Raw genomic sequence first — 72,089 nt, 5'->3', positions numbered from 1 at the left:
GTTGGGAATTATTTCCTATTTTATGATTGAGGTGCTAGTCCGTTTAAAGCAAGGGTGTGCTGGACGTAGTTCAAGGGGCTCATAGGGGTTCCTTTTAAAATTTAGCTGAGTTACCATTTCCCCTTTAAAAAATTAGTTTGATAAAATGAAGGGTTGTGAGACAATGTGGAGAGGACTGCTGGGGAAGGCCCAGTAATGGTGGCCTTGTCACATCTGCAGGGGTGAAGGAACTAAGGCAGGTGCTACAGGGTCTCCGTCAAAATCCCCCACAAGGGATCCCGGGAGGGAGAATGTTTGAGGAAGACCCAAGAGAAGACAGGATGGTAACACTAATCACCCTTGGTTGGTTCTAGTAAAAGGTAAGTGTCAGAAAGAGGATGTCTTTGTTCTTCCAGGCAGGGACCAGTGAGAAGGGAACAGTCCCTAAAAAGCAAAGGCAGGCGCTGGTAGGTAGGGCTGTCCTGTAAAGCCTCTCCATATCATCAGATACTGATGGGGAAAGAATCCTTTTCCACCTCACTTCTCTTGCTGTCCTCGTTGACCACTCCCCCCCCCCCTCAAGTACTGGCAGTGTGTGGCTAGAAGAGCGGGACAAGTGGAAAGAGGATGATTTAGCTCTGATCACCTTGGAGGAACGCTGTTATCAGAGATCTGGTGGGTGCAGCAGGACAGCCCGGTTGGAAAGCTGACCAGATTCTCCCACTGCCCAAACCAGAACGGCCCTGGAAAAGGTCGCCTAGGGACTGAGCAGAAGAGTCTGTTTCCTAAAATGGCCAATGGGAAGGAAGGAATCCAAGCTGTCTCTGCCATGGGCTGGGCATGATCAAAAACATTAGGAGGTATGTCCTTCTAAATCTTTCAATGGCACGTTGCCAGGATGCGAGAATGAGCCCGCAGTCTGTTTTAACGCGACTCGGCCGTCCGTGAGGCAATACAAAACTCTTTTCGGTACTGTTAAATCCCACAACGAGGCTGTCAGGCAGCGCTTGCTTCCCTCCGCCTGCCTTTGTCTCTTCACTATGGTCAAGAACTCGCAGACCATCACCGCTCCCCCCCGCGCGGTCCTAATTCAGCTTGACTTCCCAGCGCAATAAGGTGGCACTAGGTTGAGGTCTACCAGAGCTCAGAGCCCCGTCCCAGATACAATGGGAGACTCAGCCCCTTGCCAGTATACATGACTTGGGCTACTGGGGAGATCCTTGGCAGTAGTTTGCAGCCTACAATTACCGCAAAAGGTTGAAACGCCTTGCCCCGCAGCGCTTTGCCCCGAGACCTTCTCGCTTCCTTGAAGGCAGTGGAATTATCGGAAAGAGGGCAGCAGAGAGCGGGTTCCTTTCAGGTCCCGATCCTGGGCGCGCCTGAGTTTGTTGGGACTTATTTTCCTAGGGGAAAAAAATGCGTTCTGGGGCTGAAGCCTGCTCGGGGCAGCTTTGCTTCTCGGGTCCTGCTCATCCGGGAGAAACGGGGAGTGGGAAAAAGGCCCGGACTTTTGTTGGCGGTTCGCGGGCAGGCGCTCGGCTCTCCGCAGTGTCAGCGCAGCCTCTGTCCCGCTTCCCCGGGGCGGCTCCTCCTTCCTAGCCCGTGGACTGTCCAATAGCGTTGCTCTGATTGCCGGACAGGAGGGAAGAGGCGCAGCAGCCCCGGCCCACAATTAAGGCAAGTATGGATGCGGACATGAGCCCAAGGAAGTATAGGAAAGTTCCCCACACACTCTTAAAACCACGGTGGACCTCTGACCGTGCTTTACTAAACTAATCCAATTTTCTGGGAGCCCTCAGAGCAGTAAACTATAAACCAACCAAACAGATTGAGTTCGGGCAGCAGACTGGGCTAAAATGTGATTCGCTGGTTTGTGCTGTGCCAACGCAAATGCAAAGCGAGCGAGATCAGAAGTTAGAGCGCTCTGCGGAAAGGAGGTCCCGGAGACTGAACCAAACTTAGCTGGCCACCTGGGGAGCGATAGTTCAGTCTGGCTGGTCCTCCAGGCACTTAAACATGGAAATCAGCTGAACCGAAGTCTGGAAGGAAGAGGGCGGCTTCCTCGCCTCCAGCAACGACCGCGGGTGCAGCAGCGAAGAGCTTCTGGAAAGTTAAGCATTTGTCACAGTGCCATTGAAACGGATCGGAATGAACCGCTACTAAGAAAAGTAAGCTCTCCTGAGTATTTCACGGTAAGATACCTTCTCCAGTTCAGTCTTGAGTCACACCCCGGATTCACACATTGCACTTAGTCTTGGTTTATTCTGGCCAAGGTTTGCTAAATAAATCAGTTGGGTTCATTCACACTATAGGGCAAAACCAAGCTAATAATGTTCTGTCCGTGTCAAATCAGCCATCCTGAATTTTCTGACCCAGAAGGCTAAGCCATACACCCTTGTTGGCAAACCAGAATGGTTGGATTCACGTGTTACTTTAAGCCACACACAAACTGTGTTACCTATTAGTACAAGGAGTGAACCTAGCCACTAATGAGTAACTCTGCTAAACTTAGGAGCCCTTCCCTCTGAAAAGGCTTGGAGGTCAATGTGCTCCCCATCGGGTGACTCACGCTAAAGCTCCTGTCATCACTGTGGTAGAGGATTGTAGTATGGGTTGAATTCATACAACATATTAAGTCAAGATGTAGTATGTTGCGTGGATCTAGACATAAACTAACAACTTCATGTGTTGTGTGAATCCTGCCACTTGGGGTTTGCTCTTTAAAGCATGGTTAAGCACATCAAGGCTTGTTGGATCAGGAGAACATAACCTTACCGTACCAACAAACTTTGTATGCTGCCTTTTCACTAAGGAGTTGTGCTCCAGATGGCTTTCAATAAGAAGGGTACATTTTAAAAAGCCAGTGGAAAACATCATGAAATCAACCTGCAAACATCTGCCAAATTAGTTTCTCTTCTAAAAGCTTGCCTGTGCCCTGATCAATCAATTTCAACCCCGAAAGACCTCCCAGCCTTGCTTTTAGTAGGGGAGGATCACCCACGTGAGCCCTATAGGTATTACTCCTCTGTAGGTGTTACTCCGCAGATTCTGCAGTCACACATCGAACCTGCAGTTAAGCTTCTGAGACAGAAAATGGGGATCGATTCCTTCCTCCCCCCCCCACCCCCCACCCCCCACCCCACCCCACCCCACCCCACCCACTTCACCAGGGCTGTTTTGGAGACCTGAAGGCAGAGCTGAATAGGGGACAGGATGCTGGAGACTGACCCCAGTATTAGTTCAAGCCCCACTGTGACCAGTGTTAAGTACTGTTACAAAGCCAGTCTCTGTCTCTACAATTCCATCCCATTGACTTACTGCCAGTGGGATTTACTGACAGGTTAATGCGTAAAGGATCGCAGCCCTCCGTTTCCTTGCCTTTGTAGTTTCGCCTTTGTCTTTTACAGCAAAATCAATAAAGGGTCTTGCGCACAGTTAAGGGTCCACTAAATTGTGCACTAAATGCATTGGGCTTTACAGAGCTATCAAAGCCTTTGTGCATGTAATTACTCTTTTAATAGGGACTATGCTCCAGTGTGTGCTGAACTCTAAGGGCATAGAGCAATCCACTTCCTCTGGATCAGACTCTCATTTCTTGCATTGTTTTCCATTCATAATTGTAGATCTGTCTTGCTCATCCTCTCCACATCTGCAAGGCACTGCTATGTTAATTTTATCATTCAGTAAGTGTGGTTGAGAACCAGCTGATTGTCCAGGACAGCCACTACAAGCTTTGACAAAAGAAATGATGCAGAGATGGGAATTCTAGCACCACTTTCTACTCAAGCAAGAACAGATTTGGATTAAGGCAATTCCCAAGTTTTAAAATGGTCTGGCTTCTCATACACATCATTAGGAAAAAGAAAATGCCCGCTGAATTACTGTGGTCTCAGCATATAGTAGCATGTGTCACCAGCAGCAACTCTGATGAGCAAAATTTTTCCTGTTGCATAGCCAGAATTTAAATATATTCCATGTATTGATAATATTCCTGGAATGCCTTTCTGAAAACTACCACAAATAATTCAAAAATGGCAACAACACCAGTGAAAAATTAAAGTAACTTTGAAGAACAACAAAAAGTTTAAAAAGTTAAATTGAAAAGGTTTGTCTGCTCACCATTTCTAAAAAACCAAATGGAGCTGGGACCAACGGTGGCTCCAAAGGTAGTATGTTTCTCATGAGAGCAGGCTGACCCACACAAATCCTATGCTTTGGCGACTGTCAGTTCATCAAACATGTGGCTTGTCGCTACAGGAAAAGACCATGTTTTATGGGTTGAAGTAATGGAGAAGTTCTCTGGGATGGAGTTTTGGCTGGTACAGCTCTTGCAAGATATGACTGGATAATGAAAGCAGCAAAAACCTGGCCAGCTGGCACTCATAACTAGATTCTGAAGTACAGGAGTTAACAAGTTACAAAGAAAGGTGTCTGTATGGGGAGGGAATGTGTCAGGCAGATAGGCTTGCAATGCCTGCTATCCTTTGGAAAAGATGACCAAAATTCCTCATAGAGAACATGGTCCAGTCTTTGATCTCAATGCACACAGCACACTGAACGACAGACTAGCCAACCAGATTTAAGGCTTTCCCTTAGGGTTCGGCAATTTGTTCAAGCCCAAAAGAGTGGGTTACTTCAGTAAACCATGGGTGTGTTAGTGATGAGTAAGCATGCCATGCAAACAGACCATGGCTTAACCCTCCCTTTGGACTGCATTCCTGTCAGTCCTTAAATGAAGTGTTATTTCCTTGAGGGTATCTTGCTGCTGTTAAAAAGTCCTTCACTTTGGATCTGCTGGGGGTTTATTGTGTCTGTTCTGTGCAGCCCCATCCTGTTAGAGACAATAGAACTGTATGTAGCATAGCATGTATTCCATTGCTAGGAATGGGTGTGGAGAAGTAAATTCCCCTTGGCACTCAGTGAGTGTGCTTCCCATTGGTGAATGCAGCACATTACTTACTTCATCCCAATTAAGCATGCAAATTGTCCAGCCTATGAGCCCAGTCCTTGGCATACTTGCAAACCAAGCCCAGAAGGTCCAGGTCCTAGCAGACTGTGTACATTTCTCAAAGGAGCAATCTCATAGGTCTGTTGGAACAAAGGAATATATGACATGTTGAGGTCTGACACATGAACTGTGGCACAAGCTACCTAGAATTGCAGTTTGTGCTACCAGCGGCACTTGGCTCCAGACAGGATCAATTGCATCTTCCTAACCGTTGTCTCTTCATTCTTCACTCTAATCTGAGAATAAGATAAAGCCTGTCTTCCTAATCTGATGCTTCACAGCAACAGCTGGATAGCCCTAAAAAGCCTTAGCAAGTGGAAATACTGTTGTGGTGATTGCTTGAACCGACTGCCTTCTACCCAAAGCTGCCAAGGAGTCACACTGATTGCTCTTAAAGTGCCACCAGCACTCATGGGTTCTCTGCTTGCTTTGGCCTGGGCTGGCACCTGCAGTGAATGAGACCTCAGAAGGGGAGCAAACATGCACAAAAGTCTTTGTTGGAGAACTCCAGAAAGACACTTCTTTTATGGAAGCCTCTTCTTGGAACCCTAAAAAACCCAAATGCCCTCCTGACAGAATCCTCAAGAGTTTTTTTAGCACATTTGGAAGACCCAAGAGGCACACATCACTTAACATTCTACGGCTTTCAGCAACTCCTCTACTTTTATCTGATAAAAGACATCTACTTCCATTGTTCCCTTTTCAACGATTGCCCTGTTGTTTTATCCAACTCTCCATCTATTCAGGCTGAGGAAAAATAAAATCTTGCATGAAATCTGTAGCCCCACTCCTTCACTGTCCCAGGCTGGAATCCAACCCCTCTTCATTAATAAGACCTATCAGAAGAAACAAGAAGGAATATATCTCTGCTGCCTCTCTAATCCAGCTTGACCTTGGACATTGATGTCAAACTAGTATCTTGTTAAATGTAAGCTGGGATGGATGTTTATTAACAAGAAGGTGTATTATTATTATTATTATTATAATATTATTATTATTATTATTATTATTATTATTATTATTATTATTATTTCTGTTTCGTGTGTGAGTGCATGCGTTTGTCAGATGAAACATCCTCCCCAAAAGGTTTTTAATCTATTAATAAAGCAATGCAAATGTGGGCATAGCATCATTATATACGCCTTCTTCTTCCTCTTGTTTTAAAAGCGTTATGGAACACCGGAGGGGGATGGGGATCTGGTTCCCCACAAAGAAGCGGGAGAGAGGGAAAGAGAACATAATCGAGGCGTAACCTCCCGCGGGACTGCTCGGGGCTCCGCCAGGAGTCTGAGGACACAATGTGACGAAGCAGCCGAACGAGCAGTGGCAGGAAGCGCTAGGTTTGAGGTGGTACAATCTGGGATCGTACCACTTCAGACTGCAGGTGAGGGGCCGCGTTTGAGAATATCCTCCTCTCCCCGACACCCCTCTCTTCTATTGGCCCCTCTCTTATCTAAAGCACAGATCTGTGAATAGCAAAGTAATGCACCCTGGAAAGGGGATGATGTTGGGCGGGGCTGTTCGTTCTGTTTTGCGTATTTTAAATATTGGGAACTATTTAAGAGATGGCATTCCCTCCCCCACCTGGGAACTGATTGTAGTAGTACGGCCCGCAATTCGACCACCTCACTCTGGCTAGTGGGTCAAATTCATCAGGCGTGAAGCGATGGGTGCGCTGAGGGGAGGGGGAGAAAGAATCTAATCTTATTCTTTAGATATTCTGACTAAGGAGAAGAGCAACAAGCTCGAAATGCTTAAGGCGAGCTTATTTTCGCTCAGTCTCTGGTGCGCGCGCATTTCTCTTTCGAGCACAAATGACCGGCATTTGGGGATGATAACAGCTTTTGCTCTGTCTTCTCGGCCTGTATGGATTTGCTGTCAGTGACCAAGAGTGGAAACAACTTGGATTGGGGGCTGGTGGGGAGAAGATAAAAGAGACTTTGGCGGAATGGGGGGTGGGGGGGCTATGATCTTTTCTTGTTTTATTGGTACACACCATATCCTTACCAAAATAATCAAACAAATACATTTCAGCATTTCTTTACGTTGAGGAAGGGAGCTATTTAGAATGACTGACCCCATCCCTTCCATTTTTAATATTGCCCCTTGAAGTTCTACGTGACACCAGATCCATAAATGCAGGCAGGATCCAGGCAAAGTTAAAATCTCAGTCCTGCCTCCTTTAGGATTTAATGAGACACCACAGCGCTGGGTCATGGCTATACCTTGCCCTTTGTTTTTGACAGTGATAAAGTATGGTAACTGCAAACAGCAGGAATGTCTAAAATATAGATTTAGGGAAGTGGAAAATAAACAGGTCACTTTTTTTATTGAGAAGTTTCTCAAGAAATATGCTTCATCTTTTCTTCTCCAACAAAACCTTCTACAGCCCTCTCCCCAACCCCCATGAATACATTCTCTACTTTTTAACTTTTTCTTCCCAAATCTGAACAGCTCCTAGAGGAAAAGCAAGATATAAATGGATTTTTTAAAAGCCAATAATGAAGCTGCAAACATAGAACTCTTTTGAGTGAAGTGTCTCTCATATTCACTTGGGAGTTATCTCCCCTCAATATTAATCATTTATTATCCACCCCCCTCCTCCAATCATGTTCTAGCAGAAAGCCCGTATTTTTCAAACCAATCCCTAATGGGAAACATGTTACTTCGAAATTTGTATTTATTTCAAGGTCAGTCCTGTGCACCTGTGTAGGATCGAGTTTCAAATTAGCAGCCATGCAGCGCAATCTTTTGCACGGCCTACTCAGAAGGAAGTCATTTGGACTGACTCCTAGGTAAATATCTAGGATGGTTGCCTTGAAATTAGGATACACCCACTGCGAGATTGATAAGGAAGAATCGACTGGGGATGTCACAAACTAATCGTCTGTCACCGGGGTTTTGTGCAGTAGATCTCCAATGCTGGACAGAAAGCCTTGGATTTCCACCTGTGTGATTTAATGCTGGGTAAGTCCGTCGCGTTTTACGGTCCTCTGCCAGGAGGAAAAGCTCAGCGCTTTTTGACAGCATTTTCTAATGCCTGCATTTCTTCCCTATTGTTTTGCCACAATGGATCGTGTCTGTCGCCCTAAAGAAAGAGCCATCACCCGGAACTCGCTCCACGGATCTCGGGTGGGACTCTCTGTAATCGGGAAGCATTGCAGGTCTGCGTGTGTTAGGCGAACGATCCCATAAATAAGTTGCGCTTTAGTTGGCGGGCGAGGTCTCCTCGACGCGTCTGTGGATCAGCTCGGATTAAACTGACGGCAGTGAGCGAGAGGTGTGGTTCGCTTTAAAGCGAGAGCTTTTGACATCCCGTACTGTATTGCTTTCCCCTACTTTTCTTGTAACGCATACACACTTTCCATCCAAAAAGGCAACAGCCAGAAATCGGAGCCGAGATACTTCCGCCAAGAAGCTCATTCAGATCTCAGTGCTGGCAAACTGAGGGATAGACCCCCAAGGAATCCCTCGATCCCTCCCCTAGATCCCTCCATTGGAGGAGAAAGCGGAGCGGGGAGGGGAGACAGAGAGAGAAAGAGATTTGTCACTTTCATTCATCCGTAGATTCCAATCATGGTCGTGGCTCTACTGTTTCCCTTTATCGGCAGGGCTTTCTTAATACCAGATCGCTGACCGCGGACTAACACTTGCAGGTAGGACGCCACCTTCTATTGTTGGTTTTATTTTGTTTCTGATGGCTTGGGATATGATATGATAAGATAATGATATAAACAAGAAAGAAAGAAACTTGACAGAAATTAGAAACTATCAGTTTTATGTGGAAATGTAGTAATGATGGGGAGGAGGGGAAGAAAGGGGAGGAAGGTTCTCTCCCGGTTGCTCCTGCCCCTGTTTTGTACAGCCCTCACCTTGTTTATTTTAATTAACACAGGAATTCTTTGCTAGGAACAAGGGCCAACCACCTCCATCGCCCGGTTACATCACTGCTTCCTGCCCTCCCTTCCCCTCCACACCATCCCAAACCCATCCCTTTTATTCCTCGTTAAGAAAGAACCGGCTTCTTTTGGCGGAGGGGGGGGGGTGTGGAGAGTTGGTAAAATCAACACCCCTCTAATGGCTTCAAGTAAGGCGCTGCCGGAGTCTTTGCTACCGTTCTTTAAAACTAGAAGGAAATCGTGGTGAACACAATACAATACAGTAACCCAGGCAGATATCTGCCCCAGGCTTAAACGTGTAGATAATGAAGCTGGGGTTCATCTGATCCTCCTCTATGTGAATCCGACCGCGGAACCTCAAAAGGTTAGGATTAGGCGCCGTCTGCTCTCCTCAGGATTTGAAACGGGCGAGGTGGGCTTCTGCTGCTGGGTTCGAGGATTTTGTTCTCCCCCTTCACCTTCCCAAACCCGGCCTCGACCTCCTCGTCGGACTTGCGCCCCGGCAGCCAAGAGAGGGACAGATTGTCTTCGCTTATTAGCCCGGCTGATTCAGCTGATCCGTTGCTCCTCTTGAAGACTCCCTTGAGAGCGCTGCTCACGGTTTCCCGCTCATTCCTTCCCCACCTTTCTTTTCAACTCTTTTCTCTTGGCGAGCGGTGCGCTAGAGACGCGCTCTGGGGGCTGCGCGCTCGGGCTGCAGGCTTTTGCCAGTGGTTGGCAACAGGCACTCCTCAGCTCCGGCGCATCCCTGCTGCCAAGCGACAGGGAGCGGGAAAGAAAGGGCTGGGGGCGGGGAGACACAGATCCAGACTTGGACGGAGATCGCCTTCCTTCCCCTTCTCGCGCTTCTGAAGTTGGCAAGAATGGTTGGATGGTTCCCTTTTGGCTGCTTGTTGTTAGCGCTCCCGAGCGACATGCTCTACCCTGGGCAGGCTCGCCTCCGCCAAAACGGCGGGTTTTCGTCAAAGCCGCTGAGGGAAAGCAAGCGAAAGGGTGGGGGGTGGGGGTGGGGGAGGGCGGGAGATGGCCGGCTGAATCCCCCAGGATCCCCTTCTCAAGATTTTCTCAGATGCGGATGGCCCCGTGAGAGGGAGGCTTGGTCCGAATCTTGTCCCGCGTGTAAAGTGCATGAGTATGAAAGGAAGCGTGTGAGGTAAAAAAAATATTCTCAAACCAACTCCCTTTCGGCACTTCTGGAGCAGAGGGGTTTAAACTAAGAGCATGGACGGGTCGCTTAAACTAGGTTTTGGGTCAGCCAGACTGGGCCCGTTGGGGAGAAATGGGAAAGGGGCTGAGACGTTCAAAGAGGGCCGTCCCATTCTGGAGAGGAAAGCCCCGGGCTCGGAATCGCTTCTTCTCATCAGCGAGGCCTGGGCTGGGTTGCCCGGTCGGCCAACTTTGGAGCCCAGCTGGGCGGATGCCAGTGGCAAGAAAAAAGCGGGGACTCTTCAGGGCCAATTCTCGAGGCCTTAAAGCGGGTTCTCTCGAGCGGATGGGAAAATCGGGAAGCTGGTATATTTTGAAGAATAGAGCAGGGGACAAAGAAAGGTTGTATCTGATCCTGCAAGAACAACTCGGAAAGAACCGCCCTGTTCCCGCTGAGGTCGCTGCGCACCATTCGTCTGCCCGGCTGGGGCTCGCGCTCCCGATTTTCACCGTCGCCACTTGGGCCCCTTCCGATACAGAGAGGAGGGCCGAAGCCAACTGATTCGCTTTCCGATGGCCTCTCTTTCTCTGCCCTCGTTTTTCCTCTAATTCTAATTGTAAATTTTTGGCGGCTCTTAATCCGCACGTGGATTTTTTTTTCCTAAGGCCAAAATCAAGCTGCTCGACCCGCCTGTGGCTCAGCCTTTTCCTGACAATCTTCCGGATATGTGTGTGCGCGTGTGTATCTAACTGTCCACTCGGAGCAAGTTTCTTGCTTCTGCCAACGCGCGACTCCTTTCCGGGCTCGCCGCCAAGTATTTTGTTCCAAGGCTCGCTGTGAGGCTCACCGTCCAGTGCCCCCGAGCTGTTATCCGTCTTGGGATTTGCCCCTTGGCAAGCTGTCCTGACCTCCTCCTCCTGTCTGGAAACTCATCATCTGAACCTCGAGCCTAGTTTTCCTTCTCCCACAACCTTTTCCTTTCCTTCTCCCCCATCCCCGCCTCTTTCCTGTCGAGCTCAACTCTAGCGATGTCTCAGAGACCTCCGTGCCTTGTTCTTGGCAAGGCCTTTCTTTCAAGCTGTTTTCCAACTTACCGACCCCTCCTACAACTCTGAGATTTCGGGGTGGTCTCCGATCCAAGTACTGACCAGGCCCAGTCTGCTAGCTTTTGAGCCCACAGAGGACCAGCCAGGTGCTGCCACCTGCTGAGATCCCTGCTGTGCTACAGCCGCCTAACTGGGATGTTTGAAAGCTCCTTGATCGCCCTCTGCTAGCCTTCACGATTTAATCTAGCTTCTTTGGAGAGCCCTTCATCTGGACCTTCTAACACTGTCCAAAGAAAAGTCTTGATTCCCCCCCCCTCCTAGAATAATTGCAACATCAGCCCCCTGTGTGTATGAAGACCAGGAGAGCGGAGTTTCCTGTAAAGGGGTCAGTCCTTTTCTGCATCCACCTGCCTTTTGTATCTTCTGCCACCCACAGTGGGGAGAGAGGGCTTTGTCATCGGAAGCCCTATCTTTGGCCTCCCTTTCCAGCAAACCATTCCCGTTTCTTGCCTTCACCCACCAGCCCCGAGGCTATTTGGGCCATTTTTCTCCTTTGCCTCGCTCTTCCCCTCCATTCCAAGGAGAAAGAAAGAGAAGGGGTGTGTGTGGGGTGGAGGCTGGGGGAATGAGGGACAGAAGGCTTAGAGAACAGGCAAGATGAGCAATGGAGAGTTGTCTTGAGCTGCCAACAAAGGCTTTTGGAAGCTCGGCGGCTGGGGCAGGAAACTTCTGAGACTCTCCTCCTTTTGTAGGAAGGAGCCGCCGGGGGGCGTAGAAGCCAATCAGTCCTCACCCCGAGGGAGCTTTTCCTGCGAGCAAGCCCTACTGAGTGGTCCATTTCCAATCCGCTCCGTAGGGTCAGGCAGCGCCTCTGCCCTCCCCGGCGCAAGATTCCTGGGCGGGGCAGGCTTTCGGGGGAACCGCTCCACCCAGCGTGTCCAACGTGGAAGTGACCGTGGAGCGCTGAAAGCACGAGAATCGCGCTATTATGTCACACTGTCTTCTCCTGATCTTCACAACGGCCCCGCCAGGAAGGCTGACCACACCAGAAGTCCCGGATGCAAGTTGTTGCGTACTAGCAAAGCTTGAGCCCTGATTATTCAATGCAGCGAAATGTGTGTATTCAGTTCGATGTGAATGGCTATAATACATTAAGGAAGACGTCTTTTCTTCTATGGATGAGGAAAAGCGAGGCTTCGGGTGCCTTTGTCCCCATTCTCGGGCACCACTTACGACAAGATCCAGACAAAGGGATCCCTTGATTTCATTCCCTTTAAAAACAGACTGCATTTCTTGAAAGGCTCCAGAGTCTTCCTTCTGCTCTTGCCAGTGTGTTCATTTTACTTCACCATATTTCCTCTTTTTTCATGCTGAGGGGGGGAGAGGGAGAGAGAAGTAGACAGGGAAACAAGAACGGGATGCCCCACGTTCCCAATGTGTTGCTTCAGAAAAACAAACAAACAAACAAGGCATCTAGAGAAGGATTGATGTAGCTTAGCCCATTAGACCAGTTTAGAGTCTGGATGCTGTCCACATTCACACAGGATGCTTCATCAGTCCCGTTTAAGACAGAGTTGCAGGTCTTGCCTGGGTCATGCTTTGTTAGGGCTTAGTGTGTTGGGCAAACCCAGCCCCCTTGCTCCGAATGGTACAATACAGCCAGTATAGCTCATTGTACAGCTCAGTAACCTTTTTTCATTAAATATGTGGTACAACATGCTTAATCAGGTATGTTGTGCAAGCAAAGCCACAATGGATGCCCTTCATTTTGTCCCAGGCTGTTATGTTAGGGACCCTCCTACTGTTTCCCCTGGAAGGGGGTGAGGGCTTACAGTTTTGTCCTAAGGTCTTGTCCTGATGACACCGCTAAGCTTGGATAACTGACATCTAGTATTGATGGAGAACCATCTCCCATTACTGGGGTTTAATTACCTAGACCAAAGGCAGACTGGCTCTGACCACTAATGCTCTCAGTATGAGGCCTTTTTGCCTTTGTGGGAACAGTCACTGAGACCTTTCCTCTGATCCTGCAGGTTCCTTCTTGGGGGTTTCAAGGTCTTTCATTCCATCTCCTTTCCTGATTACTTGCCTCACAGGCAGAGACCATATGAGTTGAAGATGATGGATTCCTTGTGACGAGAGGTCCCATTGGGCTAGAAAGGAGAGAAAGAAGGTAGAAGAAAGATAGATTGGACTGTGAATTGATTAACTCAAGTGCAGAAAACCAGTTTAGCCAAGGTTTCTGGCTGCCCCTCCAGTCAGCACGACACTGGCAAGTCAGGGCCCCGCTGCTCAGTCAGAATCCCACCATCCCACCTCAGTTGCACAGAGTTCAGGGATGGGACTGCTCTCTTCTTTCTATAGGCCAGTAAGTCTTGAGCAGAGAAAGAAGCATTTGGAATTGTGTTTCTTGGGTTATCTTCTCCATGGCCAGATGGGTAGAGGAACATTACTCATGGGAAAGAAACTGTGTAGCACACACTCAGTTAAGAACCTGGTTTCCAACAGCAGTCAGCCAGAACAGCCCTTGTAGGCACCATACAATTAATATTGATAGAAAAGAATCTTTGGTGGAAAAAAATAGTGACAAGGGGGCTTTTAACCATAAAAATTAGTAAACTGGCTGAGCCATTAATTCTGCTTGAGAACAAATTTCCTGCAATACTATTAAGTCTGATTTTACTTTTTTATTTTATTTTTATTCAAAATGGGGTCTAAATAATGGAAATAAAAAATGTGGCTTGTCCATTTCTTAAATTTCCTTGGCCTAGCCTTATACTGCAGCTCAAACAAACAAACAAAATGTCCTTAACATCTCTTGCACAAGATCTTTATTATGTTCTGTCCAACCTGTAACCCAACTTTCCCAACCTGGAGTCCTCCAGCTGGCTTGGCCTACAATTCCCACCAAGTAGTCCAGAAAAGCTGGGGGGCAGGAGGCAAAAGAAAGCCCCCATTCTCTATTCTGCTGAGTTCTTAGCTGGAAAGAGTGGACCCAACTCTTCTCTAAGACTACTCAGAAATAAGCTGCATTTAATTCTCTAACACTTACTTGCATGCACAGAATTGGGCTCACATAATTGTAGATCACTACACCCAATTATCTGGGGATGGGAGTCGTAAAAATAAGTTAGGCTTATTCCTGAGCAGACAAGCACAGAACTGCTCTCTAAGAAGACAAGAGTGCACTTACCAGCATGCTCACCACACTTCCACTCAACCCCATTAATTCTCATTAAACACATTGGACTTACTAATTAGCATACACAGAAATTAAACTGAGCTCACTTCTGAGCAGGTATGCCCAAGATGACAAGGTAAGGTCACCACGGTAAGCACATTTATTTGGACACAATTAGAGTCCATCACTGTGTAGAACTGCTAGGGTAGGGCTTTGGGGCAGAAGTCCAGGATCCTGCTGAGCAGAATGAACAGGAAGGGGCCAAAATACAGCAGCCCTGGCTTGTCACATGTTGAAAACAATGAAGTAATTTCATGCAAGCCAAGCACATTTTTAGCCCAGCCTGTTTATGATTCAGAGTACACAAAGAATCCTGAACATTGAATTAATTCAGTAACCCAAGGTAAAGCTAACTAGGGGCAGGCAAGTCCTACAAACACTACTTCTGACATTTAAGTGGGGGTAGGAGTTAAGGTAATTAAGCCCAGTTACACAACTTTCCTGCAGTGGTGCTCTGCAGGATGATGATTTCTGCTCTATTCAGATCAATGGAAATTCTTCTTTGGAGTTCAAGAGGAGCAGGGCAGTGCCCCTTTCACAATTTTATTCTTACAATTCAGTCTTTCTCAGCCATTCGTTGTCTTGGGATGCAGGTCGTGGAGATGATGGACAAAGGACCAGATCTGTATTCTTGATTTTTCCCACGGTAGTTCCTGGAATATGTGTTTGGGATTCCTTTTTTCAATTGGTTTCTCTCTTGATTGCCTTAAGTCAACTCAAGTTTTCTTTGAGATTTTTGGTGACTTCATGGACATGTCCACATAGTTTTTAAAGGAACAATAAGGAAATTATTTGCTACTGTCTCCCTCTGGGATGTTTTTTCAACTTCTCAGACTAATCTGACTTAACATCCAGGGACAGTCCTGCCGTCGTGGGCTTTCGAGTTCCAACTAAAAGAAAGAAAAAGGAAGTCCGTATAATATACACAAATACGTGCTCACATGCAGGCTTTTATCACTTGTTTGGCTTTCTCTGCTCTGTGCAACTACGTTGTAGTTCGTTGCTGGTTCTTCTTAAACGAAGAACGAGAGACTTACCCAGAAGCAAAGAACATCTTTCCCATCTCTCTCTTGCTCTTGAATTTGGATGTGTGAAGGAAGGTATACGAAGGGGCTTCTTTTCCTTCACCCCTAATTCAAAAGCAATGGGGTTATTTTTTTTTATTATTATTATTTTTTAAAGCAATGCGAATGAAAGAAAAGTTTCACCTTCCGTCCCCGGGCAGAAAATGCCCATGAAAAAATACAGGCGGCCAATGACGTGGTTTCCTGGCACGGGACAGTGATTTTCAAAATCCGGATTCCATACAAGAGGAGAGGAAGGTGGGTTGACCCAAGCCCCAAAGGGAAAAATCGGAAGGGGCAGCGAATCTCTTAATTTTTCCTCTCTGGGTTCTGAGCTGAGAAGGTCTCAGGCCTGTCTGGAGATCAGCACTGTGTGATTCTCAAGTTTAGCATCAAAATCATTCACTCAGCTGATCCAGTGAGCAACCATCTCAACCTCAAGAGATCACGTGTGGAAGAGAGCACTTCCTACTAAATCCCGCCTATCCCAAACTTGATATTTCTCAGTCCTCCACCAAAACCTACAGCACTAAGTCTCTATCCTTTTTTAACTTTCTTCAACTAGTTCTCTCCTTTCCCCCTGCCCTGCTAGCATCTTCAAATATAGTATTCCTTTGCTGGCTTCCTCTGGAGCTGGGTGACATCAACACATTTAAACAGGGACATTATACTAGGTAGGGAAGATTTCTCCATAGAAGAAAAGAGAAAGGCCACTCTGGTCCATTTGCAAAGGGTGAGGAGTTCTGCCAAAACGACAGGCATTGGTGCAACCGCTGTTTTCTCTGAGTCCCGGCCCCCTAGGTGGAACTCCTTGCCATGAAACTCAGTGGGCCTTTCTTCAGGGGTATTAGAACTAGGGAAAGTTCTAAAACAAAATATTAATATTAAACAACATTCGCTTTTACTCAAAAGTAAACCTCACTGAGTTCCTTCAGCAAGTCTAGAATAAAACCTTTGCCTATTTTTACGTCTTCTGCTGGAATGTAAGGGATTATATTTACAGTCTCCGAGAAAGTCGGATCTATTCTAAGTTATTCCTGACCTTGCCTTCGTTCGTCTGTCCCTCCGTTCCACCGTCCCTTCTCGTCTTGGTCAGGGGCGGGTTTCCAGCCAAGTTCCATTCAAAGAGCCTCCCTGCCTCTTTCTCTCTCCCCTTTTTCATTGTTAAAAATTATTTGAACTTGAGGTCTGTATGCCAGGCAAGGATTTGGGGGAGAATCTGGAGGATGGGTGGATGGGGTACAGGACTACAATCTAGACTCCCCCCTCCACTCCGCGGGAGATGCTTCTTGTCCCCTCCCTATCGTTGACTGAAGGAAGGGGTCTAAACCCTCTCCCACCCACTCTTCCGGAATATTTGTCACTGCTTGCCCAACACGGTGGGGGCTGGCGAAGTTTGACAGCTCTTTGTTGTCTGTAGAGCAGGAGGAGGAGGAGGAGCAGGGGGCTGGTGGCAGCTCCTGGGTGAGGACTCCTCCTCCTGAATTATCCAAACTGGGTTGGCTTCTGTCTCCAACAAATTGGACAGAGCTCCAGCAAGCAGCAGTCCCACATCCAAGCGAGAGCAACAGGAACTTTCAAGCAAACGGAGATCTCTGCTTTAACCTCCCCCCCTCCACACACACACACACACACACACACATTTCCTATCTCGTTTGGCTTTTCTTTGTCTTTTAACACCCCGTCCTCCCCTTTCTTTTGCCGGAACCATTTTTGCTCTGCCTCTGTTTGCCCAAGTCTCAACTCCGTGTCTGCGTTCTCCCCCTTTCTCTCCCGCCTCCCCGTTTTCCCCTTCTTCCCCTCCCCTCTGGGTCCGTCCCGTTCCTTGCCCGCCCTTTCTTCAGGAAGGAGCCCGTTCTTTTGCGCCGGCCAGGCGGGGGGAGACTCCAAAGACCACCGCCGCGAGCCGCCGCGCTGCAGCCCCCGCAGTCTTCGGCTGTTGCCTGCCTTCTCTCCGGAGCCACGAAGCTTCTCCCGCGGGCTCGTCCCGTCGCCCGGCGATTCGGATGCTCTAAACCAAGACTCTGGGGCCTGTATATGGAAATAGTGGGGTGCCGAGCCGAAGGAAACGCGTGTCCCTTCCGTTCCCCAGCCATGCTTTTCCACGGCATCTCCGGAGGCCACATCCAGGGGATCATGGAGGAGATGGAGAGGCGGTCCAAGAACGAATCCCGCCTGGCTAAAGCGGGACAGATGAACGGCCGGGAAGCGGTAAGCAGCGGCGGAAAAAGCCGGGAGCTTTCACAGAAGAGATGAAGGAAGGGTGGATTTTGGGAGGGAGAGAGAAAGGGACACCCCCCTCCCAATCCTAGTAGTAAAGTAACCAGAACCTCCCAGGGACACTGGAATGTCTTGTGCGTGTGTGTGTATCTGAGAACGCCCAACGAGACGTTCTTCAAGTCTTAGTTCCAGATATCTTTTTAAAAGGGTAGTTTCCATTTGTCTTTTTAAAAAGAGGCCAACCGGTTTTTCCTTCGCTTTAAAATCACAATTATTTCTCTATATCTGGGTTATTTTTTAAAAAAAGACAACACAGACACAGGTATTACAGCGCGATCGTAAGGATATTTACTCAAAGTAAATTCCACTGAATTTTTTAAAGTCAGGCTTTCAAGTTCCAACCTACTTCGTGAAAGTGTGCATGTGTGTGAGCGCACGCGGGTAAACATGACCCAGTGCAGGTCTAGGACCTCCAGAAACCATTCTCCAGGGAAAGGGAGGCGTTGCTCGCGAACAAACCTGCTTAAAATCGATTTACCATCCTCGCCCCTCGCCTGCCTAGACTTCAGTCTTCTTCGCTGACCTCCCTCTTCAAAAGGGTTTAGGGTTTGGACCCTACCCAATTGCCTGAACGTCGAGTCTCCGTTTCTGCACCAGCCCGGTCCTGATCAAGGTTGGGAAGCAAGTTCAGGAACGTTTGCCTACTCGAGGATAGAAGCCACGATTTAAGCAGGAGCGTTTTCAACCCAGTGTGCGAGTGAGAAATGAACCTCACAGGGCTCAGTGCCATTTGCTTCTGAGTAAGTCTGATGACAATCGGGCTGGAAGGCATTTAATGGGGACGTCTAAGAAGAAAGATATTCACCGAGGCTCTCCAGGGAAAGGAGAGTGTAAACCCAACAGGCTCCAAAACGAAATTGCTCGGGAGACTTGAAGGCGACCAAATTTACTTCCAAGTAAGTTCAATACCCTTTGGAAAGACTCCGGTGCCTTTTATATTCCAAACCATTTGTAAAAATAGATGCCATAGGGGTGAATTAAGCATTTTGATGGCTTTCAAACAGAATAATTTAAGTTATATCATTCGGGTGCTGCTGGAAATTCATTTTAATTTCTTGCATAGGAAAAAAGAAATATTTATCCTCGCTTCACTCCTCTGGCCCGCTCTAAAGGCTCCAACTTGTAAAAGTAGCACTGAGGCTGAGCGAAATCGACCAAACGGAAGAAAAAAGCAACGTTCAGCAGAAGATCCCCCTCCCACTCCGCCCCCAGATTTACTTTTCTCTTTTAAAAAGCCTAATAATTGGGGTCGTTCTGAGCGTTAAGCAGAAAGGCAGAGCAGTTGCTTGAGCATTAGCTGGCTCCAAAGCTCTAAATTAAGTCGAGGGGCTCCAGCGGAAAGAAAAGGGGCTGGGAAGTGGGTAAATAAGGACATTTCCGTTGCTCCCAAATCCCGGGAACTCCAAAGGCATCCATGACGGATCCAAGTAACGGTCCACAGAAAGCTGCGCTTCAGTAAATTGGACTCTCCTCTACCGCAGCAGAGACCAAGTTCATTACGGCAACAGCTTCGTTGGGATTTCGGTCTCTTTCACTCTCCCCACGCTTTACAGGGAAGAGAGGAAGAGAGAAATCCCAAATAAAAAAGCAGACAGACGGACACAGAGGAAAAGGAAAAACAACACTGTTCCCATTCCTTGTCCCTGAAAGGTTCAACCTGTTATATTTTTAATCTGCGGAAAGTTTTCAGTGGTTTCCCAAATGGTCTAAACCTTTCCCCTTCCTCTCTCAAAGTCAAAGATAAACTGGGAAAGAATTTTTCAAAATAGCGATTAGTTCCCCCCCCCCCGCCCTCCAACAAACTTACTACTTGTTTTACTAGGCCACGTGCTTGATTTAAACAATATCTCCGCCGCTGTCCTTCCTAGTGGACTTTCCCAAAATCCAGGCAGTAAGGACGTTATCAGGCATGTGCTCTACCCCCTTTTCCCCTTAAGTAAACACCCCGAAGGGAACAAAAAAGATGAAATGGTGCTTCCCTCTTTCTTTCCGTCCTCTCAGTGGTCTGACACTTCTTTCAAAATGTGTTCTGTAGCTCGGCCCAGGTCAGGAGAATAAAAGCGAATGGCTCGGGCAGCAGGTCTCCACCCCCGCGCACCTTTGCGGGCTCACGGCCCGATCTGTCCCAGGGTTGTTTCCTCGGAAATAAATCCCCAACCAAAAGAGTCGCGCTTTGAAGAGGAACCAGAGAGAGCTCGGCCTTCTGCGCTTCCAGGAGGCGAAGCAGCCGAGCCTCTCGCCCACTCTAGATTTTCTGCCTTGCTCTCGGGCGCATCCCTTCGCTGCACGAAGGCCGGAAAAGGGATTTTGGTCCGGGACGAAGAAGGAACCGAGGGTTGTATCTGCTCTGTCCAGAATGTAAAAGGATAAGATCCCGACCCCCCTTCCCCTCACCACCAGCTAATATCATCCGTGTCAAAAGATCGGCTTCTCGCAGAAGCGGCTCTATACAGCGTGAGGAGTGAAAGGCGAGCTAAGGAGCAAACGAGAGGTTGCCAGTTTCTGCCTGAGGCTGAGGCCACTTTAAGCTTGAGGAGAGATCCAGAGGTTTCTCCCAGCAAAAGTTCCCCCAGGGAGGCCAACATAAGCCAAGAATACCGACTTCACCCCTCGCGTCTTCTAGGGTGTCCTCAGTTTCCTGAGGACTCCGCAGCCTTGTGTGAACCCAGCCATCACGCTCTGCCAGCGGAGAGCGAAGAGTTGAGTGAGCCCAAACAATTGTGGTTTATTGAGTAAGCCAGAGAGCTTAATGTTGGATAAACCCAGACAATGGAGTGGATCCGGATTCACTGTGCAAGCTTAACCCTATCTGTGTGGAACTAAATGTAATAGAATTCAACAGGACTTACTCCCAGGTAACCTGTGATCAGGTACGTGGAATGAAGCTGACTCCCATTAAAATCCATGGGACGGAAATCATCTCTAGTCCCCTTGTCCCCTCAGAAACGAAGTGCCACTAAAATACTACACACGAAGCTGGGAGTAAGACCAAAGGAATGTAGCAGGTTTACGTCGGAGTAGGTTTGTGTAGAATCGCGCTGTAAACCTTCGGCTGAGGCCCGTTATTCATCCCTTGCGAGTTTGCTTGGAAATGTCTCTGCTATTGAAATTTTAAAAAACCCAAAGAAACCGAAAAGGTGCACCTGATTAGATGTCGAGTCTGTGAGCTTTTGCCCGATCCGCTGACGTTTGCTTCCTTCTGCAGAACATGCCTCCGCTGAGCCCGGAGAAGCCTGCCCTGTGCGCAGGATGCGGGGGCAAAATCTCCGACCGCTACTACTTGTTGGCTGTGGACAAGCAGTGGCACCTCCGCTGCCTGAAGTGCTGTGAATGTAAACTGGCTTTGGAGTCAGAACTCACCTGCTTTGCCAAGGACGGCAGCATTTACTGCAAGGAGGATTATTACAGGTACAACCCGCAAGGGGTGGGGTGGAGTGGCAAATAAGATGGGATGCAGTGAGGCACAAGTATGCCTCTTGGCTTGGAACTTTTCCTTGGAAAAATCATCTCCGAGGGAACATTCACACATACTTGCAGGACACGTTAGTTTTCCGCCCTTGATTTGTAAGGCTGGATTTATGCAGGCATGAATGTCGACTGTAGCACTTAACTAGATACACCGCCCCTTTTTGGGGTGGTAAATTAAACATCTCTGAGGCAATATCGGGGTCTTATTTCCCACTGAAAATGGAGAAGTGACATCCAGGAGTGAACGGACCTTCCTCCTCACCAATAAACAGGGAACTAAGCCATTGACTCAACTGCTTTGTTGGAAATTATGGTAAAGGCAATTCACACGTGTGCTTCCTTGGACGGAACCTTTTTTGGGGCTTCCGGACGGAACGCGAGAATTGCCTCTATAGGAAAAAAATAAATAAACGCGTACTTTGCCTCTGTTGGAGGAAAGGGAGGGGTGTCGTCAAGCGGTTTAAAATCCTGTCAGAGACATTAAATCTGTTCCTCCCATCATTTCTCACCGCGGCGAAGCCTGCGTGAGGGAGGCTGACGCCTTGAGGCCTAAGGGTTGAATAGATTAGGTGAAAAAGTATGAAAGAGTCCAGAGAAGTCTAGATTGCAGTCTTCGGCTTGTGGAGGACCATCCGCACGTGCGCATTCCCCTTTGAATTGGATGCGCGTGAAAAGGCCCTCAGAAGCACAGGTGGAAAAGTCCAGAGCAGAGATCCCTGCTGGGCTGCAGGGACGCAAACATTTTACTGGCTGCTGGAAAATAACTGGCTGCTACCTAGCGGGGTGTATCTCCTCTGCCCGGGCTGCTGGCCAAGGCCTTCTCCGCTCCACCGAGCTTTACAAAACGCCTTCTTCCTGTAGGAAGAACGGGTTGCTTAGAACAGGCAATGGGGCAAAAGTCAAGCCACCAGGAAGGCCGCTTTCCAAACACTCCAAAATACTTTCCCCCGAGAATCAGTGCAACATCTCTACAACACTAGTGACCTCTTACTTGAATTGCACCCGTGAACACTTACAGATTATGTATTCATGCAGTTCGTTTAATCGGGTCAGGAATGCATGAAGCAGAGGGATTCGCACAACCTGTTAAACTGGATTAGTGTTAATCTTAGCAAAGGCTGGATGTGGAGAGCGCGCAATTGCTAGTGTTATGCAGGTATGCGAAATCAGACCATTTGATTAGGCTATGTTTCAATGTATTCTGCCTAGTCAGAAAATGGGTTAACTAAGTAACCGGGTTAAGAGTCACTGTCCTAGCGTGTCCTGTGCAGATTTTCTCGGTGGTCCGCCCCGCCGTGTTCTTTTCTGAGGAAGGCTGAAGCGCTGGATCCACCCACTCCTTAACTAGGGCCTCGAAGGAAAGAGACTTGGCACAGAGGCGCTCCTCCTGGACAGCCTGCTCTGTCTCCTTGCTAATGAGAAACTGTCCTCCGACAAGCCTGGCTTTAGTCGGCCTGTTAAAGAGATGAGTTCGGATTTTTATCAGCCTCTCTTCCCAATGCTCTGAGCGAATACTTCCCATCTGTACTGTTATCTTCCCCCAGAGCCTCAAGCTTCCTTGGAACCATTTCCTATTGATTTTAGGGAAACCTCTAAGGTGTCTACAAACGTGGGCCCTGCTCCTATTTATTCAACACTAAGTCCTGTTGAACTCAATGAGATCTGTTTCCAAGTAATGGTGAGTTAGGGCTGCCACCTTTACCTTAAACCGTCCAAAAGTAAGAAAGGAGCCAGGGTGTGCTTTATGTTTAGCTTTATTTCTGAAAGGTATATTCAAAAACATAAATTCTTAAACTTAGAATTAAGCTTAGGCTTTATTTCCAGTGTTATCGTTCTCAAACAACCAAAGAGTGACTTTGAATTACTGGGCTTTTCAATTTCGAAGGATTCTTGCCAAAGATGGGTGCCAGTGTAACGCGTGAACCTATTGTTGGTTATTATATAAATAACGGTGCCATTCCACGCAGATCTTTTTCAGAGTATGACCCATTCATCTGAACGGGGCTCTCTCCTCGTCCCGCGTGAATGGATAGAGGATTCCCCACATTTAGCTGGGGCCAGAGTGGTAGAAGCTGCTTAGGATCCACATTTCATACCCCCAGGCTAAACGCCTTGTTGTGGTAATAAATCCCGCAGTCAAGGGAGAAGCAAACTCGGCTCCCTGCTCGCCCCCTCCTTTTGCCGGAGGGGACCAACGCTAAGCCGGTGGGGGGAGAGGCCCTCTTTCTTCGCTGTTCTTTGATTTTGCGCTGCGGGGAAAGGAGCTTTGCCGCTCTCTGGCTTCTGGGCTTGCCGGCGAACGCTCTCTCCACCTGAGAAGTCCCGAAGGAGCATCGCCGAACTGAGCCCGAAAGAGCACCCCTGAGCGCACGCAGAGAGCATGTGCTGTAGACCCGGGACTACAGCTAATAGCAATATTTTGGGTAGTTAGTTTGAGTGCGGGGAGAAGAACGTGAGGCTGGGCTCCCTCACATGCTTGAGTCTCCCCTCCTCCCCCCCTTATTCCGGGACAGCAGATGATTCTTTGGGGATCCCAGCTCCCATTTCTGAGCGCCGCCTTCCATTGCAAAACAACACAGCGGTCCTGCAAAATCGAGTAGATTGATTTAATAGATTAATCGGTTTAATTGCTAGATGTGCTATTTTTTCCAGGCAAGGGTTGATCAAAAGACGAATTTGCCCTTCAGCTCAGGAGAGAACACTTTTTTGGTGGAGGGAGGAAACTACAACTCACTCCTGGTGGGAGAGTCTAAAAATACATCATAACTCCATCCCACCCCAGAAGAAAGCTAATTCTTCACTTTCTGGAATTGTTAGCCTTAAAAGCCATGCAATTAATCCAGTGATGTTTCCTTAATCAAATGCCATTGCTTCACAAACAAACTAAAAACAGTTTGTGTAGGGGTGGAGGTTGCCATCTTATATTATTTTTTTTTGGTTGGTGGAAAAGGCGCCTACTTGTGATATGGAAATACAGTATTTTAAGAGAATTGTAATAGTACAGTCCTAATCCTTGTAAATTCAAAAGTAGTACCACTGAGTTCAATAGATAAGTGAGAATGACTGTGCAGGACCCACTATGGAGTGCTCCATTAACCCAATTTTCTGGGTTAATGGAGTACAAATGGGCTGTATTTACAGGACATATTGAACCATCAATTAACCACGCGGGACGGGTGTGCACAACATGCTAGGCCAAATGGTAAATTGGGACTATGTGATATCCGAAGGAAATAGAACCTTCCCCAGGGGAAATTAATGAGATTTACAGGGTTTATCCTAAGCATATTTCAAAAGTTCCATAAAGTTCAATGGGATCAATTCACAAATAAGGTGTATGCTGAGCTCAGAGCAATTTAAAAAAATGGTGGCATTTCTCTCCTTCCCCCACATCTGGGAAGGCTCTTACGAAATCTCTTTTTGCTTACTTGATTATACATGAATTTAAAAGGCAAAAGATCAGACTTAAAGTTTCAAGACACAATTACAGCACTCAGATCCAAGGATCATCTCGTTGTCATCCTTTTATAATTTTTTTTTTGTTCGTGTGCATGTGCCTCAGAGCCAGTGTTGACTCCTGGCGACTTTTCTTGGCAAGGTCTTTCGAAAGTGGTTAGCTATTGCCTCCTTCCCAGGGCTGAGAGAGAGTGACTGGCCCAGGTAACCTATCTGGCTTTGTGCCTACGGCAGGACTAGAACTCAGGGTCTCCCGGTTTCTAGCCTGATGCCTTATCACTAGACCAAACTGGCTCTCTGTCATCCTTATAAGCAATACCTATTTCTCCCCCTTGCCTGCCCAACTTTAGACACCTTTTCCATTTGATCTGTATGACACCGGAGTTCAGGGGTGGAACCCATCTAGAAGATCACTTTCCCCTCATTCCCTCTGGATATAGGAGCAGTGCAGGTGAGATTCACCCATTTTAAATGCTTTTTGAGCCAATCGCGGCATCCTTTCCCAAGCTGTAACTACTATGGTACTTTCCCTTGGCCCCAAGTGGTCTGAGCCCAACCAGACCCAACCTGCCCCCACCCCCCCGCCGCCCTTGGGCTGGTCAGTCTAATTCATTCAGTCAGGCCGGAGGGGCTGCAGTGCCGCTGCCCTCCGCTCTTGGCGGGACTTCGCTAACTCGGTGCGTTCTTCCTCCAGAAGGTTCTCCGTGCAGCGCTGTGCCCGCTGCCACCTGGGCATCTCGGCCTCGGAGATGGTGATGCGGGCCCGGGACTCGGTCTACCACCTCAGCTGCTTCACCTGCACCACGTGCAACAAGACGCTGACGACGGGCGACCATTTTGGCATGAAGGACAACGTGGTCTATTGCCGGGCGCACTTCGAGAGCCTGCTCCAGGGCGCCGACCCCGCCTCCTACCCGCCCGCGTCACTCAGCTACACTGAGCTGGCAGCCAAGGGCGGCGGCCTGGCCCTGCCTTACTTCAACGGCACCGGCACCGTCCAGAAAGGGCGGCCCAGGAAGAGGAAGAGCCCGGCTCTGGGCGTCGATCTGGTCAGCTTCAGTTCAGGTGGGTCGCAGGATAATCTGCTTCGCTTCGGGAGGAGCGTGGCAGCGCCTTAATCTCTCTACCTCCCAAAGGCTCGTTCATCCTCAACCTTAGAGCCTGGGAGACACGCTTGTTTTTTCCCCGAAGGGTGCTGTATGTGAACTGCAGAGCAGGATCTTTGTGAGGCCATTTCAGAGTTTCCCAGCCCCCGCCCCAGCCCCAGCCCCAGCCCCAGCAATCTTTTCACCTTAGCCTTTAATAAATATCTTGTCAGAAATTACTATGGGTGAGAGGCTATTGACTTAAAGGAAGAATAAGAACCTGTCACTGTAAAGTTGGCCTTCAAGCCTGAAATGAAATACGCTTTTTGGAGAATAAGAGCATACACTGTGTAGAAGAAAGTTCCCCTGAGTTTAAGGGAAACATAGGTTATGTCCACACATAAACACATGAATCTATGGTTAACTTAACCCTGGTTTTCTTAATCCAATTTCCTTGGTTTGGGGATACATGGAAGTATCAAATGACTACAGGGTTGTGATTCACACTGCTCGCTAAGTCAAAATGTAGATGATGTATTTTTCCAATCCAACTTTTGCTGTTTAGGGGATTGAGTGAATCCATCCAGTAAGTTTAGGATTGAGTTCAAATGGTATTTATTTCAGATAACTATTGCATGTTCCTCCTGCCTGTCTCAGTTTATATTTGGAACAGTTCTTTTTCTCTAGGAAATTTGTAAATGCAAATGTATTTCTTCTCCTCACTTTCCTTAGTAACTTCTTCCTATCAAGCACACTGAGTTTGGTCTAGGTTACAATAAGCATATTTTCAAGCAAGTAGGATGAAGGCAGAAAATAATATGCTGCTGATATTTTACTTTTAAATATACAAAGTGAACCACTGAGGTATGCCTGTAACCTTTAAAACAACTCTGCAAGGTAGGACAGTCTGATTTGCCTGCACTACCAATGATGAATCACTGAAAAATAGGGAGGTTCTTTTGGCTTTAGTGTTTATGACAGCATGGCTTTGGATCTGGACACTTCTTGGATCAAAGGACTTTTCACCACTTAGAGTGCAAACCTAGCTATGCCTGCTCTGAAATAAGTGCAATTGTTCAGTAGGGCTTCCTTCCTCACAGGAAAATAACGCTACATTTGTCCATTTATTTATTTAATTTATTTATCAAATTTTGCCACCTGCCATCTCCCTGAAAGTTCTGCCCAATGGAGTCACTGGTATCTACTTCTGAGAAGACACAACTTTTTAAAAGTTTTATTGGGATGTGTAGTTTCTGCTGTTGATCTTTCCTATAAGAAAAGGGTTATTGGACGTTTTGGAATTAGACAATCAATTTATCATAATTACTAAAAAAATTAGAAAGACAGAGGTAATCTTAGTAATACAATGCCATCACTGTAATGGGATAAAACCTGTTTTCATTGATGGTACTTCCCCAGAACGACCACACTCTAAATTGCTAGTATGGAAGTCTTAACAAAAAAGCCGAAATGCTAATGGTGGTGATGAGAATCACGACCCCACCACATTTAGGCAGAGCTGAAACCTACGTATTCGTTCAGACAGAAATCAACAGCGCAATCTGGTTCCTAGGTACTCTGCAGTAGGCCCCAATTAATTATTTGGTGCTTATGCTCAGGAAAATGTGCACAGGCTATTTTCCCGTCGCCGTTGCGAAAGCCTTTTTTGAGAAGAGGCGTCCCTGGTTCCGAGAGGCCCCGAAGATTGCGGTCAACCGAAGGGACTCCGCTAGACCTCCCCTCTGTGAAGTGGCGAGTGCTTTGTCCGAAGAGGGCTCTGTTTGTTCGGTTCTCTTAGCTCGTGTGCAACTCGGTCTGGTCCAGAAGGATAGAGTGGCTGTGTGCATGCTTCGCGTGAATTTGAACTTCTGGAAAAACAGGGAGGGAGCTTGGGGCGAGAAAGACGACACTCCGCGGCTGGTTATTTTGGATCCGACCTTCTTGCAGGAAATCGCCTGAAGCGAGGTTCCTTCGGGCGTGGCTCTAGTCCCGGGTCGCAGGTCCAAGATGCTCCGGAGAACAGCCTTCGACCGTGTTGATACAACAAGCTAAATCGAGTCGGCCGGACGCCTGGCGGCTCTCTTCCCAGCTACAACACACGAGGGTTGAATGGGCTGGGTTTTCGGGGGCTGCGCAAACCCGCTCCTTTGCCTTTTTTAAAGTTCGAGGTCCTGCACCAACCCAGAAAATGGGTTAATCCCGTAACCAGTTGAAGCCTTTGTTTGAAGATCCCCCTCTGCGCTGCGGGACAGAGTGCTCTCAGGCGGGGGTAGAAGGAAGCCGAGCTGTTTTTAATTGTTCGCTGTTAATTGGAGCTGGCACCGGCACCTCTGGCAGCGGAGCCGCTTTGAGGCCAGGCGAACGGCCAGGGAGCGCTGGGGCGCCTCTTCCCTCTGAGGCAGGCTGGGCCGCATCCAGCGGGGAGGGGCCGCCGGAGGGCGTGTCGTCACTCGCGGGGAGGGCAACTCTGCGCCCGGGGCTAGTCTCTCTTTGAACCGGGCAGCCCCCACCTTCTTCCCCGGTAGGAATGCGAGGCAGATAATTGGGAGGGGTGGCTGCAAGTTTGGGCACCCTTCTCTAGGAGGGGACGAAGACGGCAGCAGTACAGTGGCTTGCTGTCGAGGAAGCGGCCTTTCCTTGCCTCACCGCCCCAGCCTTATTTCAGAGCGAAATAAAGGGATTTGAAGTCATCCAGCTGTTTCTGAACAGCCCCATCCTACCCAGGTTTATTCAAAAGTAAGTCTCTTAACCCCCATCTTCGCAAAGTCCCCCGGGCTGCGACCTTCCCGATGCAATTGGGTTGGTTTGCACTGTTTTCTGCCAAAAAGTTTATATAGGGTGGAAGTGTCAGGAAGATTCAGAAGATATTTCTGAATACATTCATTTCACTGGGGCTTCCTCCACTGGGCTTCGGGTTCGAGTTGCTTACTTTTCAGGGCACAGTTAACTTAATTGTACTTCGTCCTGGGCTTGGCGCCTTCGGTTTCGTTGCAGTCCTTTCATTTCTGCCTCGGAGCGACTCAGTTTTAGGAACAAAACACTCCTCCCGTCAGACGACGTTAATACTGCCCTTTCAGAGAAGAAGAAAGCGAAAATGTGTGCAGGATAATTTAGAAAACAGCGCGGGGACGCCCCAGACGGGCGGAAAAGGGACACCTCACGGTTCCTAACTTTCTCCGAATGACGTCATGAATCGGCCCCGATTTATTTCGCGGGTGGGGGTAAGGGACCGTGTAGGAAGATTTCCAGATCGATCGCTCCCAGAATCTATTCAAGAAGCTCAGGTCGATAGCTGGGTGTGTGAGGTCTGACTGGAATCGTTCACTCGTTTATAATCGTGCTGAAAAATAAAGACAAAACCAAACCCGGGTACAATTCCGAGCTAGAAAGCTTTAATCACTACGACTGAACGAATGCTTTATTGCAGAGAGCAGAAGAATAACTGTGACAATTAATGACGAACAAATAACCAAATATTTCTAAGCAGGTAACCATATTTGTTTTAAAAAAAGATGATGCTGAGTAAATTTTAGAGAATTAAATGCTAACCCTATAATGTTTTCCCCAAAGTTAGCAAGACTGAAGTTAATGAGGGTTCCACCATTCAACTCCTGTGGTTTTCAATAGGAGAATTAAGTACCTCTTTAAACCTTTTCTGGTGAAATGAACATGTCATGAGCATTGTTAAGGCTGGCTGGGTTGTGCCCCAAATTAGTTCGGCACATTTTATTATTTGAGGTTGTAGAAGTAGGCAAATCTTACAATCATCACAAAGAAATGATCAGGCCAATCAGATTATATATACATGCCTATTATTCTCTTCTGTTTCGGATCAAAGTGACTAGAAGCTGGACCTTAGCGTGTGATCCAAGACAGACTGGTACCCAGAGACCCAGTGTTATATTCCTGCTCTATTATTGGAACATCGAATCTCAGGAAAAATAAATGGTTTAATTCATATTCATCCAATGCTGGTGTAATGCAACACATTTACTGGAAAGGTAAAAACCTGTTAACAGCTAAAGAGACCACTGCATTTTAAAGCAGCTGTTTATCTATCTATTTATTTTGCTTTCTGTTGTCCAGATTCCCAAGAGGTGCTTGTCATGATTGATCCTGAAGGGGGAATATGTCTCTTTATTCTCCCTCCAACCTAACACTTAGAGCGTGATTTTTGTAATCTTTCTGATAAAGGGCAACCTTAACCTGGAATCCTATTTATGCTTGAATAAAATAGGGCTTATTTCTGGGCTATTCAGACATATGTAGTTCAGTTTTCCTTAGGGCAATGACATGTTGCAGTGAACTGGAGCTAAGGGCCAATGCTGGTAGAAAGTACCCATTCCTCCAAATGAAGGTCTCTTTTCCACAAACCAAATTAGGCAAAAAAGAATTTCCAAGCAGGAAAAGAACTGCAATATCTTACTTTTTTTGGCATACCTGAATATAATGTATGCAATACCATATATGTGATATGTTTACACACATATACCCAGTACCTGCATCTGCAGTTACCTTGGCTAGGATGTACCTCTGATTTGAAGCTGGCTTTTATTTAACCTTTTCTATGCATTTGCAGTGCAGACAGTATAGGAAATTGGAAAAAAAAAAAACCTTGGCAAATCACATCCACATTGTAATCAAGAAAACAATAAGGATATGTCCATGAAGTTCCCAGGAGTTACAGTAAGTATGGCTCAGAGGAGGAAGAAAGGCTCAAAATCACCATTACTCTGTTTTGTATGGTAAAAACCATTGTAAAGCAATTTACAACTAAATTTGAAATTCATATAGAAATATAACCTTTCAGGCTATGTAACCTGAATTTACTCTGAAAGAAGTTTGCCAGAGTTTCCAGAGAATTTTAGTCCTTCACGTGGCCCAAGTGGAACCTAATTCTGTGTACCTCCAATCCCACCCCCTCCATTCCGAGTCACTAGCTTAATATCTGAAAGTACAAAACAACTCCACAAGTATGTATAACTATTGTTAAAATATTACAGGACCTTGATAGTTTTTAAGTATCAGTACCATTTTATATCTACACTTCTACAGATCTTTATCAATAAGTCAGTCAATTTCTTTCTAAGTAGAACATACTGTATTTGGAGATTCAGAAATACAACAATTAATTCAGATCTAACTCACAAAATCCTTTTACTTAGCAAAATGGCATAAAACCTCCTTTTCCATGATAGATATTTTGTACAAGAAAGACAAGGTTTTTGGCATGATGAATTAGAGTATTTAAGGGAGGATAGAAAATCAAATACAGCACAGTGGAACAAAGATTGCAATTGAGAATTGAAATGGATTGGATTTTTTTTTTTTATATAAAGCCTGGCTGAATAGAATTTATATAGCATTTGACCTGCCCTCCCCTCCCTTCCATTTGAGTTCTGTAGCTAAAACAAGAGGCATCACATTTTCCAACAGTAAAAAATCTAAAATGTTAGCTCTCAACATTTTTGAACTGCCAAACAAATGTAGCAGTGACCTCTGGTGGCTTTTGAATGGAGGAGACCTGCTCATGGAATGGGAGAGGAGAGTTTTTGTGTATTGTTTAATTTGGGTGTGCTTGTGGCTATTGTGCTGGCCTTAAAATGTGACAGAGAGAAAAGTAAATTTGACATATTTTAGTAGGACTACTTCTCATTTGCCAAGCTTTCTTGTATTCAGATCAAAATCAGAAGTAGTGTAAATTGAAACTTATTTTCTTTCTCCCTCTTCAGAAATCTTTGAGATGCATTAATGTATAACCTATCCATTATTGACTATGCTGACTGAAAATGATGGTAAACTGTAGTTCAGGAAATCTAATAGCCCTTTGGCTGTGAAGGCTGCTTTGCTGGATTTGGATCTAGGACCATGAAAGCTTCTGTTTTTCAGCAAAGACTAAACTAGACAGAAAGATTTGGTATATGTGCCCCACTTCACTGTGCTGCAGGAGTATAGCAAAGCAATTTTTCCAATTCCCATTTTAAAACTTCAGTAGAGGACCCTTGTCCTTTTGTTGGGTTTAAGGCATTCTTCCTTTTCCAGGCAATTAAAGCTTGGTTTAGATCTGGTTTCAATGTACACATTTATAAAGATCTGATGAGGAACTTTGGCCTGCCAGTGGAAATCTCAAGGGGTGGACAGCATGTGGCAACTGTGCCAGGATATATAAAATATATAACTGAGTGTCTGTTTCTCTTTCTCTGTGTGTGTCTCATTAAAATCAGTTAATTATCAGCTATCAGTTAAAAATCAGAGGCAGAGATAAATATTTGGCTTCTTTGTGATGGAGTACATTCTCCTGGTCTTGGGAAAAATATATGTTGCTTCTGACAACATACCTACTACATTATGTTAAACTACCAATCATACATACTGGTTTATCGGGTTTCTTTATGAATAGGGAATTTGTCTTGCCAAGATTTTGTGGAGGCTGGTTTTTATATTCTCTCTGGTTTTCAAGGGTATTTTCACACAGGATATTGTGCTTGCCAACTGCCTTGCCTGGTTTTTGCTTTTATCAGAAATGTGGTCTGCAGGAAGCAGAAGCTTTTCATGGTATGGAGATAAATATCACCTGGTAGTTGCTATAGATGGAACCCCTGTTATGAAGGAACACCTAAGTGATGGGGTGGTCTAATTCAAACACTGGCAAACCTGTCTAATACTCACAGTGACTTTTACTTTGCTTTTACTTATCATATGTGCATAAACCTACATTACAGTAGCTTTAATGTTCATTTGGATTCTAGAAATAATTTTCTTTTGCTTTTGGTTGTCTGTAACAGACATTTATTTATAATATATTTACACACATTATTACCTAATCCATTCGCAAGACTCTGGATGGCTATTATCTACGAAAGGAAATCACATGTGCTTTCATAAATGAAAGTATCATGTTTATGAGTAAACACTCTAATAGTGCCGTTCTATCCATCTCTACTTAGAAATAAACCTCACTGTATTCATTGTGCCTTTCTTCCAAATGAGCAAATTTAGGAACTCTCTGCCTGTTTGGTAGCAGTAGTTCCTGGAAAGTCCATAAATCTCTTATTACAAAAGGCAAAGGGCAAAGAAGCAGCTCCACTGATAACTGCTGGCTCAAGGTACTGGCTGAAGATATGGTTCCTAAAGACCCTACTTCTTCCCTTTCTGTTTGGAAAGATGGTGCTGGGAGTATCACTGGGAAAATGCTGTTCTGCAATGCCCTGAACCAGCAGTTTCAGAAGCAGCAGCTCTCCATGCTCTATTGCAGCTACATCAAAGAAAAAGAATGCTTTATTTCAACGTGCATTTATGTGGGAATGATAGGAGACCAGACAAAGACTTGGGTAGCTTCATGTCAGCAATAGGTGTCTGCCTTAAGCTGTAGCCTCTGGTGTGCTTCCTTAGGACCCACGTAGACTAAGGATGAAAAATGATCCTCATCCTTGGAACATAGGATTGTATTTTTGGTCTTCCTTAAAGCAACTAGAACAACCGGGGAGGGGAATCCTAGTTTATTATAAAGCATCTCTAAGCGAAGTGTTTACATAATTGACATGCCAACAAGCAAAATGGGAGCAGCAATGTTGATAATTGGTAGAATGTCTTCTACGTCTGACAATGTTTTCAACTGGTGGCAGAAATTGAGTAAGACAGGTGTCCTTACACATGGACTCCAGACAGGGGTTACCAATGTGGAAAAGTTGTACTCTAATTAATCTCAAAACTGAAAAAAACAAAAAAATTAGGGGCAAGGCTTTATTTCTGGAACCAAAGGAATTTTGAAGATACTTTCACTAACTGAATGCAGCCATACGCATTAGAGAAAAAATTTAAGGAGGGTGAATGCCCCAAAACAGCATGATGAGGGCTGATCATGCTTGGCAAGTATAGTGTGTTAACTGTTTGGAAGGAAGCAAAATATTATAGAAAAAAGGGGTAGCTGGGTGTTGGAATCTTGTACCCTGAAGAAGAATATTCACCACTGCTCATTTTGTTGTAGACACTTCTTGTGGAACTTAATCCCAACATATTTTGTAATGTAGGTGGGAAATGATTAATTTAATGCAAGTCTAGTTAGTTCCAGTTCTTTCTTTTAAATCAACATTTCTTCTAGTGATAGGAAAAATAATTATCTGTTCTATTTGATTATCAGCTGGTAACTAAGGACATATGAGAGAATTTGCATGACCCAGTCCCAGATAAATGTGAACCATGTATTTTCTTAGATTCCAGTCCAATTAAGCAGTTTGTACTAAAAAGAAAAATAAATAGTTTACGTTAATGACGGTGGGCAGGACAAGTGTTGAGCACAGAGGTCTGGTAATCATGTGAGATTTTTAAAAAGAAGCTACTATTTGTGCAATGATGGAAAATATCCAGGATTAAATAGAGGGATGTAATATGTGGATTCAATGAACAAAGCAGGTATGAATGAATGAGATGGCAGGACTATATAGCCTCAGAACATTTTGAACCTAAACACTTTCCCCAGGAAGAAACTTTCACTGATTTTTCTAGTGAATATAATAGGATTGCAGCAGCAGGTTATAGAGTACTGTGTTTTAGTTTAAGAGCTGAAATAAATGAAAAAGGGATTAAGCAGGTGATTATGGGTTGCTTTCTCTGGTGTCACAGCAGCTTTTTCTGATCTGCTGGTAGTTCAGTAGCAAATGAAAGCTTACAAAGGCATGAAGAAAATTCAGTCTGCATACAAAAACAATGTGCTTAGATATAACTAAACTTGGATAGTTGTCTGCTTCTGTAATCACAAAGATAATTTTTATGATCCATGCTAATATTTGATAGAGTAAGTGGCATAGGAGGATGGGATAATATATATACATATAAGCCTCTGGCATATATTCTGTGTACAATGACTGTGCATGCTTCAGAAATGATTCAGAAGAAGCACTTCAGAACTCACACGAGTGCAGCTCCTCTCTGGTTTTCATTAAAGCAGCGCCTTTTTTCAGGTTCATGAATAGCTTTAGTGAATAGCGGAGAAGTGCTGGGCTCATGTGAGGTCCAAAGTGCTTCTTCTGAATCATTTTTGAAGCATACACAGCCCTACTGTGCATTATATGTACTTTCAAATTATTTCTGACAAGATGTTGCCAAGGGCTGACAAACTTCACAAAGACAAATATATGTAAGGATTGCTCCTAAGTCCATGCCATTTCTTTTCCTGTGAATTTGTTACATTAGAATTACTTTAGAAATCTATTTTTAACTATACATGAAGTAATTCAGTGGCTTAAAACTGAGAAGCAAATTAAATAATTAAAAGAATACATAGTGCACAAATGCTGTAAAATAATTTGGGGGAAGAGAATTCTAACCATCTAGGACAGCAGATATTAAAGACTGCATGCACATGGTTTCAAGCTACTAGAGATATCTTCAGGTAGGAAATGGAGAAAAAAAATCCTTTGCTGAGAACTGGGAACAGCACACAACATGGAGGTCAATGGATCAAGAGCCTGAAGTTTGAACTGCTAATAGGCAAAATGTGGCAACGTATTGTGAACATTTTGTTTTTTAAATTTTGTTAGTCACCATAAGTAGCATGGGTGGTAAAAATCAAATCCATGATTAAATATGCAATATAGCAAAATATGGCAATGTATTGTAAAAAAAACCATTTCCTTTAAAAGCTTACGGAAATTATCTTTCCTTTGGTTGCCTTCAGGGAGCACTGAGGTCATTTCCTATTCTGTAAGCCCTGGCAAGTCCTGTGAAATTGTTGTTCATGATCAATGGACTGTCAGCTGTTTGAGGCTTTCAAATAAGTAAAGCACATTCCTGGGTCATTGAACAAGAATTAGATGAGTTAAGCTGTTATTGTTATGTTTTATAGATGGCCAAATGGGGCTGAGTCTATCACTTGCTTACCCATTCTCTAGAGAGATGTGAGATATTTTGCCCAGGCAGCAAGACAGTTGGGAGTCACTGGTGGGCTACCACATATAGCAGGTGTGGAGTGCTCCAATTCATGGGTCATGACATTTGCACGCCAGTACAGAATACTGTTGGACAGGGTTTAGGAAAAGCCAGTGAATATTTTGGCTTTCTAGTGTGGTAGAAGATAAAGTATCTGCAACTTCTTTTGTTAGTCCTGTTCATTAACTTGATGGGAATGATCAAGGCCCAAGAGGTGCCACATAAAAAGAGGAAAAGGGAGGTAACTCCAGAACTTCTCATCTATTTGGAAAATTGAAGGATATTCAAACTTTTTTCAGTTTTGAAATCCTAATTCTTATACAATATATTTTTTCCCATTACACTGAAACTATTAGAAGAGTGTATTGCTGGACGATATTGTTCAGGGCCAGCCTCATCATCTGGCAAAGTGAGCCATCTCAGAAAGCAGATGCCAGATACCAAGATTCAAGGACAGAGGTCATGACCCATATCATGTGCCCTGGGTCCCTTACACTAGCCTGCCATCCTCAGATATAATTGAAGTAGGGCAGAAAGTGCCATCTTGTCATTTTCTTCAGGCTGATGTCCAATGTCTACAGTAATTATGGAGAAAGACTGACAAGATCTAGTGTTCTTGTTCTGTTAGAATTTCTCTAAGTGGCTTTGGAGGCACAGGTAGTCCTCGTTTAGTGACTGCCTCTTACAGCAACTGTTCGCTGTTACGATGGTGATGAAAAGATAACCTTGTGACCAGTCCTTGCATTTATGACCTTCACAGGTCTGTAAAGCAAAGGAAAGTTGAAGTAAGATCATAAGCACAGTTGCGGTTTCACTTAGTGACCATTTCACTTAACGACCAAGTTGCTGGTCCCAATTGTGATTGCTAAATGAGGACTAGCTGTAAAATTGAGGTAATTTAGAATAAGAACAGTGTTTGTGGGAATGGCTAATGCTATAGAATAATTAGCCTGTGCTAGTATGCAATATGTTTATTCACTTTTGCACTGCTGCTAATATAACCAGCTATTTCTTACTTGACATGAGTGCCATTGGTTCTACAGCAGCTGCTGCTCCTCCTCTAGAGAGGACAAAGACAATCTCACCCTAACTAGCATTTTTGCAAGCCATTGCTGTTAGGAAAACATGGCCTGCCCACTCCTTCCTCTCTACAAACACCTACAGTACATCACTGATGCTCCTTCTCTGGAGAAATAAAATGATTTGTGTTCTCCTGCTTGTACCTTAAAAGTGAAACTGTAAGGTTTTCTCCCCTTAGCCTTTGCAGTGGACTGTGCAATAGTTTCAAGGCAAAATGAGAGCACCATTGACATCAACATATTTGCCAGTAAACTTCTATCAAATTATTGCAGTGTGAAGTGCATCTGATCAGGGTACAGGTCAGCCAGACAGTTCAGCTGTCTCCTTTGATATGCTATTCCATTTTCCTTTCCACCCATTTTTCCAATTTTATTCCCCAGAAGTCAGTATTCTTTGGACAATAAAGTTTCATTAGCCTGTTCTGAGACTTATCCTTTTATTTTTGTCCCCCTCTGAAGAGCTATTTTATTCCATAAACCAATCTGTAAACATTCCCCCCCTGAAAAAAATAGAGGGTAATTGAGGAATATCAAAATGTAGGACTACACAAATGAATGATAACGCAGTAGTATACAGTATAGGTGGTTGGTTCAGAATCACTGAATGAAGAGGGTTCTCAAAAATTTTCTGTTTGACCTTCAGTAGTACTTGATTATTCCTCATGTAATCAGGGACATCACAGCAATAATACATTATGTAAAAGAGCACGTAGGGAGGCAGTTTGGTCTAGGGGTTAAGATGCTGCACTGGGAACAGGGAAACCTGGGTTCTAGTCCTGCCTTAACCATGGAAGTGACTTTAGGCTAGTCACTCTCTTCCAGCCCTGGGAAAAAGGTAATGGCAAACCATTTCCAAGAAAACTTCATGACCATCTCCATGTACTTGCCAGAAGTCAAGACTGACTTGAAGACTGCCCCCACAAGTATTTAATCTATAATAAGACAAATGCTTCTTGACTACACATGTTTCTGGATAGCACAGAAGAGCCACATTCAATCCAGGTTCACAACCAATTGATGGTTTGCCTAAACCATAGGCATCTTCCAAAACTTAATGAATTAAAACAGCTTTTTTCATCCTGCACCTTCTTAGATGTAATGGGATTACAATGACAATAATTCCTAGTAAGCATGAAATCAATGAGCTGCTTGAAATTCTAGGAGCTGTAGAGTTGTAGTCCAAATACATTTGGTGGGTATAACTATTTTTATATTTAGTTTCTCTTTGAGGTTCATGCTTTTGGCTTTCAGGTAAGAAAATACATCAAATACTAAAGTACTCTCAACTCCTGAACCTAATAGGACTCACTCTCTTCTTTCAAAAATCATTCTTGTGTGTTTTTAAATACCTCTGCTGCTGCTGAAAAAAAGGCTGCCTCTTGTAGCAAAAAATACTGCTCCTCAGTATTTTTCTAAATTATTTTTATTATATTCACAGAAAATACTTGTTGAGTAGGAGTGGTGAAATATGTTTAGGAAACCATTAAACCAGCACTTGTTGGATTTTCTTTCACAAAGTAGTTGAGAAAACAGCATCCAGATCCAATTACCTTTTCTTTTAATAGAAGATAATGCAGCGATGAAATGTACTCTCCCCCCCCCTCTCTTTCAGACAGTCCATGGACTGATGTAATGTGTAGAATATAATTCTATGTTCTCCCATTGTGTTGGGATGGGGAATAGCAAAACTTTGTGCATAAATGCAGCCAACTGTTGGGAAATATTCCAAGGTGTCTCTTTAAATGAAAATCAAATGATACACATGTACTCAAACATACTTTAAATATGGACTAATTCAATTCCTTCCTAGAATCACTCATTTCAATTAAATTTAACTTACACTGTTTACTCTGTGACCTAAACACGATTGTTCAAGCCTTTTTCTCTCTGTTCCCGCATGATGAAATTGGTTTTGTTAAATCATTCCTGAAAGGTGATCTAGTATCTTGTGCTTCATAATTAAAACGAATCCACTTGTACTCCCATCTGAAACGTATTAATGGTACTGAGTCCCATTCATCTCTACAGAGATCCTTTCCACGCAATAGGATCAGGGTTTTAGAAGGCTTACTATTTTTTTAGGTAACTGGTTCATTTTTAGTTGTGCAAGTACAGCTGGAGCATCAGTGACAGCTAAAAAGCCATGAGTCAGTGGTCTACAATTTACACTTCTCGCAAAGATCTAATCCTGCTGAGGATTCATGGTGATGCTGCAGCTAGCTGTTGAACATAAATCTATATAGAAGTGAGTTTACAGAGAGCCATGGCACACAGCATCTGTACTTGCTGAAGCAGGAAAGAAAAAGAAACCTCCTCTTCCTGCTAAAGGTGGCTCCTAATATGTGATTATTGGATTCATATGTTCTTCCATCCATGTTTCCAGCAGGAACTATGTATCTATATGTGTTTGCATCACATATTATCTCTTAATTTGCTTGTTCTTAATGGTCTAGTAGTTAGAATTTGTCACTTTAGCACCAAGGCTTGGGCTTGGGTCCTAATCCTCAGAAAGGAGAGAGCATACCTTCTGCACAAAAAAACCAAAATCCTAGTGCTATCTCTCCAAGATGGAGCTGCTGTTCACTATAAACACCAGAGGACTGGTGATAATCTTGGATGAGGTCATGCTCCTCCTGAAGGAGGTGTGTGACTGGAGGATCTTCCTGGACTTGTGGCTGTTGCTCAAGCAGCAAATGAAAGTCATGACCAGGGGGACTTCACCCAGCTTCAGGTGGTATGCCAGTTATGGTCCAGGATGCTCTGGCAATGGTAGTTGATGTCTTGATCACCTAGAGGCTGGATTACAGGAACGTGATCTCTGTGGGGTTGCTTTTGGAGATGACCCAGAAGCTGTAGCTGGAATAAAATGCTGCAGTTAAACTACTGGTGGGACAACCAGTGTGGAGTAACACCTATTTTGAAGTCACTGCATTGGTGACCAGTAGTTTCCATACCCAATTCAAAGTGTTACTCATAACCTCTAAAGCCCTGTACAGAGCAGCCCTGACACATATCAGGCTCCTTGCCTGAGTCAAATTGGCCTGCCAAGTCTGGTCACTGAGAAGAGGCCTGTTGAGAGCCCAACCTCCTTGCGAGGTAGATGGAGCATGGAAAGAAAGCCAGGCAATTCCCATGCTATGGAATTCTCTTTCTCTGAGGTATGATCAGACCCAACCTCCTTGCTTTTTGGGAGTAAATTAAGATGATACTATACCACTGTGCCTTTGGTCCAAGCTGATTATAGACATAGTCTTCAATATTTGATAAGAACATGTTTAAGCCTTATTGCTGTGATCAGGGTGGGCTAGGGGTGCTCCAGTACTGACTTTTCTTCATGTGTGTAGGTGAAAAGAAAGTGTTAGTACTGGCCAGTAATGCACAGTTGTGGGTCTAGCATCCTTTCTGTGGGGAAATTAGACTGATGACAATTACAAGAGAAAGTGATGATGGAGGAAAGGATAGAAGTTGATCTCTTTTCTTGCAGCTTTTTCTCTGCTGCAGGGCATCCACTCCTATTAATTTGGGTAAAGGAAGCAGCTTACAGGTGGTTGCTGTAATAACGTGGAGTTCTGTTCATAGATGGCTGAGCAAAGTATCAGGACTACAACAAACAAAATTTGAAAGGCTTTCTTATCTTCCTGGAGAAACTTGCCTTAAAAATAAAGTAAAAGGAGTAAAAGTTGGCAGGCTTTTTCTCAAAATACTGGCACCATTAGCAGATGGTGCATAATATATGTTTTAAGGAAACAGCTTTGTGGCTGCTTTTCCATTTTTACTGAATTGTCACTCATCCTGTTATTTTGTTTATCATTTAGAGCAAATGCTGAATGGAGCAGTAGATTTCCAGACTATACCACTTCCAATTCAGCATTATGCTGGTGCAGAATATTTATGCATGCTGACTTCAGTGCTTCTGCATGTAAAAAACATCCTATGCTAAATAAATGCATCAGGGCAAAGTATATACTAACTTTTTTTTTTTGATGGCCAACAGTAAGAGATCAAGGGACTTTTAGTCTAAAAGATCTGGAGGGTGCTAGATGGCCTTCTCTTGTAGTATTAATTGAATTCAGAAGGAGGTCCTGTGGATTGATGGCTCATGTCTCTGGAATTGAGTAAGTATCTAGTCTTTGGATGGACTTGTCTTTTTCCTGGAAAAGCAGAAGCATACATAGTTTTCATATACTCCTAGATTTGTTTTTATTACTCAAACATCTGAGTGGCCTTAATGGACCAGAATACATTTGGCCAGCTGCAGCTGGCCCATTGGCTGAGACTTTTCCTTAATAGGGATGGCCTTGTCACAATATAGGTAGTCCTCGCTTAACAACAATCATTGGGACTGGCAACTCTGTCGCTAAGCGATGTGGTTGTAAAGTGCAATATCACATGACCATGCTGACTTATGACAGCAGTTGTGGCAGTTCCAGTTGCTGTTGTTAGGCAAATCCCGTGCAGTTGCAGTGTCCCACAGTCATGTGATTGCTATTTGTGACCTCCGGCCAGTTTTCCCCATTGACTTTGCTTGTCGGAAGCCAGCAGGGAAGGTTGGAAATTGCGATCATGTGACCGCGAGACGCTGCAACTGTTGTAATTGCAAGCCGGTTGCCAGGCACCCAAATTGCGATCACTTGACTGTGGGGACGTTGCAATGGCTGCAACTACAAGGAACAGTCATAAGTCCCCTTGTTCAGCACCATTGTAACTTCGAAGGGTCACAGAAGTGGTTGCTGAACAAGGACTACCCTGTAATTCATATTCTGGTAATTTTGTGGTTAGCTGACTGCAGAGTAGGTCTGCCCTTGAACAATGTGAAAGCTGCAGCTAATACTGAGTAGAGTAGCAAGCCTCTGTCTGGGACATCCTTTATGATACCCTATCTAAGGGAGCTCTTCTAGCTGCCTAGGCTTCTAAGATGTAGTTTTAGTAATGACATTCAAGGTATTCTAGCCCTGACACTAGGATACTGGAGTGCCTCTCCCAGTGTGTACTTGCCTAACCATGTTTTGTCATAAGGGCTTTACATGGGGACTTGGGGAGGACCTTTGCCATGACACCTCAGCTCTGAAAACCCTTTTTCTGAGAATCTAGACAGGAATCAACTCTGTTTGCTTTACAGTGCCATGTGTAGCGGAGAGAATAAACTTAACAAACAAAATGGAGACTGCACCCTTTCCTCTACAGTACAGCCCAAGGGAAGCCGTTATAAGGAAATTGCAACCTAGAGAAACCCCAACCATCCATCCTCTAGCAGTTGATGGCCTGAATATTCCACCTCCTTTAACAATGGGCTTCTCCAGCTCTGCTGCCCTCCCAGAAGGCCCGTTTTGCCTAACAACAGAACTAACTCCAGATACAGTGACAGGGACCTGCCTAGCTCCCCCAGCAAATTAGCTCCCTAGGATTTTCCACCTTGTATCCCTCAACTTCTATAAAAATCTTTGCTTTCCCATTGTTTGGAGTCCCTTTCTTGTAAAGCAGGCACCCAAAATAAAGCTTGGTTCTTCTCCTCAGTGTTGTGCTCCTTCTTCAGACTGAATCTACGACACATGTAAAGGTCTGGGTTTTTATTCTTGCATTTGGGTCATAGTAAGTGACTCAGGGCTACTATCACTTTTAAAATTCTATGCTTCTCTCTTATTGTATTATGTTTATTTTTGTTTTTTTGTAAATATTACTTAATTACATTTATTATTTTATACTAGGGTATTTTATAGATTATATCCTGCTTTGAGATTTTTAGAAATAAATAAATAGCAGGGATCACTGGAGGAACATGAAAACATCCAATCCTTCCACTTGCTGTCTGAAATAATGTCCAGGATTATACTACCTCATTCTCTGCATATTACATACACAGTACATTAAGTGGTAATAAAGTTTTAATACTGCAGTAAAAGGAAATACGTTAGTGCCATATCTTGTTTTTTTGTCCATGTGCATACAGATAGAAAGGTTTCCTCCATATTGCTTATTTTCAGTTTTCCAATTCTTCTGTTGTTGTTTGTTGCTTTTCCAACAGGTTGTAATGAAAACGAGGCAGACCATCTGGACAGAGACCAGCAGCCTTATCCCCCGTCTCAGAAGACCAAGCGCATGCGCACTTCTTTTAAACATCACCAGCTCCGTACCATGAAGTCCTACTTTGCCATTAATCACAATCCAGATGCTAAGGACCTCAAGCAGCTTGCCCAGAAGACTGGACTAACTAAGAGAGTTCTGCAGGTAAGAAGCCTCTGCTGTAAATGTCCCCCTCCCAGCCCTTTCTCTCTATTTAAAAATTGCATATCCTTTTCATTTCCCTTGTGCTAGCTTAAATTTGCTGACTCATCCAATAGATTAATAGGTAAACATTTACATATTCAGATCATATCCTCCAAGGGTACTGAATGTATATTTAAGTGGGCAATTATGCTACCCTCCAGAGCTACTGCTCTCAGGACTGAAGGATAATTTATTTTTTTTGCTCCGATTAGGATGGGAAATGTGTAAAATATACTGGTATCCTTTGTAATTAAAACAGTAATTGGATATTGAATTTAAGGCAAATAATCTATTTTATTGCAGTTCTCCATTTTTATTAGCCAAAAGTAACCTCAAGAGGCCTCCTTTTCAACCTAAACTGAGTTTTGCTATACACAGCCAACAATCCTATGTGTGTATTTATTGCTATACTGCTGATGTGTAGGCAAACATTTTGGCCCAACAGTGTCACTAGCAAGCTGATTTGACACTATACATTGAAGATTTGAGGAAGATTGCATAGAGAACATTCAAAGATTTAATTCCTTCCATCTGCATTCTGAAGCAGTGCAGTGCAGCAATCAATGCATCACATGGGATTTCTGTTGTATGTAAAATGCTTTAATCTGTTATTTTTGAATTGTTCTGTGAGATGTGATGCTCTCAAATCTGACTCTTTCATGACACAGTTGAAAGAACTAGTGATCTTGGAAGAAGTGATAACGATATTTTTAATGGATATAAAGTTCTGGCCACAGATACCATGTAAATGGTTTACATCATTTCTTGAGGGCCAACTCCATAGAAGCCAACAAAAATGAAGGGAAGGAGTTTAAGTGCAATTGTATATAACAGACCCATGATCTCAACCTAGCAATAACTAGCTCAGCTTTGAAATAGGACACACAGAAACCACATAAGAAAAGTGGTACATGTATTATTTCATCCTGCATTTACTCCCCATGTTTTGAAATGATCATATGAGTTCTTAGTAGAATATTTATTTCACTAAGTTTCACTAAGACATTATGGCACAAGTGAAAGAAACCAACCACAAGTGCCCATTAAAAGGATTATTTGCTAGACTTAGTGAATGATTATTGAAAGGGTCCCCAGATAATATAGTAACAAGTGTGACCACTGCATGTGGGGAAGGGAGGAAAAAGGTAAAACAAGAAACCCATTAATCCCTAAAAATGCAAACAGAAACAGGAAGAGGCAAAAAAGAGAGGAAAAAAAGATAGGCAAAAACAAAAGCTAACATTGGTAAAGAAATCAATTGGGATTGGTTTGCAGGTTTGGTTCCAAAACGCAAGAGCCAAATTCAGAAGGAATCTTTTGCGACAGGAGAATGGGGGTGTTGATAAAGCTGATGGCACGTCACTTCCGGCACCGCCCTCAGCAGACAGCGGCGCTCTCACTCCACCCGGCACTGCGACCACTTTAACAGACCTGACCAATCCCACTATCACTGTAGTATCATCAGTGACCTCTAACTTGGACAGCCACGATTCCGCGAGCCCCTCACAAACTACCTTAACAAACATTTTCTAACATTTGATTTCAAAATTCTTCTTATTCGTTACTTCTGCTTCCTCTTCTTCTTTCTCCATTATATTATTATAATTACTATTAATATTATTTGCAACATTTTAAAAAATAGACACCACCACAACGTATTTGGGAAAACCAGCTTGGTGTGTAGCACCCACAACCACTTGGCAAATGAGTTTGCAGTAATAGAATTCTATTATAAAGCAACATGAACTTGTCTATAAATTGTTGTTGGATTTTTTTTTAAATCATTGCTTAATTAAAGGGAAGGTTTAAGTGCCTCTTAAAATTGTATGTTCCTTATTTCCAGAATTTACTGGGGGCAAAATGGTTGTGATATTAGTCAGAGAACTATGTTTCCAAATAAATAGATCAGTGTTTGTTTTCTTCAAATGATTGGCATCTGAATCATAAAAAACATACAGTTGTAAGGAAGTCCTGCTGAGCAAGGCTGGCCAAGATCTTTCGGTGCCTCATGCAGAAAATCTAAAAATATTCAGCAGCACAAAATCTGCCACTTGAGGTAGCTGAGTTCCTCTTCCACATTATAGGGCTAACTCTGCCATTGAGTTCAGTGGAATATATTTCTAAACTAAGCTAGACCTTCAATTTCGAAAGCAGGTATCAGCCAGTTGTCAAATTTGGATCAGTAGGGACAGTTGTTGTAAGTTGGGTGATCTGTGCAATTTGCCTTCTTTATTCTATGGTGGTTCCCTGCAGTTTGGAAGCTGTCTTTATGATACATTTGCCATGTATAGAACCTACTCAATTTGCATTCTACCGTGTCATGATGTGACTTGGGTTGGCATGCCAAACTAGTGGTAGTCACTTTTGGCATCAAATTATATGACTGACCTCCCATTTACAAGGAACCAGCATAGCCTGAAGAAAAAAGTTGTAAAGAGCACAAAATTCAAATAGTATACACATTGGGATATATAGAAGGAACCACTGAGTAGGAACAGCCTAAAGAATCTATCACACTCTGAGGTTGGTTCTTAGTATTTCGAATAATAATGTTACTACACACCAATTACAGATGTGTGTTAAGAGACTTCTCTGTATTCATCCTGAGACATGGCATACTACATCTTCTGTACACGAGGCTCACTCATATGCAGGTCACCTAATTGAATCACAGACGGGTTGAGCATTAGCATAATTATGTCAGAGATAGTTGTGCTCTGCCTAGTCCAGCTGTCTGTGGCTACTTCCTCAGTCACTTTCTGGATGCCAAGATGCTTTGACCATTTTTAATCAATGCCAGTATTTCACTACTGAAAGGCTGCCCAAGAATGATTTGGGTTTCAGACTTCTAATCCTCACTTTATTATTAAGATACTTACATTTTGTGCTTTACTTTTATTTTCTATGCATACAAAAAAGTTGTAAAACTTTTGTTTGGAACTGAGGTTTGCACAATTGTTATTAGGCTTAATATGGGTGGGGAAAGACAAGCAGGTACGTGTGCCCTGGAAATAATGGGCTCCAGCCCCAGGAAACAGCATGTAAATTCTTCATTGTATTAATTGGCTTCTGTATGATGCTTTATGCTATAGTGTTTAGAAGCCTCTTCTGATATGTAAGAGCTGATAGCCTAAATGTGAAATTCTATTTTCCATGGAGCATGAGCTGCCCTTTTTAGCCCATCAACATCCTGTAAAGCAAAAGGCAATTTATTTTTGAAAGTGTGTTATGTATAAGAGCTTGAGCAAGCAAGAAATAGACAGGCTTCATGTATCATGCTACACCACTGCTTAGTGAATAAGCCATAACTGACTGGGTTTGCTAAGTCACAAACTCTTGATTTACAAACCATCACAGCAAAGCTCGCACGTCACATTAAGCCTAAATTAAACAGTATGGTTTAATGTGGTATGCAGGCCTGCAACGAGGGTCTGTGTCACCTGGGGCAAACATGGATTCCACACCCATTTTGGCGCCCCCCAGCCGGGCGCCCAGGGCACATGCCCCGCTTGCCACCCCCCAGTTGTGGCCCTGGTGGTATGTGAACCCTATCGCTGACTCCATGCTTCAGATATATTATTCTTCAGGATTTGTAATACCCCAGATATGTCTAAGTACATGTGCTGAATAACATTTAGACTACATTAACTTTTCAATTAACTTAGGCCATTTATGAATATCAATCATTATCATTCTGTGCTGCAGGCTAGAAAATATTGCTAGAAAACAGAACAGCCTCTGAGAGTATGAATGTTGGCTACGTGTGTCTAACACAAACTTTTTGGGGGTGTAAAACACATTGATCCTAGAAGCATTTGCTTAGGGCTAATCCCTATTCAATTGTAAAAACAAATATAGTTTCCAGCTTCATCTGGCTTGCAGTGGGACTCATAGTAAATCATTAGCATAGCCAAGATTAAATTAAATAACAGTCCTGTTGATTTAAAGAGAAGAATTAAATGTCTGCCCAATTTTGTCCCATGGAAATAAAAAGTATTTCAAAATAAAGTACATAAATTTTGCTAGATATTATCAGTAGTTTGAGACTAATTTTATTTTGCCCTATTAAAATGATAATGTTTTTCTATTTGTCTGCTCTAGATTAATTATATTTAAACAAGTGGGTTTACTCTGAGCCAAGTGGCTTGGGGATTGCAGCCATTACAGTATCTATCTTGGATACTGTTATTTCCCTCTTTAAGTGTAAAGTCCAGCATGTGCACCTCAAATGCTTTCAAATCTCAATGGGACAAATGGAGTAAGTCTAGAATAATAATCATAATTTTTACAAAATCACCAACACAACTTTCGGCTTCAAAACCTGAGATTCCATTATTAAAGTAACTGTTCAGATTTTCAATCATTTTCAGAAGAAGAGAGAAATACTGTAGGCAAAGTGTAATTTCTTAAAATGTTTGAACGATTACTTAAATAGTGCTGTTCTGAACATACTTGCATTTTTTTAACATGGGTAAATGCTGGCCATTTTAATGTATTAATTTCAAAAGGCAAGTTCAGCAAATATGTGAATAATACTGTGCTGCTGTCATACTGTAAGTCTGCCTGTTTTAACTCACTGGGAGCTTATTTCCAAGTAAACATATATATTGTACTGCACTACCTACATGGAACTTCACCTAGGGTTGATTTGTGTATATGAATTTATAATACTCAAAATAACACATACAGAGGCAGACATACTGGCCATAGCAGACCCATAGCCACATTTGGTGAATCCAGCATAATTCAGTGGGTTTAAAAATGTAATCCTAATATGGTTGAGAATCAGCCCCATTGGACCCAATGGAATTCATTTTTGATTAGACATTATTTGGATTGCCCTATATATAAGTTTAATTCTGTGTTTGATGGTGGCCACGCCCCCTGCCCCCACATTTTTCCTTAAAAAGGCAAACAAAAACTCTCTTCCTGTATGAGAAAAGACTTTATGTTAAAAACAAAATCTTTTTGAAAATTGAAATTCTTGGAAGCTGCCAAACTCAGAAGCCTTGTGGATGTATTGCTGATTGGAAATACCTTTCCTAGTTTACATTTGCAAGTGGTTGATTTTTTTTTAATTTAAGCTAAAGTCTGAATGGTCTGGGCAGTGGTGAATGTTCATTTGTATCCTTTATTCTGGTAAAACGCTAATTAAAAAGGGGAGACTTTCCAAAAAACTGTCAAAATCATGTTTTGGATGGATTGTTAAGAATAACTTTTGCACAAATGTTTTATATTTTGTCCATCTTCTCGTTGTTCTTCCCTTCCTCTTTCCTTTCAATCATACCTCTCTCTTTTTATTTAAAGTCTTTCTTTCAATTGATTATTTGAAAGCGGGGGGGGTTGATCTCTAATAATGAGTGGATACATACTGACAGTTCACTGCCCATATTAAAGTGCATTATTCTAACTTTTGCTCAGGGTTTTTAGAAAATTAGCACAGAAAAGTAGCTTATTTTTTAAAGAAAAAAACAATGGAAGAGATGTTAACACTGTAATGGAGAAAATGTGTCTTTGTTGTTATATATTTAGCCAGTGTGGTCATGATCTTCTAGAAGGCTTAAGGCTGCTGACCTAAAGCACATTTAGAAGGAAGTTCAATTGACATGAGTGGAATTTACTTCCAAGTTGATATAGTTAGGATTGAGGTGCCAATCTTGGACTTTTCCTGTTTCTATTACCTTATGGGCATTTACCACTAACCAGACCAAACAACCTTGGAAAGGCTGAGATCTTTATTAATACACTTTTACAGGTACAAAAATTGATACGTATAAATTTTGTTCTTTGACAGAACAACTCTATGGTACTATAGATCTACTTTATTAAGTAGACTACTTATAACTCAGTTCTACAATGTGCCTTATGCTATAACTTGGGAGTAAGCTTGTGGGAAAAAAAAATCAGGATATATATGTGTTGTTTGTTAAATTAACTGTTTTAAACCCTTTTGACACCTCACTAGTTTTGTACTGTTTTACCTCTTATTTCTGAAACTCTTTTTATGGTGTAACCTGGTAGAGGGGACAAACATGTCATAGAAAGCAGTTGTGCACTCTTTTCGGATATAGTTGATAAATTCAATAATCTTATATATTGAGCTTCGTGTTTATAGTACAGTTAAGTGGTCTAGCAAAGTTGTCCATGTTTTCTTTGTTTTATTGAAAAATGCATTGTATAGAAACTATTTCCCCTAAATATTTATGGACCAAACAATTGTGATATATCCTATTAAATTTGTGTGAATAAACCATTTTGAATCAAAGGAGTTTTATTTACCATCAGTTTTCCTTTTTAAAAATTGGAGTCTTTCCTGACTGTGGCAGTGTGTTGTGTTGCTTTACAGTATGTGTGAATTTGTGTGAAGTGCTTAACACATTAATGGGAATCTTACAGCAATTATAAAATAGGATTATTTTTAGTTTTTGTTTAATAATAATATACATGATGCAATTTTAGATTTCTATTTTTAAAAATTGAAAATAATGCCCCACTGATTGATACTACAATGCAATCTTAGGTTGCAATGTTTAACAATATGGCTCTGATCCAGTGAGCTCTAGTTATACTTAAGGCCAATGGAAAATTGGACAAGTTAATTGTAACTAATTTGAGTCACACTGAATGCAAATGCAACTAGCTTGAGGTGGTTTAGAATGGGAATTCCTTTCAAGTCATAGAGAGCACAATTCAAAATTTTAAACCAAATTAAGTCTCATTAAATGGAATGGCACTTAAATTAATATTGATTTAGTGCATTTTATTGCATTTAATGAGACTTAGTCACAAACAACAGTTACTGGGTTGTACCTGTTTGTGTTTTAAGGACAGGTTGATGTATTTCTTTTAAAATCATTAAAAAATAAAACCAATCCCAACCCCAACCAAATAAATCTAAAACCCAAGCCCAGAGAATGTAGGAATGGAAGTAGTAATTGCGTGAAAAAATAATAAATAATTATGGTGAAATGCATCACAATTTAGTTGCTAGGTATATTGAACACAATCTAAAAGTACAGACCCCTAAAAGCCAGGTTGCTCTGTAGTTTAATAAATTGTCACTATGATTTCTTTCAGGGAGAACAAATCTTGGGGCATTACAGCCAAACATCCCGACGTTTGAAAATTCCCTAAAGTATTAAAAGAAGGGGAAAGTTTGATCGGAAATCCACTGCAGTGAAGACAAAGACAATATTAGGTTATGATAAACCATACATTTAAAATTTATTGAGCCAAAAATAAGTTTTTTAAAGACAGACTCAATGTCATTTCCTGAATGTTAACACGACATATGTGATTTGATGGTGTCTAATTAAACACTTGGAGGCTGTGTGTGACATCAGAGCAACCTGGCAGAATTACCCAGTCCAATTTGAGAAGATTTTTTCCTTTTCTATGAATCTATTTAAACTCACATTTGTCAAGCAAAAATACCTGTAAAATAAGATCCAAAACCTGAATTCATTCATACTGCTTGCCAATGTGTATTAGTCATATATGTTCAATGGCATTTTGGTAAATTTAGAGAAGTTTCTCACTCATTTAAGATATTAGGGATCAACATTAGTATTATTTGTTTCTGACTTAAAATTTAAAGCAACCTGCATGCACTTTTTCATCTGTCACCTAGAATGTACTTTTTCTGTATGATGCATTTCGCTTTGATGTTTCCTGTACAGTAGTTTCATTAATAAATATTTTACTTGATGCAAACCTAGTTAACCCAGACATAACTGTTGAAATTATTATTATTTTTTACAAATTCATTTTTAAAAAAAATCCATGCAGTAGATACATTCCCCACCGTCAAAAATGTTATTGGAGCATATGAAGAAAAAGAGGCTGTTGAACAACATAAAATTACTTCCTTGATATTCTTCTGACTTCCTTTTCTTTTCATTTTTTCCCCTGCACAGTTAATACAATTCATCTCAGTCACAAGGGCATGATCCAGCCAGTTTTCTTCTTGATATCAAGTGAACTTTAGAATGTTTAAATTTGGTTAAATTGTATTTTGATTGCTTAAATATTAAAACAAGAAACTTTGCATCCTGACCAGTGGCTACTAGCTTTCTGCACTCCTGTTAAAATATTTGATCCATTATTTTAGTAAAACTTAGGCAGATCAATATGTAATACCATGAATCATGTTAGCTCTTAATAAGTTTACATATTCACTATGCAATGAAGAAAATCACTTAAGACTTCTTTTTAAACTAGTCTCTTAGCAAAATTAACCTGTCGCACCTTTCAAATATAGGTGAATTTCAGTTATCAAGGTTAAAGTGTTATTATTTCTTTAGGAATAAAAGCCTTGTAATTGTTAAAAGGCACTATTTCCTGTGGAATATTTGAAGAACCATATTCTTTTCAAGCTGTACATCCAAAGCACATGTTAATTTGTTTAATAGGATTGCCAGAAAAAGGAAAAAAAACCTTTTCATTTAAAACATTTTTTCGTAAATACAAATGAACCCTATGTAAACAATGTAAGTTTTATGAATATGATCTGACATTAAAATGTTTCATTTATGTGTGCATGCTGAGCATTCTGAATGTTTTCTTAAACTCCTTCAGTTTCATGAATAATGGGAAACAAAACAACACACTACCCAAAAAGTTAGAACATAAATATAACACATTACCAAACAAGCTAGAACATAAATTGCATCCATAATACTCTGGACAATGTTATATTTCTGATGATCATAGCATGCAAAATATTTGCAAATGTGTTTTCAATAAAAAACCCACTGGGAATTTAAAATAGACTTTTAAAACAATGGTATAAGTATATATTATACTATTTTTATTTTTGATTCTTACATCATTAAAAACTTGTGTTACATAGAATTATTGTAATCTGTTAAGGGCAGGGGCCTCATATTGTTTATAATATTTTCTAAAATACCATGTGTTGCTTTTACAACAATACTGATGAATTTATTTCCTTTGTCATATAATGGAGAGAAAAGGGCTGGTCTCGCTTTCTACTTGGAAAGACGATGGGCACTTTAGATGGATATTGCTACAAAGGAAAAAGGGAAACTTGCATTTTCTGTTTTTAAAAAAAAAATCCAACATGACATAATGCTGCCACTGTTTCCCCTAAATCCATTGTTGTTAATCACGATTACCTTAAACTGCAGGAGTTCTCTTGTTAAGAATATCAGTAAAACTTTCTGGATTTTTTTTGAAACTCTGGTATCAGCTATATTACTAAAGTTGAACCTTTGCTGTCTTAAAGGGTGAACCCTTAAGTCACTCTGCAATGGTGAGGTGGTGCACCTGCAGCTACAGTTTTGATGAACTCCAAAGTAAAGTGGGTCTAGCAGCTACAGCTTTGAGAGACCCCAGTAAAGTGAACTCACGTAGTTGCTTTTTTTCTGCTTTGGGTTTATCCAGTAGCAGCAACAGATTTCTGGCTAGTAGTATTAAAAATTGCACCAACTACGAATAGCCACCACTGGCAAAATAGTGCTATGTTAATGGCATTGTGAAAAGTTAATGTGTTAGCTAGACTCAGCCACCCAATAGTATGCTGGTCTGGACTTTTTTAAAGAGAGGGGAAGGACAGGTGAGCTATTGAAAGTAAGCCTTCTTGAGATGTAGGGCCCTCATCTTGGTAACCCAAGGATCCCAGATGTGGATACTTTCCCTAGGCTCACCAATTTCCCCTTGGAGATGGAGCAGAAATTCTAGGCTATGCTCTATTATATCACACAAAGTGATTCTAGAAGCCATGAGATTTTCCCAGGAGACCTGAGGTAAGTGTTTCTTTGATATGAAGACTTTGCAAACCACCACTCTGAAGAAACTGAAATAAAGTCAGATATACAGTAGTTTCATAATTTGACACAACACAGATGTTCCTGTTGTCTTAACTGCATCCTTGACACATTCATATGCTACATAATGCTCCCTGATGTGATAGTAGATGGGAAAAATGCTACATTTTCTGAAACATACAACTCTGCCCTTTGAAGGCTGAGAAAATGTGGTATCTTTGCAACACAAAATCTACTTTGGATAAAAATACCTCGAATCTTCTAAATATCGATTATGCACAGATTATTAACATGGAATAACAAGGATGTATGAGAAATGCAGATGATAACAACATGATTACCATACATTATTACAAAGTGATAATTCATCCCTCAGTTGAATAGTACCCAAGGAGGGCAGAACTCCTGGATGGTGGTGAATAATCACCTAGTGTTGCATGGTGCAGATGTCATAGGTCATGATCTAATTAGCCTGTATACCCCAAAGGCTGCTGATCATTGTTCAGGCTCCACTTTGGAGACTGCCAACTTTGAAGCAGTGCTGGGTGTTTCAGAATAGCACTGTTGCATATCAAACATGTAGTGAGTAAGTATTTAACATGTTACAGTCACATAGAATAAGCAAGGATATATTTTCATTAGAAACTGCCCTTTAAGTGGTTTCTTTGTTTTAAAGCAACAATAAAAGGAAAATGTAAACTAAAAATGCCCTTGAGTCATGTGCTATTAGCTAAATGAAAAAGCAGTTGGAATTAAATATTTTAAATGACAAATAGTATGATTTTAATAGCAGACATTCACTTTAAAGATATTACATCTATCTTCCCTAACCTGATGACTTATGTGTTGAAATCTTACTCCCTGTCCAGATTGCAGAGAAGAAATTTATCTTTCCTAAATTGATAAGAATTTATGTATGTGTCAGATTATGAACAACAGATTAAGGATTTCTTCTGTTATAAAGTTCATGATATGGCAACTGCTGTAGATACTTCTCTAGCAGTCTCAGAAATGGTGTGTGATGATCCAGGAACATGGTGGCTTTGTACAACAGCCTCACCCATCCCAGAATCTGGAGAGTGGTAGCCTAGAGTCATAAGAATGTACATAAGTATGTGAGAAAGATCCTACTGAATGAAACAAAATACCTATTTAGCCAGTGTTAACAACTACAGCAGATGAGGAGATACTTCTGGGAAAATAGAAGGAGGAAGGAGTATTAGGTATGTTCGCCACCTTGAGTTATTTATAAAAATAATAAAGGCAGGATAGAAAATAAACAACAACAACAATAATATTATCAGAGAATGAGGGCAATTGTCTTTTCACATTCTTTGCTTCCGTGAAACTATATTCAGTGGGAAGTCAGTTTACCAATCATGGTCAATAGATAAAAAAGGATTATATACTGCAATATTCTTTGTTCTTTTAAAATTTGTTTCTTCTATGTTAGTTAATTTCACTGGTTCAGTGACATTAAAAGAACAGTGGACTCTTTAGCACTATTACAAATTCTCTTTGTTTTTATTGGTAGATTAATTAAATAAGGTGCAAATTATTTCTTGGAGACCTAATTTTGATAAGCAATACTCATCACTTATTGTGTTCACACATTGCACCAATCCACAATGTGTTGTATAGAAATTTGTATGAATCCAGCCATTTGATTTGGAAAACTTGGTTTATGGCTTAGAGTGATGCCTTAGGCTAGCCAATTCTTTACACTGAAATCCTATATTTACTCATCTGGGAGAAAATTCTGTGAATTCTCTTGGACTTATGTTTAAATATGTATCATAAAATCATAATGTTAATTTCTTATTTGAATATTCAAATAAGCTAAAGCTAAAAATATATTAAAAATTGGAATCTTAGCTTTAATTTTAAAGTAAAAAAATTATAAGTCAGGGAAAATTTTTCCACTTGCCCTGAAAGTATATTTATATCTTATCTTTTCTCTGGAAGCTCAAGTGAATATTCACAAGTGTCTTCCTAACTTTATACCTACAAACTTCCTGATTAAGGAAGCTGGCTGAGAGACAACAAATAGTCCAAAGACATCTGGTGGGCTGTGTGTTGAGAAAACCTTTGAACGTGGGTTTACTCAGTTCCATTCCAACATTTTCACCACTACATTACACTCACTTTCAGGGCAAGATAACTTTAAAAATCTGTCAAAAAAAAGATAAAACAATATTTTTAACAAAGCATATTACATGAAAATTAATTTGTCAGCTTGGAAGTGGGAATCTGGGTGATGAGAAAAGTTTTAACATATCGTAAGAAGAGTGTTGTCCTTCACTGTTATATTCTCTTCTATCTAAAATTAAATTTACTTGAATTCTATATAGTTATTAAGATTTACACTCATGCTTTCAGGCTTGCTTACCTGGCACAGGGAAATAAATGATTCAGAAGCAAACAAAATAAATAAAATATATGATATAGTGGGTAGAACATATTCAAATTTCAGCTTAGACATAGAATCATGAGAAAACATCCTCATGTTTTAAGGAACTTGCTTCCTGAAATGAAACCTTTACTGAATATTGCCTTAAACCAGTACTGTTGCCACTTACTCCAGAATTTCATGCAAGGATTTTTTAAACCTAACTGGGAATGACAAGAATTGAACTTGAGGCTTTTGGTATGCAAAGCACACACTGTATAATGGAGACATAGATTTCTTCCATCTATTGCCTTCTACATAGGGCGGACTGCAACTTCTGGGAATTCTGAAAAGTATTGTCCAACATATTTGAAGGAGTACCAGGTTGAGAAAGGCTGCTCCAACTGACTGTGAAACTTTCTTTATATATACACTATCTCCCTCCATTATTTCATGCTGTAATCTGATGTGGTTGCAATATTCTATTTTCCTACTAGCAGCAATTCCTATTTATCTATTCTCTAAATCCAATAAGAGCCAAGTTACTGAGTGATTATAAGATTACTCAGGGTCAATGAATGTTCTTCTAATCAAAGATATACTCAAAATAATGCACTGATTAATTTTCATGTATTCACTTTCATGCCACAGAAACAGCATGAACATACTGAACATTCTCACATTATAGGGGTTTAGGGGATGCATTGTCAAAAAGGAGATGTATCATGGGGAAATAAAAGGACAACTGAGGACAAATACGTATATACATAAAATGTGCACGTAATAATTATTCATACATCTCACTATAGTGAGGAAGATGGTGACCAGGTGATTAGGTTCCCTTCCCAGTGAAAACAGATTGGGACTGGATGACTGTTCAATCAGAGGATGCCATTAAGACAGGACTTCATTAGGATGTAGAGCCTAGCTATTCACTAGTATTTAGATAGTTAAGTTGGTCTTTTTATTAGCACACTTGCTTTGGAAGTAATTGCAATGCATGTAGGCTTTTGCATAGTAAATTAATACTGTTTGCAGCACACACATAGGGTGATAGACAAGGGGCCATTCATGAGTTAATGTTAGAAGAATTAGATAGTAGAATACTGGGGCTGGTAGGTTATAAAGCTCTGGTTTTCCAATAGGGCTGGCCCAAGAGAGTCTATAACACTGCTTTTTAAAAATCATCAGTGTTTTTTTCCCCTGCAATTATTGGTTTTTCTTCCACAGCTGTCTGTTTTTCCAGCTATAGCAATGCTTAGGAGTAAATATCTCAGAAACTGTTATCAACAATTTTCCATTTCTATCTGTTGTTGCCTTTGTTTCTTAGTAAGGAGTAAACATGAATATTGGGACCCAGGATGTCCCTTCCTGTAATAAATTGTAGAAATTGATATTCAATTATACCTACTTCAAGCAACCTTCCTTCTCATCTCTACCCTATTGACACTCCTGCCACTGGTAATTTAAAAGGATTTTTGCTTTCTAACCTTCTATTATTGCATAGCTATTATGGATAAAGTTCTTTTTGGACCACCCATTTTGAATTTGTAACAGATGAAAAGGAAGTTGCATATACCATTCCCAAATATTCAATCAATCAATCAATCAACCAATCAATCAATCAATCAATCAATCAATTCTTTATTTTGGTCAAGGACCAGCATAAAAACAAGAACAAAAACTAAGACAAAGCAAGACAGAAATGATCTAACAACAGCAACATACAGAAAACATACAGATTTTTATTATAACCAAGCCCTATAACTCTAGGAGAAAATGAAATCTGTCCTACTTGGATTAAATGGTCATCACAACAGGGACTCAGGGAAATTCACAATAGGGAAATTCACAAGACTGACTAAAATCCAGAATCTGAGTCAGCACATCAAATTTACACTGCAGTAACTAATACTTTAAATGAGTCAACTATAAGCCACTATTTTAATCTACTTCAGTTAGTCCAGCCTGTTCTCCTATCTCCCAACGACTAGGAAAACATTGGTTTGATTTAGTTTGTTTGGAAGCTATGAAAACCCTGATCTGGCAACATTTCATTTTCATGCCGATGTTGTGCCTTTTCATTTTTGAACTGCATCAGAAGTTTGGGGCCACTAATTCTTTTTTCTAATGCTCTTTCTACCCTCATCTCCAGTTCCCTCAGTCTGTTTTCTTCCTTTAATTTCTCTAAATATTCAACACTTGGCTGCTTTAACATTTCTTTTTTTTTTAAGCAACTCTTTCGAAAAGCCTCTTTTTTTCAATTTTTTCAACAGTAACAGTCTCATGTCTCCCTCACTGATTCCCTCAAACAGTAGATACTGGGCCTCACATTCTTTTCTTAAGGCAGCTTTGCTCATTGTCTGGAATCTGGCAGTAATTTCTGTTTACAGTATTGTTTTATCTTCTTTTTTCTGTGTAACTATCTTCTATATACTTCCTCTGTTGTTTTTAAATTTCTCTGGCCCTTTTTAAAGCATTTTTTTCCTGAGACTTCCTTAGTTTCTCTGATTCCTGCGCACCCCCTCTCCCCTTTTTTTCCTTCAATCTTTTCTGTCAGGGAAGTTCCTTCTTCTGAAATTCATATCCCGTCAGCTAAGTCATGATATTTCTTTTTAGGAATTCCTAGCAGCAACAACAGCTTTCAATAGGCAGAAGAAACAAGAATGGAAGTCAAGTGTTTTCTATTTTATATGAAAAACCCGAAATAAGGCAGAATGGAAAACAGGTTCAAAGTTGGTAGGCCTTAAACTGAAGGATGAAAGCAGAGCATACACAAGAACCTTTGTCAGAAATACTCACTTCACTTCATTACAACTCCTGTGGTATTTCCCATTTGGCCCCATCGTCTTCCAGCCATTTGTACCCACATAGGCTGGATTCACACATTCCACTAGACCACTGTTTAAACCTGGCTTTTTGAGCACACCACAATTGGAAGGGTGGACTTTTCAAACCAAGTCATAAAGCACAGTTTATGAACCACAATGTGTAACAATAGTATGGCTTAGTGTGGATGCACCAAGATACCTCCTTTGAGTCAGAGCCCTGTGAAATCAGAATTGGACATTCTGGGTGAGGGAAAAGTTTCCCATGTTTAGACTTCTCCTGTCACATAAAAATGGTGTGCAGTGGGCCCAAAGGGATGGGAGCAAACTGGCCAGGGCCTTGCTCTGCATACAACAGCAATCAAGAAAATGCCAAAAAAAAGGTTGGATGATTCTCCTTTCTGCTCCTCCATACTCTTGAGGTTGCTTTCAGGGTTGGCTCCCACATACAGATGCATTGCTAGATATATCAGAAAATCATGATTTAACTCAGGGGTGTCCAACCTTTTGGCTTCCCTGGGCCACATTGAGTGAAGAGGAATTGTCTTGGGCCACACATAAAATAATATAGATGGATGGATGGATGGATGGATGGATGGATGGATGGATGGATGGATGGATAGATAGATAGATAGATAGATAGATAGATAGATAGATAGATAGATAGATAGATAGATAGATAGATAGATGGATGCCGGGACCGTGCGTTTTAATCCACCCCCAGATCCCCCACCTTCTCCTGCCCCTTCCCACTCCAAACTCAGCAGTGTCCCCAAAAAACGCTTGAGCCCCTGCCTCCCCATGCATGGGACCACAGCTCCCACCATCCAGATGCAGCCCCCCGCGTGCCCCGAAAACCAGCGGGCAAACACCGCCTCTCTCCGAGGACAGGCACGCGGGGCGAGGCAATGCAGCGCGGTGGGTGCGGGCTTGAAGGGCCCTCGCCGCAGCCGCGCGCACTCCCTCCCAGCAGCCGGGGAGGGAAGGAGGGAGGGTGTGTGCTCTGCCTGCCCCGCGCCCGGGCCAGCCCCCCACCTGCGCGCCCACCTTCCTCTTCCCTCCTCTACTCGCTTGCTGGCGCCTTGTGCGCGCAGGAGCAGCAGCAGCAGCAGCAGCAGCAGCAGCAGTTCCCGGCAGGAGGAAGGAGGCTCAGCCCCCTGCTCTTCTTTCCCTCCCCTGCTCCCCCTGGGAAGCGGCTTGCTCTGCGCTCCACTCTTTTTGCCTCTTGTTTTCGCTTTCTACCCCTTTTTCTTTCCCTCTTCCCCCTCTTTTCTTTTTTTCTACCACTTTCGGTGCGCGCTTGGCTCTCGCTCCCAGGCAGCGGCGGGAGCAGCAGTTCCAACAATAGGTGCCAGCGGTTTGAAAACAGCGCATAATAATGTTAAAGGTTTACGATTTTGGGGGGCGGCGTTACTATCCGTTCAGGGCCGCATGCGGCCCATGGGCTGCGGACTGGACACCCCTGATTTAACTGGACCCACAGATGGATGTTCGAACTTTGCTTGGTTGAAAAGTATTACATTTATGCAATTGATGACTGATTCATCTTGCTTAAATCCACAGTGGCCTGTTTGACAGTTCATTCACCTATCCACACCATACTTGAGAACTGCATTTTTTCTCTTTAAATATATACTTATTAGGATTGGGTGCTCTGCATCATGGAGATGTTGCGATTTACTTTGTTGAAAGATGGAGGTGAGGCAACTGTCCTCAACAACTTTGCTTCATGTCAAGTCTGATCTCCTGTGTGAGAAGCCTGTTGGAAATGAAGATGGCTTAGGAAATCCCTTCTGTAGGGAAGAGAGTACTTTGGCAAAGGAATGCAAGAGCCATTAGCAGATAACAGAGACAGTAAATGCATCTCAATCCTGGGAAAGAGAGAGCATGAAAAAGAGGTTGAAAATAACTACATCTTGATTCTGTTTTTTAGAAGAGGGGGCAAAGGGGAACTCTGGCAGGCTTTTATTCTTTTTTATTTTATTCTTGCTATTCCTATACTCTACAGGAGTAAAGTAGCATTCCTGTAATCCTTGCCATGTCTGGTTCCTGGCCTGGCTTTCCTTGAAGGGCTGAAACTTTTCTGAAGTACAAGCACTTTCTCTGTACTGTTGGGATGGTGAGTTGAAACATCCATCAATTGGGACCCCCCAATTCTTTCTCTTTCTCACCCATAACAGGAAAGCAAGTGCCAATTGCTTTCTTTTCTGTGGGCATGTCTTTTGAGGACAGATGGGATGGGGAAAGGGGCAACAGTTTTATAGTTCTTTTTGTCACTTGTGCTAGAAGGCCAATTACATCCAGCTGGAAGGCAAAACATCCCTCCAAATGGCTAGCATTTCACTGTTTTTCTGCTGATCCTGTTCAAACAAAGAAATGGCCAGATTTTTATTGTTTGACCACTGAACTTCTTAAAAAAAAGTCCATCAGCCTAGCAGCCCTGTACAAAAATGGCCGTCAAAGGCAGAGTGTGGGAGTATGGAAGGGAAGCATTTCTGGAAGATGGAAGCTGGGCAGGTAGACTGGACTGCCCAGCTTGAACCAGGAGAGTGGGAAAATTGATGCAGAGCAAGAAATCTTGCATGGAGGTGGCCTTCCCAGCAAGGTAGGTGCAGGCTGGGAAATGCTTCTTTTCAAAATGATAAGCCACCTGTCCTCATGCTGGGGCAAGGAGGAAGCATTGATCAGTCCTGAGATTCTCATCTGGCAGCCTATTTCTGGTACTTCCAAAATTGCAAACCCTAGTAAGTTGTCTGCTTAACTGTTATTTCATGAGCACTAATTTTGGACTAGTGGATAAGGTATTGGAGTAGGAGTGGGGAGACCTGAGTTCTAGTCTTGTGTGAAGCCAACTGGTGGACTCTGGGCCAGTCACTCTCTTTCAGGAAGAAGGTAATGGCAAACCACTTACAAAAATGTTGCCTAGGAAACTGCAGGGACTCACCCATGTAGCTTGCCAGAGTCAAGTCGCTTGAAAACCAAAAAAAAAAAAAAAGAAGTTTCCAGAATAGACTGAGCTATAGAGCATCAATAAGCAATTATAAGTGTTTCTTTTAATACAGCCTTCTCCATACATGTATTATATACAGTACACGTTTGCCTTCAGATACTCAGAATGTACGCATTCTAACTGAAACCATAAAATAAAATTTTCGGTGCAGCATACTAGCAGCTGTAATTTTCCTATTTGCTGTACAGCTCAGCATTGCTTTCAGAGCTTAATGTTTTCAATGAAACAAAGTATCCTTGCTCTGAAAATATTTTCTGTTGGGCACTTTTCTTGCCTTGTACACTTCCAGTGCTGCAGAGACTTGAGCAGCCAGGGCATATTCAGGCATTTGCTCACACACAGCATACTGCAGCATTTTTGGATGAATTTTGTGTCCCTAATCCTGTGTAGTCTCCATTGGACAGCTGAGATGACTTAGGGATGGTTCAACAAGAAAATGCATTCAATGAGAGAAAGTGCCATGTTTAACATCTTCTCTCAGGGTCAGAAGTGAAGCAGGAGCCACAGATCAGGGAGATAATTAATTATTGTTCTTTTATAGCCCCACCACACACTTGCTTATGTGAGGCTCTTGACTTTTGCCCACCAGCTGGAGAAATGGCTTCTATTTGGCTGCCCAACAGGCCCCCTGTTCTGATGGTGCTTTAGGATGGTCAGACAGATAATTTTCAAATTGCTTTGGGTTAGACTAACTCTGACTGGGTTAGGGTTAGCAAGATGGTTTGCTCCATGTTGAGGATGACCTCAAGGCCTGTTGTGTGACAGGTCTGAATATATTTTGTAGTCAGAGCAGTGAATCTCAGTAGAACTTAGTGGTGAGCTGTTTTCCTATTAACAGGAACCCGTCTCTTGATTCCTTGGTTTTGTCTCTCCCTGTGAGAGGCTAAGCTGCTTGTAGTGGATAAAGGGGATGGCCTTGGTCAGAGGGAACTTAGATCTGCACAGTGTCTGTTTCTTAGTCTGGTTTACCTGGTAGGGCTGACACTTCTACACAAACTGCATGTTTTCATCTTATCACCATTTTAAATTGATCAGAAGGGAGTATTTCTTGGTAGTTCTTCCTCCCTCATAGTAAGCACTGATATTCATTCTTTTTTTTTTTTACACCAAATGAGATATTTGTGAATGAAGAACAGGGTGCTGGTTGGTATGCTAATGTTGCATTCTCCTATGGGTCAGCTGAGTTGGCTCATATGCTGTTCTCAATGGTTCAAGGTTAACAGTAAGGGGAACACTCTCAAATTGATTTAAAGTTGTTTCACTCTGCTTGGTAGGTCAGAATGGTGGTGGTATGGAAATGCCTTTCATTAGCAGTATCTGATATCACTGCTCAGTTCTTTGAAAAGTTGATTTGGTGCCACCAGGACTAGAGTTTGAGGTAGCTGTTCAGACTGCCAATCAAAGGAATGAACAGGAGGGCCCCAAAAAGCAACAAGGCTAACTTACTAAATGTTGAAATAAATTAAATGATAGCCATTATTGTAATTCAAACCATCCTTTCTCAACCTTTATTGGGGCAACCTGAGGCCAAGATACTGATGATCACCAAGTTGGGGATGGCTGATCTATAGAAAGGGGACCTTTAAAATGCATCACTGAAAAGTAGAGCTAATGCCCATTCAGCAGACAGACTTCTCTGAATCACATGTTCTCTCTCCGCTGCCAGGGCCGACTAAGACATTTTGTTAGCTAAGATGAAAGAGGTAAATAACAAGATTCCCCTCATTCAATGTATAGAAGGTGAGGGAAGTGACAACGGAAGTATTTTTTTTCTCCACCACCTAAGAAAATAGCACTATAGGGTGAATTGAATGGAATAAAGAGGTCTGTCTTCCCTTTCCTTGCTGTCCTGCAATACCTGTCACCAGAGGCGAATTCTTTACTCTGTTTAATGGTAGGGTTACCCTGATATCTCTTAGTCACTATCTCTTAGTCCTGTTGCAGGAAAAAAGGGGAAGAGGAAGTGAAATGTAGAGCAATGTAAGCTTCTGGAGGAAAGCAGGATTTAAATCCAAATAAAAACAGCATCAATGTTCAGAAAATTCATTTAGAAAAGTTATAATTTCACTGAATTCTAATTTGAAAGAAGAACTGAAAATCTGGATTTCTTCTCTTTCTCTTTCTTGCCCAGTAGTGTAACTGATTGGACACAGATGCTAGTCTTTTGAAAAAGTGTTGCTGTCACAACTTCGGTTGCCCTTTTGGAACAGCATGATGATGAGTTTACAGTTTCCCTATGCAAATCAGTGTAATCTCCTATTACAGGTAGTCCTTGTTTAACAACAGTAATTGCTGTTGCCATACTTAAGCAAGAATCATGGGTGTTTAAGTGAGGACCTCCTCACAACTTCCTGTTGGCTTCCAACAACCAAAGTCAGTGGGGAAGCCGGCAGGAAGTTGCAAGTCCCAGGTGGCTCACAAGCAGGCCAGTAGGAAAGTAAGTAGCTGCTGCTGGTGAGGGAGGGTGCGTGGGTGGCTGCAGCAGCACGCACAAGCAATTTTGGGCCCAGGGGTGGCTGCTGCTGGGTCAGGGAGGGTGTGTGGGTGGTTGCAGTGGCACATGCACACATTTTCAGGCCTGAGGGTGGCTGCTGCCAGGTGGTGGAGACTTACCTGAGCAACTTGCAACCGTCCCTGCCGGCTTCCCATTGACTTTGCTTGCGGGAAGCTGGCAGGGAAGGTTGCAAATGGTGATCACGTGACTGTGGGACGCTGCAACCGCATAAGTATGAGCCGGTTGCCAAGCACCCAAATCACGATCACGTGATTGCAGGGGTGGTGTGATGACCAGAAATTTGAGGACTGGTTGTAAGTACCAGTCATTCAGCACTGTTGCAACTTTGAATGGTCACTGAATGAGTGGTTGGTAAGCGAGGACTACCCGTATATTATTTTGCCACTGGGATCAGTTGTTTAATGTGAAGTATAGCTGATGATAAGCAAGTGTTTAAAAAGATATATATCTGCCTTGTCAAAGAGATGGAATTGGATGCTAGTCCCTGCCAAATACAGCTGGTGGTCAAATCCAGACCTATGGATATATAATGGAAATTCCTGTAGCTAATGCAAGACCAGGAAACGTGTGGTTTCTTTAAGATACTGCTGACAGCTATAGCATGTGTTCCAATACCAGATCTGAAACACATTTCCCACTTCAGATGCAAATACTGCACACCTCTACTTGTGTTCAATGTATCAAACACACAGCTTAAGGTCATCTTCCTTAAAGCTAGTAAGGAAACTTTCTAACCATCATGCTGAAGAGGTACATCATGTACAGGCATGCTCCATTTAGGACTAGCTTTAATTCTATCTTAAAAGTTACCTAGGCTCTTCCCAGAATAATAATTTACTCCTGCTCCTTGCACCATTCAGAAAATACTTTGATGTGTTTTGTTGCTTATAGCATTCTCTGCCGTGCTAACATTTTCTTTGTTGCCTCCTCAAAGCATGTTTTCTCTCAGAGACGAATGACATGTCATGCCAGCCAAAAGATAGCTGAGCCTCAGAATATGTTAGAAGCATTTAAAAGAAATAGTACTGTTTGTAGTGGATAAAAGGAATAAGGTGAGGGCCAACTTTCCCCTTGATGAAATTTTGTTTAAGGGAACATCTTCAGAATTGACAGAAATATGAGAAATCACATTATGAATAGCCAGGAGCCTCACTGTGGATAGTTACAAGTCAGCTTTATAGCTCCTCTATGAATCAGAAATAACATCAGTCTAACTGTTTCTGAGATGTGGAGGCATTCACATGTGGCACTTCGTTATGTTCTGAGAACTGAATATCAATCATTTTCCATAAGTCAGATCTGAAATGGAAGCACAAAGGTTGCACTGATTTGATAACACATAATCTAACATACATTTCTTAGCAGACAATGGATAACAACATTGCAAGTAAACTTGCTATTGAATACCCAAAAGCGTGACTTCATCAGATTCCCAAAATCTGATGTTCTCTAGATGTGAACTACAAATCTTGTTATCCCTAAAGGTAAAGGTAAAGGTTTCCCTTGACATTAAGTCCAGTCGTGTCCGACTCTAGGGGGCGGTGCTCATCTCCGTTTCAAAGCCGAAGAGCCGGCGTTTGTCCGTAGACATTTCCGTGGTCATGTGGCCAGCATGACTAAACGGAACGCTGTTACCTGCCCGCCGAAGCGGTACCTATTAATCTACTCACATTGGCACGTTTTCGAACTGCTAGGTTGGCAGGAGCTGGGACTAGCAATGGGAGCTCACCCCGTCACGTGGATTCGAACTGCCGACCTGCCGATCGGCAAGCTCAGCAGCTCAGCGATTTAACCCACAGCGCCACCGCGTCCCCTTAAGAGTATCCCTAAAGAGTATGGCATAAATCAAGAGTCCTGATTCAGATCAGGACCACAGCAGGAGGAAAAAGCATGGGAGCTTCAGTATCCCAGCCTGTTTCAATTTCAGCGTTGAGGTCAGTTTCTGTTGTTTTCCTTCTTTGGGGTTTTATGTTACATGATCTTACTAATGAGTAGAATTTGATTATTAAATTGGGGGAGGGGGAGAGGGAAAGATATAGTCTCTTTGAACAAGGACTAGATATAATAACAGAAACAGAAGCTTTTTTGTATTAATTTTAAAGTTTATTTACTCTCATAATAGTTACTGTCAGAATGTAGTTTCGCTGCTCAAAATGGTACCAACATGGCTAGTCCACAAGCTTATGTCAATATCTCATACATGCCATTGAGTCATGACTGAAAAAGGCAGTCAGTGTTAAATATTTAAACCAGTTCTATTTTTCCATGGGGCAGATGGCTGGGCTGTACAAATTTCTTAACATTTCTATAGGTGAAATCAGAGCTGGACATTCTGTGGCCGCAGCATAGCCACATGGCCCTCAAATTAGTTTCAATCCCTCTAAACAAAAGATCAATTTTAACATCTGATTAGAATTATTTCTACTATCTCTGCAGCCTTCTACTAGAATGATAACGATGCTGGAAAGTCAAAAGGGGGAGTTAGAGATATTATAGGTATCCCCACTCACTTTGGCCTCTGTCATTCATTACGACCTAACTGTGCACCCTCCAAACAATCACCTCTTAAGTTACCACCCAGGATAAGAGGGACCCAATAATGTTTATTTGGAAAAGCAGTGTGACACCATCTTCCAACAAGGAATGAAGATGATTATTTTTTATTTTTAAGAATCATTTTTGTTTTTTAACTAGCCAGAGTGTAAATTAACTTTGTATAGTAACTCTCAATTCAACTAAAATATGGCTAGACAATGTTCCTATTTGTATACATGTCAGTAGCTGCATCACTGCTTTCTTGTTTGACCTCAGTCCTGATATATGGCAGAAGAATTATTATTGTTCTGTCTCAGGCAAATTGGAGTACAACTCCCAGAGAGCAGTTAAAAAAGCAAACCAAATCTTGTAATAACTTATTCCTACTGTTCTTATCTTTTTCCACATGTTCAAAACATACAGCTACATATCTCCTGACCTTGCTGAGCAAGTGCTTATTGTCTGCAGTCTCAGCCACTGTTCCTGAAAGAACTTTTCCAGGAGATTCTTTTTCCATTCCATTAATGCAGAGCTGTGATTCATGAACTGAAAGCCCAGGGAGAGGCATTGCATATACAAGCCTTCTTCTAGTTACAGGACAAGCTGGAGGAAGCTGTTGGAGACAAAGCGTCTCACTGAGATGAATACAGTGGTGCTACTACCATGGCACAATGCACTTTGGTGAAGCAAACGAAGGGCTTTGCACAGTCATAATACTGAGTGTTCTAACTTAGACACAGAGAGCAACTGGCAATCAGTATAGGTATTCAGCATGGGGTTGATGGAATATCTCCAAGAGACACTAGTCACTACTTACCCTGACATAGTTTGGGCCTACATACCAGCAGCTTGCTGAAATACAAGCCTATGCTTGCTGAAAACACCAGATATCCAAGGAGTCCTTCAGCGTGATGAACTGTGGCCTCTGCAGTCCATATTTCATTTCTCACCCTGTGACTGATTAAGGTGACACTCAGTGCAAGTCAAACTCACAAGTCCTGGTCACATTATTTTCAATTGTTAGGAGGTATTAGAATTTAACCAGCAAACTGTACATTCTGCTTGTCTTTGGTCCAGAGGAATTGTTACAGGTGATACAATCCCTAGGCTAAGAATATTATGTATATTATTAGTTAACTAAAGCTAAGTGTTATTCAGACTAGAGAACATACATGGTTATTTTATGCACAGATTTTACCAGGGTAGTCTCACAATGACAGAACATAAAAAAATATAGTATTAAAAAAAAGCTGCTGATACGTTGTGACCCAATCAAAATCAAGTTACAACTCACAACCAGAATTAGCAAAAGCCAGCATAATCTCCCAAAATTAGGGTATGGAGCCAGCATCCTGCCCTCTACAGTATTCTGTAGTTCTGGAGCTTCTTCAAACTCTGAGTCACAGAGAAAATCATTGCCTGCCCAGTTCTGATCTTTGTAAGTATAAGAGCATCACAGTATCTGAATATATTTTCCAAGGCCTTCATTGCTACTCTACCACGTGCTTGTCTGTGGCATATTTCTTGACTGCTGGTTCCTTTATTGTTGATAGTCCTAAAAAATAGAAGCTATCCTAGTGTTTTAATATCTTCATTGTCAATTGTAAGGCTGGTTGTTGCACTTGTTGTCATTAGAGTGGTCTTCTTTATATTTAAACTTAGTTCCATTTTTTTCATTCTGCTCCTTGACTTTCATTATTAGTGCTTGCAGATAATTTGCATTTTCAGCTGTCAGAGTAGTGTCATCGGCATAGCATAAATTGTTGATATTCCTTCCTCCAGTTTTAAAACAACACTTATTTTCTTCCAATCCATTTTCTCTCAATATATATTCCTCATGTAGGTTGAATAAATAAGGGGGGAATATATGGCCTTGTCTCACTCCTTTGCCAATCTGAAACTGGTCTGTTTTGCTATGTTCCATCCAGACTGTGGCTCCTGGATCTGTGTATAGGTTACTCATTAGGACAATGATATGTTTTGGGATTCCCATTTTTCTAAGCACATTTCTCAGCATGATCAAGACAATAAAGCCTTTCTATAATCAATTAAGCACAATATTGACTTCTTTTTGGTATTCTTTGGATTTCTCAATTATCCAGCATGCATCAGCAATAATGTCTCTTTTCTAAAGCTATCTTGAACATCTGGTATCTCCCTTTCTCAATTTTTGTAGGGCCTCTTTAAGACTCTTAATCACAGTTGTCAGAAGGGGAGTGAACCCCCTGATTAGTTTGCAGGTTGTGAGTGAATTTAGTTAAGAGTTATTTTAGTCTCAGACAAGAGTAGGTCTAAATCTGCAGTACCTCCCTCTGGGTTAATTGACTGGGTCAGTTAATTCACTTTTGGAATTTGTTTGATATACGTAACCTTTGTGACTCAGTTTAGCACATGTTATGAAAAGGGACAGAAAAAAACCCCAAAAGGGCAGTGTCTAAATGATGCTTCCAGGTAGTGTCAATTTTTATTTATTTTTGTAATGGTATGTGGGAATGACCTTGGGAGACAAGGCAATGAGAAGCAGCCAAGGGAGCAGCCAGATAAAAGGCAGCTTAGCCCACAGCAGGAATGTGGGTGGGGCAGGAGTCTCAGCAGGGACCCTCCCTAGTTTCCTGGACTGTAAAGGGGATGGGGGGAGAGAAGTACTTTCAGACTGGCAAGACTCTGTTAATGTAACCTTACAATAAAGTCGAATTAGCTCATCTGGTTATGTTTCCTGTCTGGTTTACCTAGTAAGGCTGACCATTTTAAAATGTTACCTTATTTTACTGTCTTCTCTCTGATTCTTCCCATATCAGTCTTCAGGGCACATCACATTGTAATGCTAGATTCACTTAAGTCACCTGCATGAATAGTTTTGCTACTTCCACAATGGCTTTCCTGTCACTTATGTAATGGTTAGCTTTCTGTCCTGTCTTTCATTCAGGAGCTCAGGGCAGCATCCATAGCACTCCCTTCTCCTATTTTCCTCATAATAACCACCCTGTAGTACATTGGGTTGAATGGGACCAGCTGAAAGTCATCTAATGAGCTTCCATGGCTGAGGGTGGACCAGAATTCAGACTTCCTTGAGTTTAACATCTTAGCCGCTATACTGCACTGGTTCTCCTAAATCAACAAGCATTTGGTTCCGACATATACATAACATTTATTTTATGCGCTATGTTCTGATATAGCTTTAGGCAAGTGATGCTGTCAGCAGGGCAGCCAGGTAATATTAGACCCTGGGGTTATTTCTGGTCTTCAATGGCATTTCAATTGTGCAATATACAATGAGCAGTTCGCTTTCCTTCCCTTGCTTCCCAGGCTGAGTGTTCTGCCAAGTGTCCAAGCAGTGATCAGGTGCTCAGACAATTGGTTTTTTTAGTCCAGAGACAATAAGCACGCCAGTGGATGAAGAAACTTTAAGCTTTATTATAAACTTAAGCAAACAGAGTTAAACAGAAACACAGTTTACACCAGAAACACAGTTTAGGCAGATTAAACGAAAGCATAAAAAGCATAGCATAAAGAAAGAAATCATAACATACCCAAGCAAGTTGATACCCAATCCCTATGTTGCCAGGAGCCTCCTGACCAAGACAACAGGGCTGCCCCTAGGGTGGCAAAATTGTTCTACTGCACCCAGTGCACTGGATCTGTACAGAAGCTCCCAAACCCCAAAAGTGAGCCCAGGAGTTTTTATCCAAGTCTGTCCCTCAAACCTCATGACCATGTTTCCATGGTTGCAGGCTATGAGATCTGACCTTGACTAGGAAGCTTCCCAAGGCCCAAAAACACCTGTCTATAACATCATCCAAAAGCCTGGGAAGTTTTACAGATAAGCTAGTGCTTAACAAAACAATCTGGGGGTTTTCTCTTATCTCTCCCCTCCTACTTCACAGTCTCTGGAGGGCTGTTGGAGGAGAGGGCTTACTCTCTTGTGGGTTTTTTCTCCCCCCTCCTCATGCCAAGCAGAAATAAAAACAAGCCAATTAAACATCAGCATAACTCAACATAAACTCTAATCTTCTTTGTGAGAGGGAGAAAATCAACATAGGTCACTTAACTCCTTGAAATAACAATGGTCTTCCGCATTGCCACTACACTGAGCAAAGAAAAGAAAATCATGGCCATGTGCAACATCATATGTGCAGTGAAATCCTAGCATAATCTTGCCATCTGATGCTAAAAACAAGCAAATGTAAGGAAGAAGGCAAAAATAAAGAAATGGGAACTGGTAATCAGTCAGCCACCTTGACTCCACAAAGAAAGGAAGGCCTGGTGGCAAGCAGTCTTATTCCTGATGTGCCCTGACATATTTGATACTGGACTATAATCTGAGGTTCCCATCACTATAGCAGCATTTTCGGATGTCCTTTGGGGAACCTGGGGCTAGATGGCCTTCAGCTCCATAGGGCAATCTTGCACAGATGGTAGGTGACACAAAGTGGCATCTCTGTGGCAAGTTAAAACATTTAGAATGGCTGATGACATGCATGACCACCATCTTGTGGAGAATTAGGACTTTCTTGAGTTTTTGAATATCAAGAAATAGAAATCTGGGATGCTGCTTGGAGACTGAGTGGAAAATTATAATGAAATGGCATTTCTTTTGTTAAGAACATGAAAAAGAATTGTGTTGGATGAAAACAAAAGCCAATCTGCCCAGTATTGTGTTCCCAGAACAGGCAACCTGATGCCACAAAGCTTACAAATAGGGCATGGGTACAATTATTTTCCCTCCCACTGATGCTGTATAACAATTGATTTTGAGATGGTACTAAGTCCAACATTGGATGTAATCTTTACCTTATCTGACTAGTATAGTCAGTGAATTTGCTTAGTCCTTTTTGAAAGCTGTCCAAACTGGCAACCAATACATGTTGTGAAAGCTGCAGTATTACTGCCATCTAGTGGTCAAAAGACAAAATGTTCCATTAGGAAGGTTGGAACTGAGCATGCTCCATCCCTCAACTTTCTGGTGGGGTTCCAAAATGGATGCAATCTATGGAAACCTTACCATAGTAGTGAATCTGAGTGGAACTCAGTTTTTGCTCAGTGACACAGCTAGCAGTATTACGATAAATTGCCCTTATTTTGCGTTTTGTTGTATGGAAAACAAACTAAAGGTATATAAATTAGGAAGTACCCATTTTGCTCCTTACAGCAATTAAAAAAGAGAGAGAAAATTGCTTTAATTTTATGGGCTTTTTAAAAAAATGCAATAAATTACCACCCACTTGGAGTGGGTGGGTCTGGGAGCTGTACTGCATGTGGCCAGAAGGCTCATTTTTTTTGTGCTGCTGGGTTAAATCACTGCTTGGGGACAAGACAAAGCCAGTATCATGGGGCAAGGGATAAAGTAGGGAATGCCAGCTTGTTCTGGTGATGCCATGATACGAAATGACTGAAGAATTCAGTATATCCAGCAAGTGATATTTCCTTTTGTCTATCCTAAAGGTAATGTTGCTACTATCCCTTAATCTCTGAAGTGTTTCTTCCATAGGCTAGGACAGGGTTTCTCAAACAGGGTTCCGTGGAACCCTAGGGTTCCATGAGGGGTCACTAGGGGTTCCCTTGGAGATCATGACTTATTTAAAAAAATATTTCAAATTCGGGCAACTTCACATTAACAAGGTAAGTTTCATTCTTTATTTTTAGTTTAAGAACACTGTTGATGCATATATACAGGCCTACACATGAATTAAATTATATTTAATAATTTTGTAACTTGTGGTCTATATTTGAGCATGAATGTGCAGGGGTTCCCTGAGGCCTGAAAAATATTTCAAAAGTTCCTCCAGGGTCAAAAAGTTGAGAAAGGCTGGGCTAGGCTTTAAAAAAAGGGGGATTGGGAAGAAGATCAAGCATTCAAATAGGTGCTAAGTTTTAGTGTTTTTCCAACTGGCTGGCAACTGAATTTCTGAACTGAGATCAGTGAAATAATTTATACACTTCCAAAGGTTTATTTTTAAATTGAACCAGATTAAGAACTATCAGTGACTGCATGAATGCTGAATACATTTCCACTGATAAAAACTGTTTTAACTACATTGGGAATACAGTAGTAGACAGTAAAATGCAGTGATGAAACAGTGA

The 72,089-nt window shown here is 42.5% G+C and overlaps 1 protein-coding gene across 3 annotated transcripts; it reads left to right on the top strand.

The window, feature by feature from the left end:
- The first annotated feature begins 17,421 nt into the window (after nucleotides 1–17,421).
- Nucleotides 17,422–50,713, top strand: LHX9 (LIM homeobox 9). Of its 3 annotated transcripts, XM_063300162.1 has the most exons (6): nucleotides 17,476–17,595; nucleotides 20,870–21,072; nucleotides 25,283–25,653; nucleotides 31,909–31,914; nucleotides 42,702–42,904; nucleotides 44,219–44,476. In XM_063300162.1, exons 1-6 carry the CDS (start codon nucleotides 17,479–17,481, stop codon nucleotides 44,474–44,476), a joined length of 1,158 nt encoding a protein of 385 aa, XP_063156232.1. In that variant the 5' UTR covers nucleotides 17,476–17,478. The 3 variants fall into 3 exon arrangements, with proteins under 3 accessions (XP_063156231.1, XP_063156230.1, XP_063156232.1); XM_063300161.1 differs by lacking the exons at nucleotides 31,909–31,914; nucleotides 44,219–44,476 and adding an exon at nucleotides 50,021–50,713 and having other exon boundaries at nucleotides 17,422–17,595; XM_063300160.1 differs by lacking the exon at nucleotides 31,909–31,914 and having other exon boundaries at nucleotides 17,422–17,595.
- The last annotated feature ends 21,376 nt before the right edge of the window (nucleotides 50,714–72,089 follow it).

The sequence above is a fragment of the Candoia aspera genome, chromosome 3, assembly GCF_035149785.1.
Source record: "Candoia aspera isolate rCanAsp1 chromosome 3, rCanAsp1.hap2, whole genome shotgun sequence".
Lineage (NCBI taxonomy): Eukaryota > Metazoa > Chordata > Lepidosauria > Squamata > Boidae > Candoia > Candoia aspera.
This window is presented reverse-complemented; position numbering and strand designations above follow the sequence as displayed.

Excerpts from the sequence above, each read along its gene's own strand:
- LHX9 (XM_063300160.1), top strand. The coding sequence starts at position 17,422 with ATGGAAATAGTGGGGTGCCGAGCCGAAGGAAACGCGTGTCCCTTCCGT. Across the intron at positions 21,073-25,282 it reads TGCAAGGAGGATTATTACAG|AAGGTTCTCCGTGCAGCGCT; the intron begins GTACAACCCGCA and ends TTCTTCCTCCAG. Across the intron at positions 42,905-44,218 it reads TAACTAAGAGAGTTCTGCAG|GTTTGGTTCCAAAACGCAAG; the intron begins GTAAGAAGCCTC and ends ATTGGTTTGCAG.